This window comes from Protopterus annectens, chromosome 6.part0 (genome assembly GCF_019279795.1).
Source record: "Protopterus annectens isolate FY-2018-M chromosome 6.part0, PAN1.0, whole genome shotgun sequence".
NCBI classification, from domain to species: Eukaryota; Metazoa; Chordata; order Ceratodontiformes; family Protopteridae; genus Protopterus; species Protopterus annectens.
The window spans coordinates 1,416,016,208-1,416,088,296 of record NC_056737.1 but is presented as its reverse complement, the minus strand read 5'-3'; positions in this window follow the sequence as shown (position 1 = coordinate 1,416,088,296).

The window sequence follows — 72,089 nt, the reverse complement described above, 5'->3', positions numbered from 1 at the left end:
ATTATAGTATGTTACTATGCAATAAGGAGGCTCTACAAAACTAATGCAAACATAAAGCATAATGTAGTGAATCACACAGAAAGAACATTTAACAGATCAAAATAATATTGATGAGAACCTGTTGTCTCATTAACCAAGAAAGATGCATTAGATAAAACTTTCAGCAAAGTAGACATACAAAACAATTTTCCAGAAATCACATTAATACCAAATAATCACACAAACTGGAATTTTATTGTGGTGTTTCTATTACAAAAGACATTAATAACTGTGTAGTACATTTTATTATGTTCTATTCCCTATTTGAAGCATGCAAATCAAAACATCTATATCAGGTTAGAACATCTATAGATATGAGGTAAACTAATAAAGCAGCTCAAATGCATGGAAGGATGAATAAACTATAACAAATGCTAGTATATAACAACAGAAATGAATGGGGTGACAGTACTTTCAAAGTCAGATGTAAAGTCTGGCTCTCATCAACATGGAGTGTAACCTGAGAAAAGAAACATCACTGCATTCTGTGCACATAGCCACACTGATGCTATAGATGTATTAAGCCCTGAGTATGAGCCAGGTGACCAGACTTATATTAGTGTCTCAGCCATTTAATGGCATAGCAGAGACGATGAGTATCCTGTGGGGAAGAGAACATGCAGAACGTATCTCTACTGGATCTCTGATGAAAGCCAGGCTGAGAGAAAAGACACCAAGCTGGAGGTGAAATGATGAAGAAATGGGTGCCTGCCCCACGGACCTGGAGTGAAACAGATGCTCATGGCTTGAGAAAGTTGAAGCTTGGGAAAAATCCCTGAGATACTCAGCATGACCTGAGATGCACTAGTGATAGAGATGACTGATGGCTCCATGAACAGGGGCATAACTTCAGACTCTATTTGGTTCCAAGGCTTAAGCCAGACTACTTGATTGTAGAATGGCTCCATCTTCCCATTGCAGCAGGCATATCAATGAGGGAACAGCTGAGGGGGCAGAAAGAAAGCAAAAAAAAGAGAGAGAGAGAAAGAAAAAAACATTTTATATATATATATATATATATATATATATATATATATATATATATATATATATATATATATATATATATATATATATATATATATATATATATATGGTTCCCCTTCATATGATCAAATTTCTCTAAACTCGAAAGTCATAAACTCGAAACCAGAATCTCGAATTTAGAGAAACTCGAACATATGAATGGGACAAAAAAAAAATAACACCTTTCAAATGTTTTTGCAGGGGGGCTTTGCCCCTCTGCACCCCCCCCCACACTTCTCCACTTAAATATATCTACTCTGAGATCGCACTATAGCGAAGGAAAGGGAAATATCCCATTCTGTGCTATACGCGTAAGCGCAAAATGGAAGCTTTTCCATTCCTCCACTATAGTGCGGTCACGGAACATTCACATTTAAACTGCTAGGGTACAGGGGGACCTGGCCCCCTGCAATAAGGTAAGTTAACTTTTTATTTTTTTAAACCTAAGGCTCCCATCCACAATTTCAAGTGTATGGAAGTTCAAGATTCTGGTCTCGAGATTATGAATTTCGAGCTTCCATCCATTCGATCTTGTGAAGGGGAACTATATATATATATATATATATATATATATATATATATATATATATATATATATATATATATATATATATATATATATATATATATATATATATATATATATATATATATATATATACATATATAGACCTCAGATGTTATTAAGTTAACTGGAGAGAGCTTCCCAAATTTAGGAGATATGAATACTACAAAGATGATGTCATCACTGCAACAACAGAAGAACACAGTTTTAACATTTTTAAAGACACAAGGCTTATAATCACTGTTTATTTACAAAGGATAGCCATAGGCATAATACACCAGTCTTATCTATAAGGAGTTTGTTTCCAACTAGTAATAGCATGATAGAAGTTATGCAGAATAGCCATTTATTATGCCAGACAAACCAAGTCAGAATCTTTGGTGTGCCATTTCAGATGTCAGAAATGCCTGATGTTGTCGGGTCAGATACCACTAAGTTTTATGGGCCCTTCACAGATACTGTCTTCTAGTTATGGCTGATGAATACTCTAGATAACCCGTAATAGCGCAAGTAACTTCAACTTCAGCCAAAACTTTCACATCAGTAATAGCAATGTGTGGCATTCCCAAGTCCATCAACTTTTATTAGAACCCTTTTTGCCCAGCTCTGCAACAACTTGTCAGTATCTTGGCAGTTCATCCCAGGAGGATAACTGCAGTATGGCCAAATGATCCTAGGAGGATAACTGCAGTATGGCCAAATGCTAATAGCACTGTAGAGTAGCCCATAGCCATACACAAAGCAATTAGAATAGCAAACAGTAAAGTAATTTCCAGGAAGCACATAAATACCATGTTGTGGTGACCGAGAAATGCAATTCATTCAACAGCTAGATTTTTCCAGCATTCTTTAGGTTTATTTACAGCTATAATACATTATATTCAGTGTCCTAGTTCAAACCCAAAATAGATGAACTGGTGAGACCAAAAAGTCATAACAAGACTGGCAAAATAATGATTTACTTCAATGCCAACAGACAGACCAGGATGTAAACCTAGGGCCAGAACAAGTGTCATTTGCAAACTTGTACAGACTTATAAAAGGGAAGGGTTCCATGATTACCACTGCAAATGACAAACAAATATTGACAGCATTGTTCAGTCCTAAAACCCTTTGCACTAACAGCAACACATGCTTAACACACTCTGCTGGGTATGACCTCATTTTAAACTAGACTGTGTACCTTGACACCTTGGATTCTGACAAGCATATTGTAACCAAATCCTCCAAGACAGTGGTAAGAAATCCATCAGATCTTAAATAATATGTGCGTTATGAGATTATATAACTTATTTTATTTTTCGTACAGATTTCCACATAATGAAAAACAATGATATCAGATCAATTTGTGGATTTTTATATTTAGTAACAGTCACATTTTTGTCTAATAATTTTATTCCTATACAACATTGGCAGTGCACAGTTTTCACAATCTTAACTATTTAGTCTTATCCTTTCTTTGCAGCCTAGGCAATGTACGAGTTTGAAACATTTTTGATGTTGTTTTTATTATAATGGACTGAGAAAATAACTCTGAATGAGAAAAAATAGTGCATGTACAGACCTGAGTTAGACTCTCTCAGAAAAAGGCATTTGTGATGAAATGCAATGGACAAACTGTTTTAAAAATGATAGGATAATGACCTTTTTCCTTGAAGAGTATGAATGTGGTGTTATCATGAAAAAAGGGACTAGTAACTGATGTGACTACTTTTAAGCTGTATGTCTTAATGAAACATTTAAGCAAACTAGAATACAGGCAATGACAACAGTCAAATGAAAATCTGACTGCGTGTCTCCTAGGTACACTAGCTACATATTCAGCAATCCAATGGTGAACAGACTCAGTGGCTAATGTACTATCTATAAAGGCCATTCTCATTCACTTACATTAACTTGCTTTGCAATTTCCTGACTGACTCTTTTCTGCAGATCTTGGATTAGGCAGGATTACTGCAGTGGTGATAGCCAGGATAGCAATCCTTAATCCATTCGCAAAAGAAAAGCATATCAGATTACAAGATTACAGCACACAGTCAGTGAAAGTATAACCTCAGTGCTATGTGATCAGATGGCTCATGCACTGAAAATTGATCATCCATGCTTGTTAATGACTGGAACTCTCTGTGAGAGAGGAAGTGTTAGGATAAAAAGTATAGACTGACAGCTGCTGTAGTACTTTTCTGTATGTGTAGTAAATTGTCTTATTTAATGATCTGAAGACTGTTCTTTTTGAGTACAGCTGTGCTAATTAGAAAGATAAGATACCTGTGGTGTTTTTATCAACAAAGTATGCTACCAAATCCCAGAATGTATGACACCTCTTTCAAGTAATCCTGGGAGAAAATAGATTTCAAGACTTGAAAACTGGGAAGAAAAGAAATATATTATTAGAATCTGAAGATGAGTGAGAAAATTAAATCTAGTTCAGCTGCTATACTTTTGCTTCATTTAAAAGAGATTTGAGTAGTTTAAGGAAGTAAGAACTAAATGAAATTTTACAGCAAGTATACCTAAAACAAATGTCACTGATATTGCAGAGTAAAGATTAGATGTAGGAAAATACACTTTATAACAACCTTGCTACGGTGCATTACAGTGAGAACAAGAAAACCTATCAAGTGTCCAGTGCCATAGTGTAGAGAGATAAAGTACTAACTACAGCCCAGGTTACTCAGGTTTGATTAGTGCCACAGGTGTCTGAGGTGCTGGCAGGAAAGGATGGGTATGTCCATTGGGTCGGGGGGGGGGGGCATTGACCAAAGATGCTCCACCAAACAAACTTGGTCTGCAGAAGGGAGTAACCCTCAGACATTATTGATGAGCACATAGGTAAACGGCAGGGGAAATAAGGGTAGGTCATAATAACCCATTGCCACCATCAGGCTGCCCTTAAGATCTATGACAGCCCCAACTCACTCAGAGAAGTCTGCAGGAGGATGGAGTAGCAGGTAGATCCAGTAATGAATGTGGACACTCGGACAACTGGTATGAATGTAGTCGGGGGGGGGGGCTTATCAATGAAGAAGGGCACGGCTGATATAATGACACTGGGATGGCTGGTATGAATGAAATAAAGGTGGAAAAAAGGAAGGCTTACTTTTAGTAAAAAGGACACAACTAATTTAATGGTGCCTGTAGAAGAAATTTCAATATGTAGATTTGCTGATATGTAGTATTCTAAAGTATATTTTATAACTTCAAATCTAAGAGGAAAGATATGTTTGAGGCATGCCACTGAGTTTAACTGATAAGACAGTTGGAATCACCATTAACCACAATTTCAGGTGTCAATAGGAATACTTAAAATAAGATTTGCTTTTAAATATTTCTAAATGAAGATGGCAATTTACCCCAGGACAATGGGACAGTATGTGAGGAAGCTATTGCACCAGAGAGTAGATGAACACAGGCCAAGGCAGGACAGCATCACCACTTGTTTAAAATACTACAGCATAAAAATAGTCACAAGACTTTATAGCACAGGCAAGTGGTGCAATGTACTCCAATGAGCTAAATCACTCAAGAAACAGGAGCCATAGACAGATATGGAAGAAACTAGTCACATGGCAGAGACTGCAGAACTACTTGTGTGCACTGCGTATTGTACTAAAAGAAAGACTGCATTGAAACTTTTTAAGTTGTCTTCTTTCTGTTAAAAGTAAAGGTGACCTCTTAAGAAATTATGAATTGCATTCAAAGTTTTTGAAGTTTGCATAAAAAAGTCATTTTATACAGAAAAATAAGCTCAGAAATGAAAGTACACTTCCACTACCAATAACTGGCACATAGCAGCATTTTAACTTGAGGAATGCTCAGATGTGAATAAATTCCCATCATGTTCTACAGGACCGTATGAATTATAGTGACATAAGAATTTAATGTGCTTCGAAATTATTTTTGACACGCATAATGTGACAACACATTTCTCATAGTTATGGTTATTGATGAAATGATCAATTCACAAACTCACAGAGATCCGTGGAATTTTATTTGTCTTTATAGGGAATATGTGCATACTTCAGGCAAACACACACAGACCTGACTAGGAGTGAATCAAGATTTATTCATGATCGAACATTTCACCACAAGAGCAAAGCATGACTGGGTAAATTTCATCAGAAATGAGTAAATCCTGCTTCACCTACAGCAGAACTGTGATTAGTGTTATACACCGGACTCATTTAAAAAAGCTATTTGTTATCTTTATTAAATAATTCCACTGTAAAATGACCCTCTCTTCATTCAGCAAATGACTGTGCACAGACCAGTAAATGGAGATGTCCTTTAGACAGTGTTTTACATTTCTTTGAAGTCACTCATAGTGAAGGAATCTGTCTGTAGTTCAGACTACTGATGTTGTTGCATTATATGAATGCAGTGACATTTTTTTCTAGTAGTGCACGCAATGTTTCTTTATGCTAATGCAAATAATAATAATAATAATAATAATAATAATAATAATAATAATAATAATAATAATAATAATAATAATAATAATAATACCACCCATCTGTTAGGTGGGAGGTTGGCATAATGGTTAAGGTGTTTACCTTACAAACACAAGGTACAGGGTTTGATTCTAACATGGGGTAAATGGCTAGGCTTAAAATGTCCCAGAGGGGCAGCTAGCCTAGTACCAGCCTATGAACCATGTAGGCTTACTGGATATGCAGTATCTTTTCAGTGGTGACCAGGAACAATGCTTGGCTAAATAACTTGCTCATGGTCATACAACAGGCAAACAATGTACCACAGGAACTACAGCCCATAGCTGTAACACTCTCTAGCCTGTTTTCATCTAAAGCTCATAGTATATATATATATATATATATATATATATATATATATATATTTGTATTTGCTTTAATAACTTTTGTGAACTTGCTGGCAACATGTTAATGGCAGTGCATTTGAACATATTCAACATCTTTCTGCACTGATGATTTCAGTTTGCCATTGTTACAAAGATGGTATTAAATCAGTTAAATAGCTTTTCCAAAGGCTGTTTTTACAAGTGGTACATAGTATGTTATCATTACTATTATGATGATGATTATTAATATTATTATTATTATTAGTTTTACTAAGGTAGCCCATGCTCTTCTGAACCAGAAGGATATGGTCTCTAATCTCATGGTGGATGAGGTTATGCTTGAGGCACTGATAGCTATGTGGAGTATTAAAAACTGCTATACTATTGGAGTGCTAACCCTTAAGAAGAAATGTTAAAACCAAGATCTAAAAAGTCCTCCTGAAAGCAAAGAGTGTCAAGACAGTTGCAAATGCAAGAAGAAGAAGAATATGGACTGTGTAAATTGTTTTTTCTAGGAGAGATGCCCCCTACAAACCCACACTTGAAGCACACTCCATGAATACCCTCCATAATACAGTCAACTGTGGTGTCACTTCACCTCACAGGAAACAGTAAAAATGATCTGGGGATTCTGTATTGGCTTTCTTGGTTTTGCTGCAAACCCCATTCTCTCTTAATGCTTTTGATCAGGTGTTAAACCGAGTCCCTTTCAGATGACCCCACAGTATAGACGTTTGATCCAGACTACTCCCCAGATAACCCAAGTTTGACTAGCAGCCCAATTGCTGCATGAGCCACCTGTGAAGGTTGATAACCATGATCTGTGGCCTTGACATCCCTGTCCTGTGACATAAGATGTTGCAGATTAGGAAGAATGCATAGTCTGGTTTGGAGTAGAGGCTTGGCTGGCTGCAGGAGGATAGGGTACAGAAAATTAATTTTAAGAAATTCCCTTCTGTAAATTTTGATGCTGGTGTTTTCCTCTTTGTTGTCGCACCAGGGAAAAAGAAGAAAATTTCAGTGCTGTTATGGGTAATACTCCCCTGAGCAGAACCCAGTGACTGGAATTTTATGCTTGTTTGAGACTGATGGAGTGCATACTAATTTATGTCACACATTCACTTATCAGTGTTAATATGTGTATCTAATTCACTTTGATTTAAAATGATCTGCAAATGCAAACTTTTAACTAGTGTTCAATCTTATCAGTTTTTGTTTACATAGACAGTGTTCCTGTTAGACTACTAAAATATGGTACTAGAATTTCTTATATGTCTTGATCCATACTGAGATATTTAATATTAAAAGTTTTTTTTGTTTATTCCCCTGCCAGAAATTTATGTAATATGCTTTGCGCATTATGTATCTTATTTTTTTATTTTAACTAAAAAAACAAAGTTCACACGTCCAAACGGCTGAAGTAAAAATGTTTTTAATATGTAAGTGCTTTCGTTCTGTACAAAATCCACTAAGAACCTCATCAGACTTAACTTGTTATTCTTTAAAAAAAATTTCAGATTCACATTGTGAATTGGCTGAGAGAAGATCGTGTGCCAGATCTTAACGTCAATGTGAATTTGAAATGTTTTTTTAAAGAAGAACAAGTTAAAGAATGTCAGAATGTCAATTTGTTGAGTTTATAATGTTGTGTATATAGTTATGTTAAATCCTTTTAGGATGTGATTTTTTTATAGTTGACCAATCAAAGGGGGGGAGTTGTTTTAAACTAGCCTTTGATTGGATCAAAGTGAGGGCGTTGTTTTTAACAAGTGTTGGATTGAATAATTGATGGTTAGGTGACTGATTCCTAAAGTGCTATTTAAAAATAGTGTTGACTGTATTGTTTCATTTAAAGTCACATGGAGTTCTGGGTGGATTTTGTGCAGAACAAAAGTATTTACATAGGTTCATAGGGTCATAGGTAGGTACTAGGCTATCGACCCTGGGGCCCATACAAGCCTAGCCAAAAAATGTACCCTGGCTTTCGCCACCCAAGAAAATTATTTTCATGTGCCCCTGTCGAGCAGAGCCACAGAAGTGATCCCCGGGGTGAATTTCCCATATCCCATCCAATCATCAAGATTTTTCTTGAAGAGTGCTAATGAGGAGCTCTGTTTGACATAGATAGGTAGTCTGTTCCAGAGTATGGGAAGTCTCTCGGACAGGAATTTATCCCTCCAGCATGTTCTGTTTATTGTGGTGACAAGGTTTAGGTCCCTAGAGCGTGTAGCTTGGAGGGATTGGGATTTCTTTAAGTGGAGCATGTCCAACAGCTCTGGGTTTGACATAGCTTTGTATGTTAGGCAGAGATCGCCCTTGAGTAGGCAATATGCGATGGAGTAAAGCTGTAGTTTTTTGAGACAGTCTGCATAGGGCATCTGTTTGAGGCCAGTAATCCTCTTTGTGAGGTATTTCTGTGGTCTTTCCAGTTGTTGTAGATGTCTTGTGAGGTACATACCAAAAGGGGCATTGTACTCTATAATGGGTCTAATGTGTGATGAGTGGAGGGGAACAATGACCACTTTTTTCTGGATGAGAATCCTTTTGTAATGAGATGAGCCACATAGAAGGAGTTCCTGACCACTGTGGTGATGTGATTATCAAAACAGAGACTACTACCCACCTGTTTCCCAAGGTCTCTTATCACATTTTCGGCATTAAGTAGACTACCAGCTATGTGGTAGTTCATGGGTACAAAGTTTTTACCAAAGGGGATGACAATATACTTTTTGGCATTGAGCTTCAGGCCATGGCTTTGACACCAGGTATCTGTCTCAGTGAGGCCCTTTTGTAGTTTGTCCACATCATTAGGAGTTTTGATTATGGCTCCTAGTTTGCAGTCATCTGCAGACTTTGTTAGCCAAAGACCTTCTGTGTTGGCCTGCACTTCAGAGAAGTAGATACCAAACAGGAGAGGAGCCATGACTGAACCTTGTGGTACTCCACTTGTCACTGGTCTGATGTCAGATTTGGAATCCACTACTTTTACAGTGTGGGTTTTGTCCGTGAGCCAGTTGGCAACCCATCTTGTGACATAGGGATTTATACCTAGTTTAGTGAGCTTATCTATAATTCCAGAGTGGGGGATGGTGTTGAAAGCCTTGGCGAGATCTAGATAAGCTGTGTGAACCATTTTACCCTCATCTATGGCTTTGGTGACTGCTTCAAAGAAGTCAATCAGGTTTAGGAGACATGATCTGCCTTTTACAAATCCAAACTGGGTAGGGTCCAGAGTTTGGAGATTACCAATGTCTTTGTTTATGAGTTCCATGATGATACGTTCCATGGCCTTGCAGACCAGGCTCATCAGGCTAATGGGGCAGTAGTTCCCGGGGTCCATCGTGGCTCCCCCTTTGTGGAGTGGGATAACTGTTGCAGTGCGCCATTCAGTGGATACAAAGCCTGAGGTGAGGCTATGATTGAACATGGTACTTAGGTAGGGTGCCAGTTCATTCTGTAGTTCGTGTAGAACGCAGCCTGGGATATTGTCAGGTCCCATGGATGCTGTGTTCTTGGCTTTGGAGAGTGTATTTTTTACCTGTGCAGCCGTGATTATAGGAACTTTGCATTCTTCCGGTATAGAGATGGGCCCTCTAGGGGGGGTGAGAGGGGGGTAAATTTAGCACTGAACCTATCTGCTAGGATGTTGGCAATATCAGTTGGTTCTGTATATTTAGTGCCATTGTGCTGTAACTCAGAGCAGATCTGAGTGTTCCCATTTAGATTCTTGACATAGCTATAGAATGCTTTGTGGTTGTCTTTAGAGTCAGTGGCAATTTTGTTTTCGTAACTAGCTTTGGAGGATTTTATGAGGGATCTCAACTTCTTTCTGAGGTTGACCAGGGAGTTCCTCCAGTCAGTGGATTTTACTCTTTTTTGCAACAGTTTCTTTCTTCTGTTGTAGAGTTTGTTTATGGCAGAGGGCCACCAGATTGGCTTCCTTTTTTTGGAGGATAACATCTTGGTTCTATTAGGGATAGCATGATCCATGCACTCGTGTAAGTGCTTATAAAGTGCATTTGTGTAGGATTCGGCAGTCATACCTCTATTGTCCATCTGTATGGGTGTCATGAAGTTTGCCACTTCTGTCTTAAGAAGTGTGAAGTTGGCTTTGGAGAAGTTTTTTACGATGGTTTCCCTAATTGGGGGTGGGGGTGGGATGTGGATGTCTAGGTTGATTAGCTTGTGGTCAGAGCTGACCAACGAGGAATTGACCTCTGGTGTGGAACACCGGTTTCCCATGTTGGTAATGACTAGGTCTAGGATATTGCTGCCCCTGGTGGGGATATAAATAAGTTGATCCAAGGCGTTGGAATTTATGAATTCTAGAAAACGTTGAGCAAAAGAGTTGGTACATGAGTAGTTTTCCCAGTTAATGGTGGGGTAGTTGAAATCACCCATTATTAGGGTGTTGGGTTGTACCGTAATACTTTCCAGTGTATCAAGAAATGAGGAGTGTGAATCCTGGGGCATGGTGGGGGGTCTGTAGCAAGCTACAATTTGGATTGTGGTCTTGCCCAGAGTTAGTTGCACTTGGATAATCTCGGATACATTATGCTGTGCAACTAGCCTGGAGGTGTGGATATCTTTAATGAATATGGACACGCCTCCACCTTTAGTGCTTCGTTCTGGGTAGGTGGCCGAAAGGTGTGGTATGAATTGTAGCCTGGTAATGCAGGGGTGCTCTCTGGAGCTTTGAACCAGGTCTCTGTCACTGCACAGATGTCGATGTTCTCCTTTTTAAGGAGTGCCTCGAGTGAGTGCATTTTGAGGTTTAGACTTCTAGCATTACCCTCAGATTTTGCTTGCTTGTACCTGTTACGGTGGTGAATTTGTCATTTGAACCTTGCCTTAAAAAGGCACTGTATTAAAATGTTTTAACTTCAGCCGTTTGGACATGTGAACTTTTGTTTTTTAGTTTTTTAGTTTGTTTGGTTTCAGTTCACTTCACTAGTTTGTTTTTTATTTTTTATTTTATTATTATTTTTACAGACTATGGATAATTGCACTCAAATGAAATTAAAGTTAGGTAAAGAGACAATGAGAAGGAAAGAGAGAAAGTATAGCAAAGATATGGCAATTAACTGCAAGGTTACATATTACCACTTAGATTTATTTCTGTGTGATAGTTTCATGCATCTATGTACTAAAAACAGTATAAAACAGTATAAACAGGTTCATATGAGCTGATGGAAAAGGTCAGTCAAATGTTTTTTTGACTGCAGTACCCTAACTCAAAGACCATGTATGGTATAATGTTATTTTTCCAAATTAAAATCTTTGCACTTTTCTGTCTAGAATGTGGGTGACATTCCCAATTAGTAAGTTGTCTAAAAAATGGAAAAAACAACTTTTATGGATGCATAAAACATTATGGTTCACAAGAAAAGTGAATTACATTTGTCTTAAACCGAAAGTCTCCTTTTTTATGTAGTTCAGACAAGTAACCTGAAACATTGCATTCCTTCTTGGCAGTGACAGCTTTTCAAAATTATTTGTTTCCATGGTATTTGACATTAAAGGAAGTAACACCTGTTTGTTTGAGAGTCAGAATCAAAGGGTTCATCATTACAGAGTGAATGTTATTTGAATGAAAATTTTCCTTTAGTACTCATTCTGAAAATACTGGCAGTGCTGTTTGTATTCACTCATATCTGAACAGTAAATCTGCTACAGTAATAAGTGCCTTTGTTTTCACTATAGACCGCAATGGACTGTCAGGTTTACTTCAAAACAATATCATAAACAGCTAAAGAAAAACACAGTTATACAGGTATTGCATTGTAAAAAAAAAAGATGATTCTACTGTGCTTCACATTTGAAATTTATGGGGCTTGTTAAAATGGTCCGTAATTGCTAATCAATAAAAAATTATCATAGCAACTATAAATAACAAAATATGTAAAAGAAACACAGAAAATAATTATATAAAATGCAATTGCAGTCTTACAACGTGGTGCCACTATAAACTACTGGCTTCATCAAGGATCTCCCCTCCCCAAACCCTCGTGTGAAATCCTGTCTGATCATTTCTCTTCCTCAGCAGTTTAAATTGAGCAGAAGCAGAAAGTAAATCTAATATTCTTATGAAGGGTGGCACAGTGGTATAACAGTCTGCATTGCTGTCTCACAGTATTTTTGCTCCTAATTTGATTCTTAGCTGTACTGCTTTCTGTATAGACTTTGCATAATTTGCCCATGTTTGTCTGTTTTTTTAATTTCTTCTTACATTCCAAATGGGTTCTCTAAATTTGGTTAAGACATACAATGAGTCATACTTCCGCTGATTTTGGGAAATCAAAAAGCATAACTTAAAAACATATAAATATAGCAAAAATATATTTTTACAGGGATCAAGCTCCCCTGCACCCCCAATTGGGGAGATCAACTTCCACACCTCTTTAGCTTATATATACAAACTACACAGTTGTACTACAGTGGAGAAAAGTGAAAAAAATTAAGTGCACTGCCAGTTTGCACAGTCCAAACAACAGAGAACTAAAAATCTTCAATAAAAAAATTGCACAAATTTTGTTAGCACAAATATGATGTAATAAAGTGAGGGTATACACATTCCAAAGTCATGACATATTGACATGTTGGCATTTTAAATGGCAACATCAGTGGTACAACAAGTAGCAAAGTCATCTTTGGTGCAGAAGGCTGTGGGCTCTGTTCTGACACCAGGTAGGTAAATTGTTGATATTATAGTACAACAATCGATAATCTGTCTTCCTAAAATCGGCATTTATTGAAAATACTAAGTTTTTTTATTTAAATGCAAAAAGGAACTCTTATTTACAACATATTTACAAATAAAAATATTTAAAATATACAAATATATAGATATATAATATATTTACACATATTCATAGTTTTCCTTTTGATCATACTAAATTTTCAACCCTATTAGACCTCCATTCCTTTTCTGATAACCACCATTTAATTTTACTTAATATTGTCGATAAAATCCATTTACCATCCATCCATTTATCATCTAACACAATTTCATTTATTCTTTAATTCCATATAACCAATATGACATAAGGTAACTTTTTATCTATTCCAAACATATTCTAACATAATCTTTACTTCTATTCTTATAAGATCCATATTTAATCATATCCATGTTTATTTTATCCACTTATTTTAATAGCTTTGAAAAAATCTTCTTTATATAGTTTTCCCTAATTTTGTTTTTACTTTTACATTTCAAAAACACATGTTCAGTAGTTTCTTTTTCTACATAGTAAGGTTTCACCATATATTCTTACACCATACTTTTCTTTTTTTTTCTATATTGTCAATTTGTTTTTTCCACAAAAATATTTTTTCTTGCTAACATTTTATTTCTTCATTTATTCACTTTTTTCTCTTTACCATACCCCCAAATGTATCATACTTATATTTGTACAATGTTATGACTAATCTTATATTTGTACAATTGTATGACTAATCTGTCATCTCTTTCATTTATAGGTTCATATGTGTGTAATAGGCTGATGGACCTGGGGCCTTTACAAGCCTTGCCATAGGATTACCCTGGCATCATGCCACCTGACCTTGGTTCCCAGTGCCTCTGTCGAATAGAGCCACTGGAGTTATCTCCTGGGTGAGTTTTCTATTTCCCATCCACTCATCAAGATTTTTTTTGAAGAGGGTCAGTGAGGTACTCTGCTTGACATGTATGGAAAGTCTATTCCATAGCATGGGCAGTCTCTGGGTTATGAACCTGTCCCTCCAGTACGTTCTGTTGATTGTGGTAATGAGGTTGAGGCCTCTGGAGTGTGTGGTGTGGAGGGATTTCTTTAGATGTAGCATTTCTAGCAGAGCTGGGTCAGATGTGGCTTTGTAAATCAAGCAGAGATTGCCTCAAAGTAGGTGATATGAGACAGAGAATAATTGAAGTTTTTTGAGGCTGTCCATATAGGACAAGTGTTTAAGGCCTAGGATCCTCTTTGTGATGTACTTTTGCGGCCTCTCCAGTTGTTGCAGGTGTCTAGTGAGGTACATGCCAAATGGGGCATTGTACTCGATGACTGGCCTAATGAGAGAAGAGTAGGGGGAGACAATGACCTATTTCTTCCTGGATGCAAAACCCTTAGTAATGAGATGTGCCACATAGAAGGACTTTCTGACCACAGTGGCAATGTGGTGATCAAAAGAGAGGTTGCTGTCAACCTATGTTCCCAGATCTCTTATAACACCTTCTGTGTTTAGTGGACTACTTCAATGAAGTAATTCATTGAAACTGTTTTTTTCTGAAAAGGGGATGATGACACATTTTTTGGGATTGAGCTTAAGGCCATGGTTCTGACACCAGTCGTTGGTCTCAGTGAGGCCATTCAGTAGGATGTCAACATCACTTGGGGAGTTAATAATAGCTCCCAACTTGCAACTTTGTCAGCCAGAGTACCTTCTTGTTGGTCTGGACTTCAGACAAGTAGATACCAAACAGGAGAGGACCCAGGACCGAACCTTGTGGGACTCCACTTGTGACTAGTCAGCAGTCTGACTTGGAGTCAGCTACTTTCACACTGTGGGTGCTATCTGTGAGCCAGTTTGCAACCCACCTAGTGATATAGGGGTTGATCCTTAGCTTAGTGAGTTTCTCTATGATTCCTGAGTGAGGAATGGTATCAAAGGCCTTGGCCAGATCAAAGTAGGCTGTATGAACCACCTTGCCTTCATCCACAGCTCTGGTGACTGACTCAAAGAAGTCAACTAAGTTGAGCAGGCATGATCTACCCTTCACAAAACCAAACTGTGTGGGATCCAGAGTTTGGAGATTCCCCTATATCCTTGTTTATTAGGTCTATGATGATGCATTCCATAGCTTTGCATATCAGACTCATCAGGCTAATGTCGTGATAGTTCCCAGGGTCTGTAGGAGATCCTCCTTTATGGAGAGGGGTGACTGTAGCAGTGTGCCATTTGGTAGGGACAAAGCCTGAGGTGAGGCTGTGACTGAACAGGGCACACAGGTGAGGTGCCAGTTCACTCTGTAGTTCATGTAGAACACAGCCAGAAATATTTTCAGGTCCCATAGAAGTTGTATTCATGGCCTTGGACAGTGCTGTTTTAACATGAGCAGCAGGAATACTGGGTGCCTGGCAATCTACTGGTATTGTGATTGGTCCTTTGTGTGTGGGGGGGGGTAAAGTTGGCACTGAAACTGTTGGCCACTATATTGGCAATATCTGTTGGCTCAGTATAGGAGGTACCATTGTGCAGTAGCTCAGAGCAAATCTGGGTATTGCCATGGAGATTCTTTACATAACTATAGAAGGCCTTGTGGTTGTCCTTACTATCTGCTGCAATTCTGTTTTCATACTAGTTTTAGAGGATTTGATGAGGGATCTCAACTTTTTGTTGAGGCTGATAAGGGAGTTTTTCCAGTCTTGGAACTTCACCTTATTCCACATCAGTTTCCTCCTTCTTTTGTAGAGTTTGTTTATGACAGGGGACCAGCAGATTGGCTTCCTTTTCTGGAGGAGAGTATCTTGGTTCTATTGGGTATGGCGAGATCCATGCATTTGTGTACGCGTTCATACAGCGAATTGGTGTATGATTCGGTGGTCATGCAACTATTCTCCATTTGCATGGTTGCCGTGAAGTTAGCCACCTCTGTTTTTAGGAGCCCAAAGTTTGCTTTGGAGAAGTTTTTCATGGTGGTTACCTTAGTGGGGGGGGGGGGGGGGTGGAGGGATGTGGATTTCCAAGATGATTAGTTTGTGGTCAGATTTAACCAGGGAGGAGCTGACTATTGGCATAGAGCAACAGGGACTCATGTTAGTAATGACCAGTTAAAGGATGTTGCTACCTCTAGTGGGGATAAGAATGAGCTGGTCAAGGGCATTGGAATTAATGAACTCCAGGGAACATTGGGCAAGTGTACTGGTGCATGAGTACTTTTCCCATTTAATGGCGGGGTAGTTGAAGTCGCCTAGTATGAGAGTGTTAGGTTGGACTCTAATATTCTATAGGTTGATTAGGAACATGGAGTGTGAGTCTTGGGACATGGTTGGGGACCTATAGCAGGCTACAACCTGGATCGCTGTCTTACCCAATGTTAGCTGCATGTGAACTATCTCTGATGCGTTATGTTGGGATACCAGTCTGGAGGTGTGTGCATCCTTTATGAATATGGAAACACCACCGCGTATGGAGCTTCGGTCCAAATTCTGGGGCTGAAAGGTGTGGAAAGAGTTATAGCCTGGTAGTTTAGGGGTGCTTTCTGCTGCCTTGAACCAGGTCTCTGTTACAGCACAAATGCCGATGTTCTCCATTTTAAGGAGTGCTTCGAGTGAGTGCATTTTGAGATTTAGACTTCTAGCATTGAGCAGTATGACCCTCAGATTGCATTTGTTTGTAACTATTACGGTGGTAATTTGGTCTTTTGGACACCGCCTAAAAAAGGCACTATAGGGGTGGCAAGAGCCTTGGCCAGTATCCGGAAGCCCAGGGGTGACAGATGCAGGCCATCTCTGGCAGAGCATTGAGGTCTGTCAATCATGTCATCCAGGCAGGCAGATACTGGATCCTCTTAGAATGACACCAGAAACATAGCCAGTTGTTGAAGTCAATCATTTTATGCTTGTACTGTGGTATCATTCTGGATGATGGTAGGATGCTGCTCAGGGCTAGGGTCATACTCGCCTGGGCTACATAATCTGAGAGCTCCTCCATGTCTCTTTTCATGTAGTCTAGGGAGGTACATCTCAGGTCATTCACACCCACATGTACAATGACTGAGTCATATCTGTACCTGTTGTTGAGGGTCCTAAGTGCATGCGTTATGTGGCAGATGCTGGCACCTAACAGGCAGCTGACTGTTACTTTCTCCTTATTCAGACTAGTGAGTGGGACATCAGTGTGCCTCACTATGGAGTCACCTATGACTAGTATTTTGGGCATGCTGTTTTGTCTTAGGGGTTTGGTTGAGTGGCACATGGTTTGGAGAATTATGTGTCTCGTGATTAGTGTTGTGTTGTGGTGGTGGAGTGTGTTTCTGCCTTGGAGGTCTCTGCTGTTTGGGTAGATTTTTATTGAGAGCCTCAGCAAAAGTGGGTATGTGGTTTGTGTTTTTATGTGAAGGCAGTGCTGATGTGTGTTCTGGAGGTCTGTGTGTTCCATATGGTGTGGTGCAAGCACTGACCTTCTCCTCTTGACTAGCTATTCCAGTTTATGCTGGAGAGTGCGTGGCTTCTAATTTGGATATATAAGTGTTGGGACATAAGAGGAGAGGGTTGTCAGTGTACATGAAGCAGTTGTTACATTGCCTCAGGGTGCCCAGGTTCACCAGGTTAATAGGAGAAAGCACAGGGAACTGACCTTTATACATGTCTGGAGGGGTGCACATTAATAATAAGTACTGGATCTGTTTCCTTGTAGAATGTTTAGTGCTGGTAACACTTTTGTGTGCTACAATGATTGCTACTAGAAGTCTGGTAAAGTGCTAAACTAATAAGCTAGTAAAAGCGCAGGAGATGAGAGAACTAGATCTAAGGGAAAAATTGAAGAGCAAACTTTGGCACTGTTCAGATACTTACAAACAGTCCTGGATATAGCAAGTCTATATCTGGACTAGACTAGTTACAGGAAAGGTGGGAAACAAGCACAAACATGGGCTTTTAAACTAGAAAGTTGAGAGAGGTGGAAAAACTGCCCAAACAGCCAATAAACTACAATTTCTGGGCTAGAAACCACTCCTCTTGTAGTAGATAGGCTACCTAGTGCTTACCACTCCCACTGACAAGCTAGAAGGCTTCCCTCCAACACAGAAAGGCTTGGGGCTCAGAAGCTTACAAACAGTCCTGGATACAGCAAATCTGTGTCTGGACTAGACTAGTTACAGGAAAGGTGGGAAACAAGTGCAAATGTGGGCTTCTAAATCAGAAAGTTGAAAAAGATGAAAAGTACTGCCCAAATGGCCAATAAACCATACTTTCTGGGCCAGAGACTACTCCTCTTGTGATAGATAGGCTACATAGTGCTTACCACTCCCACTGATAAGCTAGAAGGCTTCTCTCCAACACAGAAAGGCTTGGGGAGGCTCAGAAGCTTACAAACAGTCTTGGATACAGCAAATCTGTATCTGGACTAGATTAGATACAGGAGAAGCAGGAAACAAGCTCAAATGCAGGCTTTTAAACCAGAAAAGTTGAAAGAGATGGAAAAACTGCCCAAACAGCCAATAACTGCAATTTCTGGGCCAGAAACCACTCCTTTTGTGCTTACCACTCATCTTTATCCACTTTAACACTTGGAACAAATTTAGTGAAGCTGCATATACCACTGGGATAATTAACACTAAACCTCCTTCCTCTTTATTTACATGCAGAGCTTATCTTTTTAATAGGTTTTATCGGGAACCCCACATAAATGAAAAAATATCTGCAATAATTCAATTTTAAATACTGCTAACATAAATACACATGCTAAGCATAGTATTTTCCCCGGTTTACTATCATATTTCCGAATTGAACTCTGTCGACTGCACTTTTGTCGAACACGGAAATTCAAAAACGGTAATTTTAAACACCAAAAGCCAACCTAGGAATGGTTTTAACATGAGTCGAGATAAGTGTTCACTGTTATTCCAAGCTACAAATCTCTCCCCTATCTCGACCAATGTTAAAACCTGTTCCTACGTTGGCCTTTGGTGTTCGACATTACCGTTTTCGAATTTCCATTTTTGACAAAAGTGCAGTCAGTGGAGTTCGATTTGGAAATATGATAGTAAACTATTTTCCCCATCAGTATTGAATTTATCAAACAAGCTTTTTTTGAATGATAACTTGTATATTCTCCAAAAAAGACAGGTTTGCTTTATTCCTTCTGTTGTTTTTTTTCCCATTGAATTCTACTTAAATCTTTATTCCCAAATTTTATACCAAACACAGAAATGTCATTCATTATAAAATATATACCCTCTATCTTTACTACATCACCTAAACCTTTCTTTTATCTTTATTTAAAACCATCCTTAAAACCTCTAGGCACTCATTTGTGCAAATTATTACTTATTTCATCCAAATTTTGTTTTTTTTTTGGAATTATTATAATGTCATCTGTGTATGTTAACAGAAGTGGAATTCTTAATCCTTCAGGTGTTATATACCTCACCTCCTTCATTTGGTAATTTATTTCACATTCTATCACAATTATAAGTAATGTAAAGAGTATACAACTCATCAGACATCCCTGTTATACATCACTTTTCATACGCACCTCTTGGTTTAACAAACAGTTTACAAGCATGCTTAGTTTTTAGTTAGTTATTATTATACATTAACATATATAACTTCCTAACTTTCTCGCTTATATTATACTTTTCATTATTATCTGTAAGATGTTGTGTCCACTTATATCAAATAAGCTATTAATGTTTCCTATCACAATTTTCACTTCTTCTTTTCTATCCATAATATAATCTACAATTTTTTAACTATCATTATTTATTTATTGTTTATTTGACATTTGTTTACTGGGAATGTCTGACTGGCTCAGAAAGAACCCATTTTCAATGGAGTCCTGAGGAGAAAATCCAGTTGCCTACAGATTAGTACAGTCATTATACAGATAACATAAAGTTACAAAAGTTACAAATACATACAGAGAAGTGAAAAGTAATACTTAATACAGATAGAAACAAATTACCTGTGTTACAGGTAAACAGGTGCATTGATATGAGGCAGATGGTAACTATTCAAGTAATTGTTATAGTTATGCAAGTAGAAGATACTGAGTACAGATGGAGAAAGAGTGGACGAGAGTTGCAGTATGGTAAGTATTATTATCATTAATAAATTTTGACAACAATTTCCCTTTATAATATATATGATATCTTCCATAATGCTTTCCATTTTAGTTTCAAATCTATTTTGTATTATTTTCATAAAGATCTTGTAATCATTATTATTCAATACTATCTGCCTCCAGTATTTTAGTTATCTTCTATATTCTTTCCTCTATATAAATTTAAGTATTCTACTTCATAGTTCTTTATAAATAAAACCTATATTTAACCATTCAATCAAAATTAAAAAAAATATGTTTTTGCCAATCCCTTAAACTTTTATACATTTTATACTCTATTCCACCTGGTCCTACAGCCAAATTAATACTTAATTGTCCTGATACTTTATCTAGCTTATATAAAGAAATCTTTTCCAACTTTTTTCTGTTTTATTGTTAACTTTTTTTACTTTCCATTTTTTTTCATTACTTTTCTTCTTTAAACATTTCTTGTACATATTGTTCTGTGCTATTCATAATTTTTTTCCTGTGTTCTTTCTATTTCCCCTTTTACATTTTTATAAATATTATTACACTACAATCTTCATTTACTAATCTGCTTAACTAATTTATACTTTTTCTTTTTCCTTGTAAAAATATATATTTGCTTATATAACTATTCTTGTATTTTTTTCTTGATTTCTTTCATATAATTATTTTTCTTTGTCAAAGTACTTTCTATTATTTTATTCTAAATCTTCTAATGCATCATTATATATTCTTTTATGTTTTTCCTTCTCTACTTTTCTCACATCATATTGAAATGGTAAAAAAACAGTTTTTTAATTTTCTTTAAATTTCATCCACCATTCAGACCATTTTTTAATAAAATGTTCTAATATTGATATGATCTTTCCATAACTGTATTACTAATCTCTTTCCTTCTTCATTCTATTGTTTCATTTATCCTTTTTATTCATTTGCCTATTTTTATATATTCATTGTTTCCCTTTATCTCTATATCGCAAGATGATCAGAAAATCCTGTTTCAGCTATCTCCCCTTCTCCTATAGTTAAGCCTTCTGATACTATGAAATAATCTTTTTCAGTTCTGTACATATCCCTTTTGTAAGTCCATGAATTTTTGTTCCAGATATTTAAATTAGTACATCTTATAACTTCTAACATTTTTCTTATATCATTTCATTTCTTTTTACACTTGCCTCTTAAATCACAGACGTCTGATGAAGCAGCTGCTGCAGTGAAAGCGCTTACTGTTTGTTCTACTGTTTGTTCTGGGATTAAATTCTTGAATTTTACTGCTGTGTTCCGCTGCCTCCTTTGACTCTGATATTGTATATCAGCCTTTATACATTTAGAAGTAAGTGTGGAAAATATATGTATTGTTTAATTTTAAACCAGCCTATTCCAGGCAAACAATATAAACAGGGCCATAAAAGTGCATTTAAGAACAGTAAGTACCCATCCCCACACACTACTACTGATTAGCTCAAACTAAATCCTAGTTAAGGAAAACACTACCTATCTTATTTGCAACCCACATTCCATAATCAGGTACTGAGAAAAGAATAACACACACATAAAAAGACAAACATTTAACTAAAATTTTTTCAGCTAACTAATGCAATAAAGCCTTCATCAAGTCTGTGATAAGAACTAAAATCATACACATAGGTAGTTAAATAAAAAGATCTAACTAGATAGCTACAAGAAAAAAACGTGCATAGCTATCTAACCATAAGCATTATCTACTTGGAACACTATAAATATAAATATATATATCTGTGCAATAATATCTAAAAAGCATGCATCCATATGTAACAAAAACTTCTTATAGGATCATAGGAGGTTACTAGACTAATGGCCCTGGGTCCCTTAAAGACTAGCTAAGAGTTTATCACCAAAAAAGAAACCTCAGTCAGCACCTTTTATCCCTGTCAATGAGGGACAAAGGTGGAACTTCTGGGACAAATTTGTGTTTTCCCATCCACTAATCAAGGCTGCACTTGAAGAGGGTCAGTGAGGTACTCTGTTTGACATGTATGTGAAGTCTATTCCACAAACAGGGCAGCCTCTGAGAGACAAACCTGTCTCTCCAGCAGGTTTTGTTGATGTCACATAATAGATTTAGGCCTATCAAGCAGGTAATGTGTGAAGAGTTAGAATTATGGATATGGAGCATCTCTAGTAGGGCAGGGTCTGATATTGCCTTGTAGGCAAGACACAGATCATCTCTGAGCAATCTGTATGATACCAAGTAGAGTAATAGTGATTTCAGTCTGTCCACCTAGGACAGGTGTTGGAGGCCATGGATTCTCTTTGTGAGGTATTTCTGTGGCCTTTCCAGTTGGTGCAGGTGTTTGGAGAGGCACATACCAAATGGGGCGTTATACTCAATTATAAGTCTAATGAGGGAGGAGTAGATAGAGGTAATAACCTCCTTTTTTTCTAGTTGCAATCCATTTACTTATGAGATGAACCAAGTAAAAGGCTTTTCTGACTACTGCCGCCACATGATGGTTGAATGTAAGATTATTGTTAACCTGAGTACCCAGGTCTCTCACCACAGGTTGTATGCTTAGGGGGGTTGCCATTGATGTGGTAATCAGTAGGGGACGTGTTTTTGCCAAATGGTATGATAATACATTTTTTGTGTTTAACTTAAGGCCATTACTTTATCACCAGTTATTTGCAGCTTTAAGACCCTCTTGCAGTATGTTAACATCATTTGGGGAGTCAATGACAGCTCCCAGCTTACAGTCATCTGTAAACTTGGTCAGCCACAGGCCCTTTGTCTTTGCCTGGACCTCTGAGAAGTAAATGCCAAACAGTAGGGGTCCCAGGACAGATCCCTGGGTAACACTAGTGACAAGTCTGCTGTCAGAGGTGATGGTACCTATTTTGACCTTCTGGGTCCTATCTGTGAACCATCTGGCTATCCATATGATGAGATAGGGATTAACACCAAGTTGTTTTAGCTTTTTGATGATGCCTAAGTGGGGGATTGTGTCAAAGGCCATGGCCAGGTCAAGGTAAGCTGTATGTACTGACTTTCTATCATCCAGGGCCTTGGTGACAGTCTCAAAGAAGTCAACTAGGTTCAATAGGCAAGATCTGCCCCTGACAAATCCAAATTGGGTGGGTCAAGTGCTTGGAGATTGCCTATGTCCTTGTTAATGAGATCCATAATAATACACTCCATGGCTTTACAGATCAGAATTGTCAAGCTAATGGGGCAATAGTTTCCCAGTTCAGTAGTGGCACCACCTTTGTGCAAGGGGATGACAATGGCAGTTCTCCACTCTGCTGGAATGAAGCCTGTAATTAGGCTGTGGTTGTATGGGGTGCTCAATTGCAAAGCTAGTTCTTGTCAGAAATGGTGCAGATTACAGCCTAGGAAAATATCAGGTCTCATGGAAGTTGTGTTCTTTGCCTTGGACAGGGCTTTTAACACTTGATCTATGGAGATTTGAGGTGTGGGACAAGTATCGGGATGTCAACTGGGCCTCTGGGGCGGTGGTAGGAGGGAGAAGTTTGTGCTAAACCGATCAGCTAGCAGGTTGGCTAAGTCAACAGGATCAGTGTAAGTGGTACCATTAAGTACTAATTCAGAATGAACTTGGGTTTTGCCATGGAGGTTCTTAATGTAACTGAAGAAGGACTTGCCGTTTCCCTTTGTTTCAGAGACTAGTTTAAACTCATAATTGACTTTGGAGGTTTTCACTAGTGATCTAATTTTCTTGTTGAGGCGGAGAAGGGAGGTTTTCCAATTTGAAATTTGTTTCTTTTTACCCCTTGACAATAGTTTCTTCCTGTTGTTGTAAAGCCTGTTGATAGAGGACATCCACCAGACAGATTTGTGTTTCCTTGAGGGCAGGTTTTAGTTCTGTTGGGTATGGCTGAGTCCATGCAGTTGTACAGGTGCTTGTATACTACTAGTGTACTGTTCAACATAGTTGTCTGCATCCTCTGAGGGGGTGGTGGTGTGAACCTGCTGATACCCTCCCTTAGGAGGTTGTAGTCAGCTTTTGAAAAGTTTTTTAGCCTGGTTATGGCTGGGGAGGGGTTGGGTGGAACTGAAACTTTGAATGAGACAGACCAATGATCTGATCTCACCAGGGAAGAACATACTATGGAAGTGGTGCAGAGGTCACCCATGTTGGTGACAACCAAGTCGAGTATGTTATCGCCACATGTGGGGGATGAGACCAGCTGGTCTAGTGCGTTAGAACTCATGAAGTCAAGAATTGTTGGGTGAGTGCATTAGTGCAGGAATAGTTCACCCATTCTATGGTGGGGTAGTTGAAGTCACCAAGGATCAGGGTGTTAGGAGGTACCTTGATGGAGTCAAGTAGGTCAAGGTAGGAGGAGTGGATGTCCTGAGTCATGGAGGGGGTCTATAGCTGGCTATAACTTGGATGGATGTCTTGCCAACTGTCAGTTGCACCTGGAGTAATTCCAGTGTGTCTTGCTGGTAAACCAGTCTGGAGGTGTGCCTGTCCTTAATGAAGATAGAGACTCCACCACACTAGGTCTTTCTGACCTCATTATGGGGTCAGAAAGTGTGGAACGAGGTATAGCCTGGTATTGCAGGGGTGCTTTCCACAGCCCTGAACCAAATTTCCCTGACTGCACAGACATCAGCATCTTCCAGTGTGAGGAGAGCCTCCAGTGAGTGCATTTTCAGGTTAAGGCTCCTAGCACTGAGCAGCATGACCTTTAATTTGCTTTTTGACATATCATTCATGTTGGAAGATTTGTCTTTGGGACATAGCCTAAAAAAAGGCACAATGGGAGAGGCAAGAGCCTTGGCCAAGGTCCAGGGAAAAATAAATAAAGCAGAACCTGTGTTGAGCACTTTCATAATTTATTCATACGAAAAACAAAAAGAAAAAAAAAGACATTTTTGGCATGAATAAAGAAGGCAAGCACACAGCACAGTTTCTGCTTTATTATTTTGCCTGGTATAAGAAGTTTTTATGGCATTTAGTTTTGCTTCTTCTTTTTTCGGATTTGTTCTCTAATCCATCCATATGTATTAGTGTGCATGAAAACTAACAGCTCAGAAAAAATGTCAGTGCTTTGCAGCTGAGAGGAAAAAAAATGTCAGTGCTTTGCAGCTGAGAGAAAAACAAACACCTGTCATAACAGTTTTCATGTTTACAGCCCAAAAATACATGTTTATACAATGAAAATAGTAGAAAAATCTCACAAAAACACAGAAAAGTGGATGACGTAAACTACTAATGTATAAATCTGTGCAGGTGTGTGCATGAGCATGCACCAGTATGCTAAATTGGGGAATTATACCAATACTTAATGGTAATAGTGGCATGAAAAAATGTGTGTTTTTAATCTACAATTTAAATCACTGGTGTGACGCAAAAGTGTATTAAATCTAATCAAATCAGGATTGAGGTTAAAGTAACTAAACATATATATATATATATATATATATATATATATATATATATATATATATATATATATATATATATATAAAACTAAAAAACTTCAAAACTAAACTAGGAGAGTATGCAAATAAATTCACAGGCAAAGCACTTTCCTTTACACATCATTTTTTAGTATTTTTTAGTATGTTTGGTACCTTTAGTACATAAAAATATTTCCTCATAAATCCTCTAAAAAAATTACAGATTTTGTGGCAGCTAACATAAATTCAACACATTCTTAATAGAGCAATAGTAGTTACATCCTGGTTTTCTGAATGCATTTAATTTCAGCTGTCAGCATAATTCTTTTTTCTCCAAAACACCAGTGATATATATCCCTTTCAATCTCATCTATCTCCACACTGTCCAAAATGAAAAAATTAAAACCAGAATGTCTGCAGTGTTCTAATAAGTGTTTGGATAAGGACTTCCTCTGGCATGTACATCTGATGTCAGAAAGATGACCTGAAATCCTCCTTTTCAGTTTACCCACATAAAATGCAGGGCAGTCATTACACTTGTCCCTATATACAACTTTCAGTTTTACAGTTACCACCTGCTGAAGATTTCACCATCTTTTTAAGATAGGGGCATTCAAATGACTTGCAGTCCATCAAGTACTCATAGAAGATGCAGTTAGGTGGCCCACAGATTTTAGTGCTCATGTCATCATGGTGTTCCTTAATTTTCCTTTTCCACATAGCTATGTATGGTTCTGCTCTTTTTATAAACAAAAGTTGGGTGTTCTCCTAAAACCCCTTGTAAAAAGGGATGTCACTGTTCCAGGTAGTGGATTGAATCTAGAGCCCCATCCTTGACTTACTTCATTACATATTCTAACAAGTTTTCAGGGTATCCCCTTTCCAAGAACATGTTAAGCATTTTGTCTGCCTCAATACAAAATGTATCAAATTCTGAACAAATCTTGGCCACCCTCACCAATTGCCCCTTAAAAATGCTATTTTTGTAACTTTGAGGGTGACAACTCATGAAATGCATTTTTATATTTTACATGTTATGACTTTAATAGATTTTTTGAACTCTTAATTTAACAATAGTTAACTTATCATATGACCTAATTAATTATTTAAGAGTTGGTAGATTCATTGTTTTCATGGTTCTGAAGAAGTCCCAAGAAATGTAGGGCCAAAAGTACTTAACCATTGATATTTTTATTTGTATAAATACATTTTGGTAACAGACCATGGCTTTATTCTTTGGATGGTCACCGGACACTATGCAGGCTTGCTTTATTTTGTCATAGTTACTTATCAAATGTCCTTCTTTCCCACAAAAATGTGTTATAGGTTGTTCCTCGTATTTTACACCACTATTCCACTCCACATGTATCATTCGTGGCACATGTATACTTTTTTCTTTTTCTATTTTTAACACAATATTACAATCACATTCACCAGTCCATAAACCTCTTTTATCATAAATTTTGCAATGTCCAGTACTTCTTTACATAAAGTTTTCAAATGTCCTTCCAAAGTCTGTATTTCCAACTCTGTTCAAAATTGTACATACATGTTTTTTTGCTTCCATGTTAAATGCTTTTATCACATAAAGATTCCATGTGCTATATTTTTCTTTTTTCATAGTCTCCAAGAAAATTTTCAATTGAAATAAAAACAGCCTCATATACAATATCACAAAATGTCTTTTTGTTACTAGGAATAAGCACTCTTACCGCATGTGCTCTTACACCCAAAGGAGCTATTAAAATGTCCCACACCACCTACTTGTCCATTTCTTTGTCTTCTTTACTTTGAATCATCACCACATGCTTACATTTATCATTTTCTACTGCCTTTCTATTTTCTGCTATTCCTCTTTTGTCTTCTTTTACTTTCTCTGTATATGTTTTTTTTTCCATCTCACCACTATTCTTCAGGATTGTCTCTGCATCCTCCTTTTGTATTTTCTCCATAATGTCCCCCCCCAGGAAATATCTCTTTCATTTTCTGGCTCACTCTGAATCACCATTTCTTTAAGTAAATCATCCTGCAACCACCCCAACTGGAGGTCTGTAATTATACATCCACCATTTGCTGACTCATCTCCATCAAACAGATTTTTTTTAAACATCCCCTTAGAATCCTAAGCACATTCTCTGGTCTTGATATTGGCTTTCTCCTCCATTTCTCTCACAACTCTATTATCTCACTATCCCTGTTTTTCCAGGCTACCTCAGTGCTGGGAATAGAAACAGGAAGCATTCATACAAAGTGGGTCCCATTCACAACAATGAGTAGTTTTTTAATTATTAAACTTTACTTATTTACACAATAATAAGTATATACATATTTACAATATTAACAGTTATTTACACTTTATACAGATACTACTTAAATTCATTTTGATGATCACCCCCCCCCCCACTTTTTCCATAACCAAAAACGTATTTTCTTTAGAATGTCTGCCAGTATCCATTTTCCATTAAACTTAATTTCATTTAGACTTTCAGTGCTCTGTAGTTTCAAATTCTCCACAATTATTACACATTCTATCCTGTTTTCTCTTATCAGGCGTCTTTGCCTTGACAGGTAACTTACTTATAGACAGTCTCCATAAAAACCTTTACACTCATGAATATTATTTATTTATTTATTTATTTATTTATTTATTTATTTATTTATTTATTTGCAGTTGATTTACCAGGATGGTCCAGTGGGATAAAATAGCCCATTTTCAATGGAGTCCTGGGGAGAAAAGCTCCAAACATACAAATATACAAACTATTTGATAATAAACAAGCAGAAGAATGCACAGGATATAATAAAACTTTTTGTACAGTATTATAAGTACTACTACAAGCATGGATTTAGGTACAATTTAAAGGAAGAATAAGCATCATAAGTATAACGGAAACGAAAGACAGTTATTAGTTACTTTAGAAGTAAGTGAGCTGGTACTGAGAGGGAGACCAGGTTTCAGATTTAGTTTATGTAGGAGTAGTACAGTGGCATTCCCAATGGGAAGTTAGGTGTGAGTGAAACAAGGTTTTAAAGGAGGAGCGGCTGCTAGTGGAACAGATCAGGGTTGGCAGTGAGTTCCAGAGGGGTGCGAGAGAAAAGGATAGCATGTGTTTACCTGTTGGGTGGGCAGGTTTGTGTAATTCAATAAGGTTTTGAGTGTTTGATCTCAGGAGTCTGCCAGGTATGTGTATTTTGAAGGTGGAAGCTAGAGAGGGGCAGAGTGAGGGACTGAAAATAAGTTTATGGGTTTGGATTAGTTGGATATAAGAGAGATAGTGGGGCAGCTGTAGCCAATTAAGTTTATGAAGAGCAATGCAGTGGTGAGTGGAAGATCAGTGACCTGTGGCAAATTTTGAAATTTTATTGCAACAGGAGGTTAGTTTGGTGTTAAGGAATGATTATAGGATAGTAATGAGTGGGGCACCATATAGGAGAGATGGGATGAGGTATGTGGTGGAGAGAATTATTTTGGTAGAAGAGAAGAGGTAGGGATTGTGGCGGTATAGCATTCCAAGTTTCTGATGTGTTTTCTTAATGTTTGTATGCAGGTGAATATCAAACTTAAGCTGATCATCAATGAGGACACCTAGTAATTTTGCATTAGATACAATTTCAAGAGGAGTATTATTGTGCCTAGGGATCATGAATGTGTCTTTATCAATGATGGTGGTCTTAGAAGGAGTAAATATCATGAGTTTGGTTTTTGTTGCATTAAGTGCCAGATGATTATCTAGCATCCATTTTTCAGTAGAGGAGAAGGCATCTTGGGTTAATTTTCTGAGAGTAGGAATAGAAGTGGCAGAGCAAATGATTGTTGAATTGTCTGCGTATTGAATACGTTTACTGTTGGGGATGGCATGGTGGAAGTCGTTATGAAAATGTTAAACAGTAGTGGACCTAAAATGGAATCCAGTTGGAGTGCTTAGGAATGGGGAGGTAATATTCTTCCATTTAACTGATTGTTGCCTATCAGAGAGGTAACTGGTGAACCAGTTAATTGAGGTGAGGGATAGATTTAGCTTGGAAAGTTTAGTTAATAGAATATTGTGAGAGATAATATTAAAGGCCTTTGATAGGGCTAGGAGGAGAAAGGAAACTGCACAGCCAGTGTTGCGGGCTTTGTTAATGGTTTCTAAGAAGGAGAGGAGGGAAGTGGTGGTGCTGTGACTGGGCCTGAATCCATTTTGTGTGGGAGTTAGTAGTTGGGTATTTATAAGGTAGGGTAAGAGCTGTAAATGGATAAATTTTTCTAGCAGTTTAGAGATGGGGGATAGGATAGCGATGGGTCTAAAATTGGAGATGCTGTTATTGTTGCCTCCTTTCTGGAGAGGGATAATGAAGGCTTTTTTCCAAGGTTGTGGTACATAGCTTTTGTTGATTGATTGGTTGATTAGAATGCAGATGGGGAAGGCTATGGCTTCTGCACCGATCTTTAGAAAGTAGGAGGGGATATTGTCTGGGGCATTTGAGCATGGTTTCAGGTTTAGTAGGAGTTTTCTTATAGTAGATGTAGGGATTGAATTCATACAGAAAGGTGCGGGTTGGGAGCAGGAAGCAATGGGGGGATGAGCTAGATGATGATAAGGGTGGGCATATAGGACTGTTAGAGAAGGATTTTGTCAGTTTGGCAATGAAATCAATGAAGAAAGAGTTGAATTGGATGGCTAAATCAAGGTCAGAGGTAGTTGGATCTGGGAAGGGATCTTTTTTCTACCAGGGTTGAAGAGAGAGGTAATTCCGTTCCAGAATTTTTTGGGGGTTTGTCTTATGGTTGTTTTGGAGTGTGGAATAATAGGATTTACAGTCTGAGATGATGGGTTTCTTTGCTTTTTTACGAAGTGTTTTGTATTCATTATGGGTAATGGGAGTTTTGTTTTTCTGGTAATGTTTCCAGGCTTTATCTCAGAGATGCATGACTGCTAGGGTAGCTTTGATTAACCAAGGGACAGACTTGTTTTTTATTGTTTTGTTTTTCTGTGGGGCAAAGGTATCTAGAAGGTTTAAGAAGGTTGTATTAAAGTAGAAAATTGCATTGTTTAAAGGTAGATATTTTAGAGGGTTCCATTATGTGTGTTTCAGTGCATTTGAGAAGGCATTGGGGTTGAAGCTTTTTAGAGGATGAGTGGTGATGAAAGTGTGAGGTAGTTGCGTGGGTATGGCAAGGCGATGAGCAAAGGTAGGAATGTTGTCACTGATTGAATCAGAGAGGGTACCACTATCAGAGATGTATTGAGGGTGAGAGACTAGTATCCAGTCAAGGGTACTTCCAGAGGAACTGTCTTTGGAAGGTCTAGTTGTAGAGCCGATAAGCTGTGTGAAGTTATAATGATTTATGTTTAGGGAGTTTGAGGGAGATTGGATGGTGGTCTAATTAATATTTGCATCACCCAGGATTATAGTCTCATTAGTAATATTAGAAGCGAGCCAGGAAAGAATATCTTTGAGAACTGGGACATTGTCACCAGGAGGGATATAGAGGCTGATCATTCATATAAGTTTATGTTTATTTATCTGAAGTAGGGCAGGAATTATTTCAGCATTACCGAATTGTGGAATGGGTTTTGTGAAGGGAATAACTGAGAGGGAGGATGAGTAGAGGAGAGCCACTCCACTACCCTTTTTGTGTAGTCTTTCTTTTCTGATGATACAGTAATTGGGAGGAGTTATTTCTGTGTCAAGTATATGGGGTTTCAACCAGGTTTTGGAGATGGAAAGGATATCTGGGTAATTGTGGATAAGACAAGCATGGTAGTTGGAGATTTTGTTGCATATACTTTGAGCATTTAGTGCTGAGAATATGAGGGATTTTCTTGTAGAGCAGAGGGAATGGGGGGGGCTTGGATTTAGAGGGGCAACAGGGCCAAGGTTAGGGTGAATATCACCTGTAAGGAGGATGGTAATAAGATTGTGTATAGTGGCAAAGAGGTATTTAGACTGTTTAGTATGTAGTCTGAGGGTTGTTTGCTTTGTGGAAATATAGGTTGGTTGGGCTAGAGTAGAGTGTTTGTAGGTGGATATGAGTTTGAAGGGAAAGAGGAGGCTGTTATTTAGGATATATAGATAAGGGGATATAATTAATAAAGTGTGTGAGTGTTCTGATATGAATGTATTTGCTATATGAAAATGGGGAGAACGATGGGCATTGAGAGGGCTAGTAAGATAGGTAAGACAGGTTAATGGCAGAAGAAATAATAATAGGGTCAGAGCTGAGCAAGATTTTATAGTCATGGTAAATAGGGGTGAGGTGGTGTGGTGTGTAACAGTGTAAGGGAGGGTTAATAGTGTGCTGAAGTGTAGGAAGTGAAATACCACAAGAGGGGGTGGGAGATATATAATTATTCTTGCACCATTTATAACTTATTAATATTGATTTCTTTTTTCTTATTTCTAAATGTTTCCAGGGATCAATAAATTAATATTGTCTCATAATATTTAAATACCATTCCTTTCTGTTTCTTTGTACATATTCACTTTTAATTTCCATGATAAAATGTTATTCTGATATTCTTGTATCGCTTCATTCATAACTCCCTTGAGTCTTTTTCCTATTTCCATTTTTCCCCAAAACATTGATATTTATATTACAGTATACATTCTGTCAGATTCTTACATTCTTTTGTATACCCTATTAAAGCTCTGGATAGATTTAAAGAGGATGCATGCACAATATGTTTTATTAGGCCTAATCCTCCTTGTTCTTCTTTCATATACAAAATTCCCCCTTTGACTGAATTCAGTCTTCACCCCCATATGAATGCAAATATAACAGACATTATTTATCTCTCATATTGTATTGGCATCATATAGGTATTGGCTATATATGCTATTTTACCTATTAAGATGGGATTTATAATACACTTTTCTTTCTATATGCCAATCTAGATTGTTTCCAAAAATTACATATGTTTTTTATTTCTTGTATTAATTTTTTCCCATTGTTTTTTCTTAAAAATACTTAATCCAAAAACAATTCCTAGTATATCATTATTTATACATAAGCCAATCTACTTTAGCAATTTATTTAATCTTTTATTTATTTCTGTCATCACTTTTTTTGTTTCTGGTTATAAACACAATATCATTTGCACATGTGTGCATTATAGGTAGTTGTATTTCATTTATTATTTTATATCCTGCAGTATATGTCATTTTATTAATCATAGTCACTATTGTATTCATTACTAAAGAAAAAATAATGCTATTAGCTGGGCATCCCTGTCTTATTCCACATTCAATCGTTTATTTCTTCACTTATCCATCTATTTACATTTAGTTTAACATTATTCCTTTCATACATTGACTTAATTATTTGTATTGCTTTCCTACCTATATTAGATGCCTCTGGAATATCCCATAAAGATTCATATTCTATTTGTCAAATGCATTACTCTAGTCTCCTACTATAATTTTTGCCTCTAGTTTTCATTTATAACATCATCTTTTACCTCCTTTATCAACCATAATAAGTCTTGACTTCCTTTTCCCTTCCTACCAAATACTGTTTGAGCAAATAGCTTATTTATTTTATTTCTTAATCTCTTAGTTATTATTCTCAAAAATATTTTGTAATCTGTATTATTTAATTCTATTGGTTTCCAGTTATTTATTTCATCTTATTCTCCTTTTTTCCAAATAAATATTATAATACCTGTACATATTTCTTTGGCTGTCATTCCCAATTCTAACCATTCATTTAATATTTCTACAAATATAACTTTCTGCCAATTTCCATATTTGTATACATATGGTATTCAGTACCATCTAACCCTGTAGTTGTATTCATATTGATCTTTTTTAATGTTTCATTATCTCTTTCATACTTATATTTTGTACCAAACATTCATTATCCTTTTGATTTAATTTAACTTCATAATTTTGAGTCTTTTTTATTTCTTTCTTAACATAAGACTGTGTTATGTATTATTTAATTACCTCACATATTCCCTCTTGCATTGTAACTTTGTTTCCTTCTTTATTTTTCAATTCCCTAATTATTTTTTTATTTCACTAATTTATTTAAATAAGGTGCTACATCTTTTTCTCCATGTAAACAATATCATTGTTTATATAACAAATTATTATTTTTTATTTCACATAATTCCTTTTCTTTTTCATACAAAGTCTGCTTTTCCTGCAATATTTCTGTAAATATATATTGACTTAATGTATTGTATTTTATTTTTTTTTTTTTCCTCTTAATCTCTAAGCATTCCAAACAGCATTTTTGTACTTTTCTTTAAAACTTATTCACCAACTTGTCAAGTTTTCATGAAATCTTCTCATACCTATGTGAACTTTTTGGTTTAAATTTCAGTTCTCAATTGAATCATTATTCTCTTTTTCTTTTTCTATAAAAAGATTGTATCATATACTCTGACCATGGGTTACTGTTCTTTTTTTGTTTGTCTCTCTCTAAGAAGTTTTTCATAGCCTGCCCAGTTTCAATAAATGTGTAGCAAAATGTCTCTTTATTAATAAGAATAGATGCTCTTACCTCTGTGGGTGAAACACCCAATGGTGCAATCATTGACTTTCAAACGTCATACTTTTCCAGTCCTTTTTCTTTTTTACTGCTTATTCTTAAAATATATTTCTTCTTTATCTCCTGCACCTCCTCGACCTTCTTTTTTTCTATCCTTTACTTTATGTGTATAGGATTTTCTTTTTGTTCTTTCTTCTACCATTTCTTCTTCTTGGATTTTTTTCCATTAATTCTCCCAAGGATGCTGCTATGTCACTTTCCAGTTAATTTTGATTAAACATTTCTTTAAGATAAAAACCCTGCAACCCTCCAGATTGCAAGGATGTAATAATGCATTCAAACTGACTTTTCTCTTCCTCAAGCAACCTTTTTTGAAAAATAATCTTCAAATCTGTAGCTACTCTGACCACATTGCTTATTTTTTTCATTCTCATCTGGTATTAATGACTTCCCCACTTCTGATTTTTATTTGGTTGCCTTTCATGTAAAGGCTCAGCCATCAACATACACTTATTTTTTAACTTCATTTAATTTTTGCTTGCTCGCACTAGTCATGTTTCCCCTGTTTCTCTGACCCACCTATGTGCCTGGAACAGAAACAGGAAGAAAGACATGCCACACTCAAACACATCCCCATAGACCAAAGAGTAGGGGAGTTCCCTGATGCCCTGGTTAAATTTCCCCTAGTAATATAAATACCCCATTGGGTCTTCCCTGTAAAGACTCTCATAGCCCAGTGGGGCTAACCTGGTCAAGAAAAATGAAAAATAAAATGCTTTAGTTTAGTGTGTGTGTGTGTGTGTGTGTGTGTGTGTGTGTGTGTGTGTGTGTGTGTGTGTGTGTGTGTCTGTGTGTGAATGAGTACCACCCTATTCATGGTTACTTCCTATCTTGCATTCGTTGCTTTTGTGGAATTTTTATGGCTGCCATGACCTTGAATTTGATAAAAATAGGCAAATAAAACAGATAATTTGGTTAGTCCGCAAAACTCAAAATTTAGAGTAGCAAAATATTTTGCCAATAAATAAACATTAAGAATTGCCAAATTCCCTTGCTTAGGAACATATGGAAGCTGGACTTGCTTTTTTTATTGACACAAGGTGTTATGTACAATTTAGTGAAATAGCCTATGAACCCTAACCCCCACCCCCAATTCTATGTACATCATCCTCCATCCAATCACTGAATATATATACTGAATGTATATCTATATCTATATATATGTATATATATATATATATATATATATATATATATATATATATATATATATATATATATATATATATATATATATATATATATATATATATATATAGCCTGTGACAGCCTGATAGCTATGAAAAAAATACCATCATGTTAACAGAAGATGGAAGCAAACTATATTATTTTGTGCATCTTTCTGGGGAGCTCACAGCATACGTCTTCAATTTAGGTTTACTGTAAACCCAGCCTTATTGGGAGATATGACCCAAAATATCAACAACAGCCAATCAATCACAGAATGGGAATGTAACTTTATAATAACAGACATGTGTAATGATGAATAGTGGTATGAACTGGGTAACTCCCACATCTTTTTGCCTACCGTTAGCATATTGTGTGGAACAAGATGAGAAAACCTGCCCTATCTTGTATAACAGCCAGATGACAACTCCACTGTGCAAACCATGATAACTTAGCAAGATAACTTACCATTTGAAATATAGTCCCTCTCAGACATAAGAAATTTGTCCAATGTCCCAAAAGCAGGACACATTTGGCATGCCAAACTGGATCAAGGTTGTAAATCGGTTCCCTATTGTGCCAACATGCCAAAAAAAGACCAAAGACATAGGAGAGGAGTGAATCCCAAAGATCACGCTTCTATTTTTAAAACTTCTATTTTCAGAGGGGCAAGGTCCCTCCTGCACCTGTCATGTGGGGAGGGCAAGCCCCCCCACAGACCCTGTACTTATATATATCACCTCCGAGATTGTCATACTTTAGAGAAAAGGGAATATTCTGAGAAATGGAATCCTGGATTTGGGATTTACAAGTCCATTTTTTTGACTGTTCAGTCTCTGTGTTTTGGGACTCAATCGAGTGGGTCCTGGCATTTCAAATGGTTACCTTGTAAACATCTAATAAGAAGCAAATGATATGGCTGAAAGTTCATTTAGCTGATAGCATAGAAGCATAGAATGTAGAACAATTTTTTAGTTAGTTATTGATTTTATTTGTCAACTAAGCAACTCCCATTGACTCTGTGACACTGCCAGCTCAGCTATCCAGAATTTTGTAAATAATCATGTCATTTGTGAATATTTGTGATTCATATACTTGTCTTACAAATGTAAGATAACTATATGTTATGTGTATATTAAACTGCTGGTGCAGAAATGTGTGTTAAACTGTATGTCACGTACTAAGCTTCAAGAATGTAACCACAGTGTACCTTACTGGGAAAGAGAAGAAATGTATATAAACTATATACCTATGCAAATGTATGTTTTAATAGAAGTTGGAACATACAGAGTTCAATTGCAAAACATCAAGAAAATAAGCTGAAAAGTAAAGTGTTTTAAAGTTTGCTATAGGAGATTATTTAAAACAAGTAAGGAGACAGGATGTCTAGAGCTAGAGGATTTTCCTATTGTCTTGAAACAGAAATAATTACTAGGTTTCAAATGTAAAGTTTTTTTATTGCTGTGACTTCCTAGCAGCTGCACATCTGAGAGAGAAGTATTTTTGACACAGAGATGTTGGTTTCTGTTAGCCTGGGAACTGAAGGCAGGTGACAAAGAGTGATGTCATCCAGCTGATCCAGCAGTAATGTTTTGATACTAATTTGGGAACTCTCTCAGAGACTGTGCATTTTGTATGTGTCTTTGGACCTGGAAACATCTTTGCATCAGCACTTACATTGCTAATAGTAAGCAACCAGGATACAGTAATCTCTCTTAGATATAGATAGGAATATACTAAAGATTAGTTTAGATGTTTTCTGTATTTATTTGAGACTGTCCTGGATTGTTGTTTTAAAATATTTCCTGTGATTCTGAACTCTGTAGTCACTGTGTTGAGTTATTCAGCATTGTCTTGTTCTTTTATTATTTATTACTAAATATAGTTAAACCTTTTAATTGTGGCTGATTTGTTTGGAGATATTTAAGGTCTTAGAGTACTTGCATATGTATTTGGTGACACTGTATGGGCCACTCCAATAGCCTTGGTCTTTTTCACACTTACCATTTGGATAATAGTAACATTACACTGTAGGATTGGTCACCCTTTGTAAGGGCCTTATAGTAGCTGATAACAAGCTGGTTGGTGGCAGTGATGACTACATTTTAGTCTGGGCAGAAGGGGGCATATCTAGTAAACCTGTGCCAGCATTTCTCATGTGTGTGTGTGCATTTGTATATAAATCAAATCTCAAAGTGTGTGTGTCAGATACTTGGGCAATGACATGAAGCACTGTTTGGACAGAGAGGGTGCTGGAGGTTTTGGCTTGACTGCTCGGCTGAGATATTAACCCTATATCTGTGCCAGTGGGGAGCCTTATTGGGGATCTGGAGAGAGAGGGAGAAACCAGCCCCAGACTGACTGTGAACTCTGTGTGCTCTTAAAGGAAATTGCACTTTACTGTGTGCATATTGTCATCCTCCCAATGTGTACATCCCTCACTGGTGCTAGTGGTGAGGATTGAGGCTCCTTAATTACTGGGCCAGTGCAGGGGTGTCACAGACTCGTAACAATCCTTTTCAGTGTGGCTTTTAGGTAAATGCTCTCTATTATTAAGTATTATAGAAAGAATAAAAGAATAGATTCAGTTCTATACTGCTACAAATTAAAAAAGAGTATAGCTATGGTGCTAAAAGCTGTCTACATACTACTATACTTCAAATGAGATTAAAAATATTAATAAAATATTATACCATAAATAATATATCTGAAAAACATCTTGTGAAAAATATAATTATAATCTCTATTCCATGCTTTATTTTAAGATTAGAAATGAAGCAAGCAGCTAAATGAAGCATTTTACCCTGATGATATGATAATGCTACGCTTATAATTACAGGTAATGCACTATGTTTTATGCTATAACATTAGTGAATCCTTACTTGCTTTTTATACAGTTTATTGCATCTGTAGAGGAACTGAGGCTGAGCCGTATGATTAAGGAACAATTGTTCAAAGGGCTTGTCATAAAGTATAATACAGGACCTGTGCACTGTCATTTGAAAATTAATAGAAGATTTGCATGTCCGTGCAAGCAATAGGACTTAGGTAAATCCATCAAGATATCAGTATAGATTATCATAAAGACATTTATATACAAAACCTTTGTTACAGTCTAGACTTGTTGTATTTTCTGAATGCTAGAAGTGGTGTGTTTTCATGGACCTATTCAGAACAAATTTTGAAGTTCTAGGGTGTTGCATTTTAAGAACCCCCCAAAAAAACAGATTGGGCAGTCCCTTTTAATATAACAGCACAATTTATTCTCTGCTGTAGGAGAATATATGTGGTCCATAACTCTCAACCTCTGAGCACAGGAAACCTGGACAAAGCCATAAATAATGAGGGGCAAAGGCCCAAAAATAGGGACAAATTTTAAATATTGATCTTATAAACTTATAAAGTAGTTATTATGAATACTTTGTGTTACCATGTATTTTCTGAAGGATATGAAGACTGAAACTGAAATGTATGTCCTTATTTAGTGAAGTCAGTCCTCACTGATTTGCCAGAAAACCACAAATTTTATGAGGAACAGACAAAAAATATGAGGCAAAAATCTGGACATTCTGCAAAAATCTGGACAGTTGAAAGGTATGCTCTGGTCACTCATATTCCAACATCCAAGATTACGAAGAGTTTAACACAGTACAAGGTTTCAGGTTTAAAATGGTGCATTGATCTGAATGCTTTACCTGCAGCTTTCAAAAATCCCTGCACTTTTTTCAGTGTTTGCAACAAATGCTCTGTAAAGGTTATTGTTTATAAGGATGGCTCTACCTGTTTTGCAGGCCTTGCACGTAAGTCTATGTCTCCACACTGTCATTTGTGATTTTCTTTCTTAAATTTGAACTTAAACAGCTTTTACCATTTCAAATGCATTGTAGCACTGCACTGTTGATCCATATTTCTCCTGCGTGATTCTTTTATTTATAAATTATTTTCAGTTTAAGCCTTTGCAGCAATTAAAGGGGATATGGCATTTAAAGTACTTAGGAAAAGAAAAGAGGTGGATGTAAATTAGTGGATATGCAAAAGGGGATAAAGAAAATAAGCTCATAAGCAAACATTTCTAAGTGGTATTCACAAAAGAAAAAGAAACCAAAGGGCACAGAATCTAATTATCATTATCATGTACATGCTTTTTACATGAAAAATCACAAGGAGAAATACAAAGAAATCCCAATCCCTCCATGCCACATGCTCCAGGGACCTAAAACTCATCACCGCAATAAACAGAACATGCTGGAGGGACAGGTTCCTAACCCAGAGACTTCCCATACTCTGGAACAAACTTCCCATTCATGACAAGCAGAGCACTTCACTGGCCCTCTTTAAGAGAAATCTTGACAAGTGGATAGGCAATAGAAGTTCACCCCAGGGAGCACTTCAGTGGCCTTGCTTGACAGAGGCACTGGAAACTAACTTTGGGTGGCATGATGCCAGGGAATCTTCTTGGGCTAGGCTTATATAGGCTCCAGGGCCATTAGCCTAGTACACACCTATGAACCTATGAAATAAGTCATTATAATTAATTGAGTTAAAGCAGAAGTATTCCTGTAGCATAAGGAAGCACTTACTTTCCTTCTGGTGACCCATTTGGAAGCCCACTGAGAACATAAATGGCTGTGGATAAGTAAATAAGGCTGTTGCAGTTGCACTTCACAAATTAAGTGACATGGACAAGCAGACACAGCACAATGGACCAATAAGCCTGACTTAGGAAATGGGACAATAAAGTAAATTATTGAGGCTGGAAAGGCTTTTATGATAAGTGTAGTTTAGCGCACACTCAAACCACTAAGAAGCCCTCTTGTCAAAGGAAAGACTATGTTAAATTAACATATTAAATGTTTTTTGGATTCTGCTATGAATCACTGAATTACATCAAAAACCCTGAAAAATGTTCAAAATACAGAAGGGTGAAAAAATGAACCTTAAGCATTTTTGTGGGGGGAACCCAGGGTGGGAATACTCACCTTCTCAAACATATATATCTGTTCCACAGTTTCACCAACTAGAAGATGGGAGAAATCTTCCTAAAGAAGGAAACCAATGTCAGTATGATTTCTAAGTGTGCAGCAACAATGATTTTCTGTGGAAAAGCATGATCAACATAATGTTCCTCGACATCTTTTGCTTCAGGCAACTGATTCTCAAGGAATTTCACTTTGACCACCTGTAGAGGAGCCATGATTAAATTAGAAAACACTGAATAAGGAAAGAAAAATAATCTTAGCTCTGTGGCTTGTTTCACGTAGACATTGGAACAGCTGAGAAGTTTGGACCATTTTCAGAACATCAACTTTCTACTATTGGATTGGTTCTGATAGCTTTTGAAGATTGCACGACATCTGGGAACGTTACATCAGCATCCCCTCCCCTGCCCACCTCTCTACACACCCCATCCTTAACTAGTTCTACTTTTTTGTGCACAGGTTTTGATTGACAACAGGATTTTCCTATCTACTACAAAGTACATCACAACAAAAAGTATGTTAGAAACAGTAACTCCTTGTTATGTTAAATAGTGCATGTAACTCCACATAAGTTATTGGATCAGATTCCTAGAACACACTTATTGGGGTTAACAATGAATTGATATATTGCAGAAGATTTTATTTAAAGAAAAGAGAAAAAATGACTAAAACTTTCAGAAGAGTCCTTATTCTTTATAACATTTAAAGTCCCATGTTGTTACAGTGGTGGCAGATGACAGAATAGATTTGATAAAAACAAAGGAAGAATAAAAGAAAGAAAACATTATTACATTTTGACAGCATCCAGTCATGTGGAAGATAAAATCAGACTGCGGGTATTAACAAAAGGCAGGTATATGCAGGTTGCTCAAGTAATGGTGCCATACTGTCTCACAGTTCCTTAAACTGTCAAGTTTTATGAAATATTGAAAAGGTAATAATATGTCAGTTGGCATTAACAAGAGACAAGTTTCTGCATCCTAGTTTCCAGGCAATTGAAATTAAACTGAATGATTTAATAACTTGTATCACAAACTGTAACTTACATAACATTGCTGGCATGTGATTTACATGTGAATGCTTTAAAACCAGTAAGACATGACATTCAACAACATACATGAAATATCAGTAATAAAATGGGACATGCCCTTGGGCCACCTTTTACACCTTGTCATGGGTCTAATCAAAACAACTCTGTATTTATTTAGCTTGAACGTGAGAAAGAAAACCTGTTAGAGACAGGTATAAAGAAAGGGTACTTTATTTTTTTTTAACTGAAAAGTATTAAAACCAGAAGGACTTGTAACTTTTTAATTTGATTTGTCCGTCTGTGTGCTTGCATATGCACAAATGCATTTTTAACTGTTAAAAGATGTCAAACAGGATAGAGTTTTGATAGATGAAATTAGAATTACACGTGTCATCAGATCCATAGAAAACTAAGTGCAGTTTGCATTATATACCTAGTAGCACATTGTTCTTTCTTTAAAAAGACTGCATTTAGTAAATCATGATATTTTTACATTAAAATATTTGTAATAGAATGTTTATACTGAGGTACCACGGTGAATATTGTTTACCGAACTAAGATTTCCACATTGATGTGTTGCAACTGAGTTCACTGATTCAAACAAATAAAATACAGAATTTATTTTGATTGTAGTGGCTCTGTCTGCTCGTCCCCAAATGTACCTAAAGAAGTTATGTTGCTACTAAGAATTTTAAGTTGCTACTGAGACTATGATAACAAAAGTTTCTTTTCACAGGCATTCCTTTTCTATTTTAATAAATATGCTGCAGTTCTAATCTGCCAGAAAAGTTCTTCATTTTCTAACAGTATTTGCCAAGGTCCTACTCTAATGTCATCATTTATATGCTTCAAAATCATAAATTTAAAGTTATGATCAGAGTGTTCACCAATATGTCGTGCTATTTATTTCCTGGTCTTAATGAATACACATCTGTTCATTGTGTGTTAAAATATATTGCACTAAGAAGATAGTAACATGAAAAATTATTTATATTAGTTTAAAATGTATATATCTAAGTAGGGCTGTTATGGTTGTGCTTATAAATGTAAATATAATATCTTTATTTTTATTTTCATTTTTATATTTATATAATGGCTGTTGCATTTCTTTTTAAAGTTCATTTTTGTAGGAAAAGACTTTTATAGATGATATGTTGCTTTAAATATTTAATTGCAATTAAGTTGATTATTATGCTATTATATTAAAGTATATATAGGGTTGATTTTTAAATGAAGTTTGTCTGAAGAAGGAAAGCTATTTGGTTTTCCGAAAGCACTTACAATAAATATGGTCAAATAGTTAAAGCAGTTTGGTGTTTGCTCCTTCGCTTTTTGTGTTTTCAATTTCACCATATCAACTTGTCCATTCTGGGGCCACAAGAGCCAGGCATTCCCATGCTGAGTTTGAGTCATATGGCCTATTCATTTCCATCTGGGAGTCCTGATCAACAGTATTTCTCACCATAAGAGCCATATGGCAGGGAGCAGGCCAGCATGCTGGCCCTGGAAAGCAGTCTACCCTCTTCTCCCCGTTGTCAGTACTCTTCTCCTACATGGTGGCTCTTGCAAATCCACTATTGCAGCACCCTGAGGGTAAGAATAACTTTGCATGCCGGATTCCAGTCAGCTTACTGGTCTTAAACACCGTGACTGCACAGGTTTGCCTGGCTCTGAGTCCAGTGGCTAACATCTAGTGATCCTGGTAGGTGTCACTCTACTTAGTGAGCCAAGCTGCCTCCCTTCCACCAGGATGAGTAAGTTATCAATGGCTGCTCATGCCTATCTTTCCCATCAGCTACTACAGGCACCTGAGCTACTAAATGAACTCAACATGCCTGCACCATAGTCAGGACTTTATCCATCTGTGTCACGGAGTTGGTATGGACAAGCCTTTTTCATAATACATTACTTAAATTTGAATGAGCAGCTGTGGCAAAGTAATACTGAAGACAGTTTGCTCGGTGCTGTCATGGATATGAATCATGTGGCTGTTAATAACAGCAGGGAAAGAGCTATACTTGAGGCAAATTCTTGTCTTATGACCTAAAGCTGTTTTGAATAATTAAAATTGGCTAATTAATTTAAAGTTGCTTTTATGAACAACATTGATTTTGTGCATGATGTAGCTGTCTTACAAACTATAAAGATACCCTGCCTTGAATCAGGAGGGCAGGGAGTGATTTCTATCCCCCCCTGGGTTTGAATTAAAAGAAGTGGTGACAAAATGTGTTTTAAAACAAAATTTGACACACAATTACACTTTAAAAGGTATTCACAGTGCCTCCAATGCTTCCCTCTAATCACGTAGACATTGCTACTATAATAGATTAGAAAAATTAATCTTTAAATGACTGGAGATATTGTTTGCCAGGACAAAATATAATCTTCAGTGAGGTATAACTGACTATTCCATGAGAATATTGTGCAATGGAATAGAAATCACTACAAACTCAGTTATGTGGTTTGAGCAGGTAACTGAAACAAGTGAACCAATCTTGTTGACCAAATGCTACTATGGAATGACTGGAAATTTACATGCTATATGACCTTTGTTATTCAGTTTACAAATCTATCACCAATTCACAAAATGTTGACATATTTGCCAAAACAAATGCTGAAATGCCACATGATATTGAACTCACTACTGGTGTCAGAGCTATGTAGATAAAGTACTGTCTAAAATGGTTGAACTACCGGTAGCCTTGTTTTCAGCAATTTACGTAGACACTGTGATGTTGCTTTAGATGAAGTGGGAATATTCACCCTCTTCTGAATCAGAAAGTCAAGTCATTTTATTGTTAAATATGATACATTTAAATATTATCACTATGATTGCTTCATATGTAAAATGTCTGGTTGTACTTTTGTACATGTGGTTTTGGTTAACAAATACTATTTTGCTATATTTTATTACATGTAATGCAAAATATCTCAATACTAATTTAATTCTGGATATTTTAATACAGACAGACGATTTTTTAGAATTTCTGTGATTTAAAAAGATTATTTCAGCTACATATTGTACTTATTTTATTGCCTGCACTTTAATAAAGTTATTTTTGTGTTTAAATTACCTGTTTAACTGTTGTAGGCTACATACTCAAGTGTGATAGCCATTTATGCGCATCTAAAATGTTCTTTTGATTGTATCTGCTTTATTTTCTGGAAAAAAAAACAAAAAAACAAAAAATATACTTGTTTTCCCACCTTTCTAAGCTAGTATAGTCCAGTTTTTCAGGTTAGTGCTGAATTCAGGGCTGTGGTACAAGTTTCTGTGTTTGCCCATACCTTATTTGGATAGAAGGAAGTTTCTCTGTTGACCTGTGAGAGAGGGGAGCTATGAGCAGCCTATCTGTACCTGGATGAGTGGTTTCTGCCCAGAAATTAGTAGTTTATTGGCCATTTTGGGCTAATTTCTATCTCTATTTCCCTGCTATAAAACCTGCATTTGCATGGTTTTGCATGCCGGGCAGCACTGGTTAGCTAGGGTATAACTACTCCTGGCTCCACAAAGTCTACTCTTCAATTTTTCCCTTGTAACTAGACAAACTTTCAACTTAAGCACTCAAACCATTCACTTCTCAGCCTGGCACTTGCTCAAAACACATAGCAAGCACTAATAAACCTTAGCACTAGAGCCGCCGATACTGTAGAGAAGGACAAAGCGCTCCATTTGACCTTACTAGCCAATCAGTAAAACAGTTTACTGTACCTATCCAGGCATGTCCAAAGGGCAGTTTCAGGTGTACTCTCCAGTGCAACTAGTGAATCTGGGCATTTTGAGGCAATGTTACAACTGCCTCATGTACACAGACAACCCTCTCTCCTACCACCCAACACTAACACATGCGAGAGATGCAATTATAGAGCCAAACTGGAGGCTAAGCTCTCTCAACCCAAGACTGGACCAGACAGTCAAGAGGAGAAGGGAACTACTTGCATCACACCACCAGTTGCACACAGACCAATGAAACCAGCACCGGCAAAAAACACACATAAATACACGAAAACATACTCGGAGGCTCTAAATAAAAATCTACAAAAGCAACAGAGACCTCCAAAGCAGACACCCAAGCAACCTCTACCCCCCAACACAAACCATGAAACACATACTTCAGAAAACCAGTGTGCCACGCAATCACAGCCCTTAAGGAAAAATAACATACCCAACACAAGTAATGGGTAACTCTATAGTCAGGCACACTGACGTCCCACTCACTAGGCTGAACAAGGAGAAGGTTACTGTTATCTGCCTGTCGGGTGCCAAGATCCACCACATAACACAAGCACTTGGGTCACTCCAGAACAAGTACAAATACGATTCTGTCATTGTCCATGTTGGTGTGAATGACCTGAGCCATACCTCCCTGGACTACATGAAAAAAAACATGGAAGAGCTCTCTGATCACATAGCCCAGGCCGGTATGACCCTGATCTTGAGTAGCATCCTGCCCTCACCAAGAATGATACCACAGTATAAAGAAAAAATTATCAATTTCAACAATTGGCTAAGTTTCTGGTGTCATTCAAAGGGGATCCAGTGTCTGTCAGCCTGGGATGACATGCTCGACACGCCATGTTGCTTTGCTAGAGATGGCTAGCACCTGTCACCCTTAGGCTTTAGAATACTGGCCAAGGCTCTTGCTACCCCCGTAGTGCCTTTTTTAGGTAAGGCTAAAAAGGCAAACCTACCACCATAAATAGCACAAGTAACAAAAAACTGAGGGTAATGCTGCTCAATACCAGAAGTCTAAACCTCAAAATGCACACACTCGAGGCACTCCTCAGTATGGAGAAAATAGATATATGTGCAGTAACAGAAACCTGGTTTAAGGCTCCAGAGAGCACCCCAGCACTACCAGGCTACAACTCATACCATACATTTTGGCCACAAAACCCGGACCAAAATACAAAAGGCGGGGGCATATCCATATTCATCAAGGATACCCACACCTCCAGGTTAGTGGCACAGCACGATGCTTCAGAGATCATCCACGTGCAACTAACAATGGGCAAAACTGCAATTCAAATTGTAGCTTGCTACAGATCACCCACCATGTCCCAGGACCCCCATTCCGCATTTCTGGAAACACTGGGAAACATAAAGGTCCTACCAAACACCCTGATATTGGGTGATTTCAATTACCCAAACATTAACTGGGAGAACTACTCAAGTACTAACTCCCTTGCCCAATATTTCCTGGAATTTATAAACTCAAATGCCCTGGATCAACTGGTCAATACCCCCACCAGAGGTGACAACATATTGGACCTGGTCATCACCAACATGGGTAACCGGTGTTCCACACCGGAGGTCAACCCCTCGCTGGTTAAATCCAACCATAAACTAATCACTCTGGATATCCACATTCTGCCCCCACCCCCGGTCAAAGAAACCACTGTGAAAAACTTTTCAAAAGCAAACCACGTTACTTAAGACCGAGGTGGAAAGTTTCAAAGCCCCCATGCTAAAGGATAATGCTGCCCAAGCTGCAAAATCCTTTACTAATGCACTCTACGGGCACCTACAAGAATGCATGGATTATGCTATCCAAGGAAAACCAAGACTCACTCCTCCAAGAAAAGGAAACCAGTCTGGTGGACCCCTGCCATAAACAAGCTATACAATAGAAGGACGAAACTAATACAGAAAAGAGTAAAATCCCAAGAAGGGAAGGCATCCCTGATCAGTATCAGCAAGAAACTATGATCCCTCATAAAATCATCCAAGGCTAGCTTCGAAAGAAAAATTGTCATGGACTCCAAAGATAACCACAAGGCATTCTTTAGCTATGTCAAGAATCTAAGTGGCAATTCTCAGATCTGCTCGGAGTTAGTGCAGAATGGCTTAAAATACACTCAACTGACCGGTATCACCAACATCCGGGCAGACAGGTTCAGTGCAAACTTCACCCCCCCACACACACCCAAAAGGGCCTATAACCATACCAGAAGAATGTAATGCCCCTGAAATCACATACACTTAGGTTAAAACAGCCATCTCCAAAGCTAAAAACACAGCATCAATGGGACCAGACGGTGTCCCAGGCTGCATCCTACACGAGCTCTAAGATGAACTAACACCTCACCTAAACACACTGTTCAGACTCAGCCTTTCCACAGGCTATGTGCCCATAGAGTAGTGCACAGCAACGGTTATTCTGGTCCACAAAGGTGGAGCCACAACAGACCCCGGGAACTATCGCCATATAAACCTGACTAGCTTGGTCTGCAAGCCTATGGAGCACATCATCATGGATCTCATTAACATAGACATTGGGAACCTCCAAACACTGAACCCTACCCAGTTCGACTTTGTTAAGGACAGATCATGCCTCCTAAACCTGGTGGACTTCTTTGAGACAGTTACCAAGGCTATAGATGAAGGAAAGGTGGTCCACACAGCCTACCAAGACTTCGCATAGGCCTTCGACACCATTCCCCATTCTGGTATTATAGACAAGCCCACCAGCCTGAACATAAACCCCTATGTCACAAGATGGGTTGTCAACTGGCTCATGGACAGAACCCACATGGTAAGAGTTGTGGGAGCTAGAACTGATTCTAAATGGGTTACAAGTGGCATTCCCCAGGGCTCAGTCCTAGGACCCCTCCTGTTCGGCATATACTTCTCTGAGGTACAGGCAAGCACTGGAGGTCTATGGCTGTCCAAGTTCACAGACGACTGCAAACTAGGGCTATAATTAACCCTCCAACTGACACAGACACTCTCCAAAAGAGTCTCACCAAGACAGATACCTTATGTCAAAACCATGGTCTCAAGCTAAATGCCAAAAAGTGCACAGTCATCCCCTTTGGAAAAAACAAAGTACCCACAAACTACCACATAGGTGGTACCCCCTAAATATGGAAGATATAATAAGGGATCTGGGGACCCAAGTAGATAGTAATCTCTCCTTTGATAATCACATTGCCAAAGTGGTTAGAAAATCCTTCCGTATGGCCCACCTAATCACAAAAGGGTTTGCATCCAGATCAAAAGACGTCATTGTGTCCCTCTACACATCACTCATCTGACCCATCATAGAGTACAACACCCCATTTGGGATGTACCTTACAAGACACCTGCAACAGCTGGAAAGACCACAGAAGTACCTCACCAAGAGAATCACTGGCCTCAAACAGATGCCCTATGCAGCTCGACCAAAGAAACTTCAGCTGTACTCGGTTGCATATCACTACTTAGAGGTGATCTATGCCTGACATACAAGGCCATGTCCAACCCAGATATGATGGACATGCTCCACCTAAAGAAAACCATATCCCCTTGAGCCACACTCTCTAGGGATCTAAACCTCACCACAACAATAAATAGGACATGCTGGAGAGATAGATTCCTGTCCCAGAGACTTCCCATGCTCTGGAACAAGATTCCAATCTACATTAGGCAATGCTCCTCGCATGTTTACCCTGGGGATCACTTCAATGGCTCTGCTGAACAGAGGCACAGGGAACTAATCTAAGGGGGTGGTGAAAGCCAACACAATTCCAGCTAGGCTTATAAATGCCTTCGGACAGATAGCCTAGTACATACTTATGAACCTATGAACCTATGAATTATAGATAGCTTTAAACAAGGTGGGGGCATTTTGCCATTACTGGTAACAATCAATATAACAATGCTTTTTAATGAAAATGAAACACATATTAGATACTGATAACACTCATACATTTTTTTTATGTTTCAGGGTATTTATTGTTTAACAAGTTTAAATATGGGTGACCATTTTAATAATGCTATTATGTTGACAAAGTAAGTGGCAAATTAACTTTAATGCACACACACACACACACACACACACACACACACACACACACATATATATATATATATATATATATATATATATATATATATATATATACAACTTTCAATGAGTGTTGTATTTTTTCACTGATGGATAGGCCTATGCACTTTTTCAATAAACAAATTTTGATGGTGCCTTTGCATCATATGTCTTTGTTAATGTTATTTTATTTTGATAATGCACATTATGTTTTTTGCACTGTGATAAGTACTGAATAAGCATCAATACATTTCATTTGACTGTTTTTCAGAGTGTGGTTATTTAGAAGGGCCAGAGTTTTTGTATGGAGGGTATACTATAATGCAAGACTTTTTAGCTATAAAGAGATTTATGTTATTGTGACAAAGTCAAGGTTATAACACATAGACAGCTGGAAGTATTTCTAGCTCAGGCATGCTTCTGAGGCATGGTGAAGATTGCTATACATATTCTAAAGGGATCTAGGACTATTCTCTGAAAGCACATTTCACTGAAAGTCAAATGACTGTGCACAAATCACTGAAAGCACAATTCACTGAAAACACAATTCACTGAAACACATTTCACTGAAAGTTATATATGGCCTTTTCCCCACTGTAGTGCAACCCTGGAGTTAGAATATATAGTTGGGTGTGGGGGGTGTGGGGGGCAATAATTTGGATATATATTAAGTTTAGAAAAGAGTAATTTATTGAAATTGCAAGTATCCATGTGTATAGTTCAAAATATTTAAAATAGGTGGGGGTGTATGCCCCCCCACTATATATTCTAACTCCAGGGGTGCACTACAGTGGGGGAAAGGCCATATATAACTTTCAGTGAAAAGTGTTTCAGTGAATTGTGCTTTCAGTGATTTGCGCACAGTCATTTGACTTTCAGTGAAATGTGCTTTCAGTGAATAGTCCTAGACCCTTTAGAATATGCATTGCAATCTTCACCATGCCTCAGAAACATGCCTGAGCGGGAAATACTTCCAGCTGTCTGTGTGTTATAACCTTGACTTTGTCACCATAACATAAACCTCTCTATAGCTAAAAAGTCTTGCATTATAGTATACCCTCCATGCAAAAACTCTAGCCCTTCTAAATGACCACAGTAAAATGTGTTTCAAGTGAATTGTGTTTTTAGTGAATTGAGCTTTCAGTGAATTGTGCACAGTGAAATGTGTTTCAGTGAAATGTGCTTTCAGTGAATAGTCCTCGACCCATTCTAAAGATGCTAAGCTGCAGATGGGGAAATGATAGGCAAGACTATCTACTGTAGGAGTACTTCATGCACATAAAATAGGGTTTGTCTATTTCAAGTTTGTATAAAAAGCTCTCAGGCAACATTTGTGTTAACTGGTTTCAAGGGGTACCCAACAGTAGATGAAAAAGAGCAGCACTGTACACCATTTCAGCAATCTCTGCTAAATTTCTGGAGAATTTCAGACACATTTTCCCATGTGAGCATTATTCTTTTATAATAAAACCGGTCATTAAGCGGTTTACAAATTTAGTCCAGGTAAAACTGGCATCATTAACAGGTGGGGTCTGATATATTTTAGGAAAGCCCTACATGAGACTTGAAAGTATCATGGAGAAATAGTTCCCCTGATGGGGAAATTTAACTCTTCTTTGGAAAGCTGGAAAGGTGTTTTCTAAACCAAGGCTATTTAAGCTGTCAGTAATGCTGAAAGCTGAAGTAACCATGGTCTCCATCCTCTTCTTCATATACCAGAGTCAAAGGGTAGTCCCACCTATATGTCAACCTTAGAAAATGGAATGGACATTCCTGTGATGCAGTCCACCCATAATGCAATCAAAGACCATAATCTCAAGCTTGGGAGACAGTTCTAAAATTTATAGTCCACTGTGGGGTTATGAAGGCCCACTCCCTGAACAACTTATATCCTTGGGTTGTGAAGGACAACACCCTGAGCAGCTTACTTCCTTGGATTGTGAAGGCCCACGCCCTGAGCAGCTTACCACTTTGGATTGTGAAGGCCCACACCCTGAGCAGCTTACCTCCTTGGGTTGTGAAGGCCCACATCCTGAGCAGCTTACTTCCTTGGATTGTGAAGGCCCACGCCCTGAGCAGCTTACTTCCTTGGATTATGAAGGCCCACACCCTGAGCAGCTTACCTCCTTGGGCTATGAAGGCCCACACCCTGAGCAGCTTACTTCCTTGGGTTGTGAAGACCCACATCCTGAGCAGCTTACCTCCTTGAGTTATGAAGACCCACACCCTGAGCAGCTTACTTCCTTGAATTATGAAGGCCCACACCCTGAGCAGCTTATTTCCTTTGTTAGCCCCTTGGTAACACTAGTAGCTAGGTCCGAGTAGTGTCTCTGCATAAAGAGCATTGTCTTTTCAAACACATATGGGCGCAATCTAAGGAAGAACATGAGGGTACTTCTTGCTGTTAGATTGCTTCTAACATGCTCTGCACTGGAAAGTGCTACACAGCTAGAAGGTCCACAATATGAGCCACTCAAACTCAGGACTACACGATGGCTTTATAAGGGAAATAACTGCATAGATAATGAGAAATAAGGGAATCAAATAATCTGAAAGTTAAACAGAAGCAATGTGCATTTATTTGCAAAAGGAGTTCAAAGTAAAAAATTAGCAATGATGGTGATATTTCAGTGCAGTGGCTCATGTCTACAGTGCAGCAATTATAAAGATATGTGCCAGGAAAGCTGGCATTACTTCGTATGCCAAAACATCTGTTGTAGGGGGTAAGGCATCGCTGCTGCCTAGGCAAAGTAAGATCACATTTGTTTAAATTTACTCTCCTGCCAGGGACCAGATAAGCATCTCTGTTACCTCAGAGATTATAAAAAAAAAAGTTGAGGTGGTCATGAGTGGTCTCTCTTCTAAATAACTATGATGCTGGAACAGAGGCTCAGCCTTTCATTGAGTCCTACCCATAATTCATATACATTCCTAGTAAGGACTGGTACCTATAGGGAGACGTGAAATGTGCAGATAGACATCAAGGTAACCCACAGGAGAAGGGAGCAACTTACACAAAGCTCTGTGGATAAAAGGGCAATTCTTGGAGAATGAGGGGCTTAAGGAGACAAACAATCTATCTGGTGATATTGCCAAATGAGAGCGAGAGTACACATTCAACACTGCCAAATGAGAGAGGGCGTGCACATTCAACACTGCCAAATGAGAGCAAGAGTACACATTCAACACTGCCGAATCAGAGAGGGCGTGCACATTCAACACTGCCAAATGAGAGAGGGCGTGCACATTCAACACTGCCAAATGAGAGAGGGCATGCACATTCAGCTCTGTCGAATGAAAGAGGGAGTGCAAGTTCAGCACTGTCAAATGAGAGGCAGTGCACCTTCAGCACTGCCAAATGAGAGAGGGAGTTCATGTTCAGCACTGCTGAATGAGAGAGGGAGTATACATTCAGCACTGCTGAATGAGAGAGGGAGTGCATGTTCAGCACTGCTGAATGAGAGAGGGAGTGCACATTCAGCACTGCTGAATGAGAGAGGGAGTGCACGTTCAGCACTGCCGAATGAGAGAGGGAGTCCACTTTCAGCACTGTGCTGTCAGTTGCACAGGTAGAAAGGTGGATGTCTTTGTTCAGTTAGAAACAAACAACCTCGCTGGGGGAAGTCGTCATAGTTGTACAAAATAAGTATGATGACCAAGCTGGGTATGATGAGGATGTGGCTGGGAAAAACTCAGACTAGTATCAGGCAAAGTAATATTCTCATATGTATTACATTTTCTAAACATGGAAAATTCAGAGCTGTCCCAGATGTAGTGCAGGGATCTGTGTTAGAATGTTGGCTTACCTTAATGCCAACATATACAACATCGAACCCACATTACTAAAACACCACAATGTCGATTTCCATGAAAGGTGAAAGTCAGAACACCAAACTGTGCAAGCTGGTGATTGTGTGAGATCAAAGTACAATTGGGATTGGGTTTTTACCCATTCACAGCTGTAGTGCAATCTCAGAATTAGTATATATAATTAGCAGGGAGTGTGGGGAAACAGTACATTGTTTGTAATGTTCTGAGGTTCGTCTTTCTGGGATTTTGAAATTGTGTTTTTTCAGTAATGTGGGTTTCATGTTATGAACATTGACATTTTGGCAAGTCAGTGTTCTAACATAGGCCAGTAGTGTAGCAGTCAGCATTCCAGAATTATTGGGGATTGGAGAATACATCTGAATAGACTAAAGCCAATACCAGTATTTTTATCTCTGTCTGTGTCTGTCTATGACAGAAACAGGGATCCTAAATAGTAAGTCTAAATGTTTCATTAGAAAACATTTAAGCTAGCCAATGGAGGATGTACACAAGATAATTAGGGAAATCTTGGCTCTTCCTTAACATCAGAATAGTTAATTATGTCAAAATGGTATGGGAAGTTAGGAATTCAGCTCATGCCATCAGATTTCCATGCTGGCTTGTTTGGGAATTAATAAGAGAACTAGTTAGAGTCTGCCTACAAGAAACAGAAGTAAACAAGCTGTACCATTTAGGAGTAGATCTTAATGCAGTACTTGGTTAAGGAAACTGATATGTGCAAATGAAGGATAGTAGTGAATAAAAAAGCTCTGTATAAGGAAAATAAGATTATATCTGGTTCAATGGAGGGATGGTAATGTTTTAATATTAATATTATTGTATTTCATACACCACTGTGATTACCTTCCAAAATCAGCAAAAAGGTATGCTTGATCTGCATTTTTCTGATACCAGAGAAATGCAAAGCAGGTTTTGCTATACACCTTTCAGATCTGTTATGCTGTAATCTAACACTACAGCAGATATGGTAACCTCCAAAACAGCATCAGAACGCTCTAACATCTTTAAAAGCTATAATACATTTTGTGCTGTAACAAAAAAGTGCAGCAGAGTGTGACCGCTAATAGCTTTTAAGGTTGTTGGTCTATTAGAGGGATACTTTATTTCTTCCCTCTGCCTGTAAGACAGTGGTAAATGTATTACTGCTGTTAAAGCTGTAAGAAGCTTCACATTTTTACACTTTCTTCTTGTGTAAATCATAGTACATTCAAACAGTTATAGTTCCATAACTAGGTCATCTGACACCACGAGCATCTCCCAGACTGGTACCCCCACAAACTAAAGCTGAAGACTGCAAAGAATGAACTATACTCACACCCCTACAGCACCTGCTGATCATGCCCCCAACAGCTTTTGTGAGGGGCAGCTACCCCCTTTTCACCATCCTAATTAAAGCTCTGCAAAAAATTATAATTGATTTCTCTGGTCATAATCCACTGCTTATGTATTTTCAAAATCAATGTCTAGATTCACCCCAAAAATGACTTTGAGGGATAGTATGATATTTTTTAAAGGGAGGAGTACTCTTGATTGTTTGCAAGTTGTAATCTAATGTACAGTTAGGTAGACAGCCTGAGTAAGGCAAGCAAGAAAACAAGATGACAAGAGACAGAATTCAGGTGCAGTCAAGACTTTACTGGCAACCTGCTTCTTCTACCACACAGTGGTTCGTTCGGTGAGATATGGCCTTAAATAAATTGGATGCTAGTATCTTAATGCAACTCATGGCCAGTAAGCAAAATCACAACAACCCCAAGCTATCACAACATCACAACATCACTCCAGCATATGCTAAGGTAATAAAATAGTCCTTTCCTAAACCTCCTAGGCATCCTCCACATTTCCCCCAGCCAGTAAGGTACACACACACATACATACACACACACACACACACACACACACACACACACACACACACACACACACACACACACACACACACACACACACTCCACCGGGTGTTATCTGTGTTGCAATAGTGCAACCTTAAGATCCTATTAGTCTGAAGCCCTTCCCAGAAATGTCTTAGTCACTGCTGACCTCTTTATAAGCACACAAATGTAGCACTCAACAGGCTGGCAAATACATGCTAAGGGTTAGCTGCCTCTCTGACGCTATAGCTTGGGTTGTTACTAGGACCATTTGGTTTATACTCTGCTCCAGATATAATTACTGCCTTTGCATTGCCCTTCTGGGGTGAGCAATCTTTGGTATTCCACCATGGTGAAGATGCAGAGAGAAAGAGAGAGAGAGAAGAGACTGTTTATTCCTCTATTTTTGTCTTCAAAGAAGGCAAGCCCTGACATTGAGCAAAATACTATGTTTATCCTAAATTCACACATAAATAATTCTCATCAATAATAAAATTTATGTCATTCTAGGGGGTTCCAGAGTGTTTTTGCATGAAACAAAGTGGGCAGCACTACCCACTGCTAATATCAGTGTAAACCGCTGAATAACAAAAACCTAAATAACAAAATGACTGAATTTGAGCATTATATCATGTTAATGAAAGATGAAAATAGCGAATGCTATTTCATCGAACCTAAAATATCTAAACCACATAATATTGAACATTCAGAACAGCAAATTTTTTCCTTGGGGAAAAAGTTTGCTATTCCGAAACACATAGACACAACACAAGCACACCTAAAAAACATAAATACACACACATACACTTATAATCCTACAACTAACCCTACACTAAACTATACATACACTACTATCTATCCACTTACCTTAACTAAAACCCTAACCCTAAGGTCTGTCACTATTGCACACTCACCTAACCCATGCCCTAACCCTAAGTCACCTAACCAGCGCCCTAATCCTAACAACCACACAATCGCACACTTACCTGAACCTGACCCGTAAATTTCCACCACAGCACTGAAAATAGCAAAGCCATAGAACCGGCCAACCGAATTCTTTCCCTAGGAAAGAATTCGGTGTTCTACAGCTTCACTATTTTTAGCGTTCGATTAAAACGTGTCGATATTAGAACATTCAAAGTTTTAAAACTTCGATGTTCTGATATCGACCCAAATTTGCGGCCTTTTTCCCCCTAGATTAGATCAACATTTGTGTAATTACCAAACCTAGTTTGAGTGTAGAGGTAGCTTTCCCTCTGTTCTTGGGTAAAATGCCCATTATACATTCAGGTCCACTGGCAACTATCAAGCAGTATTTGTAATTATTCATAACCCCATTGTCTCTCACCAGACATAAACTGGCAGTTGTATACCACCAAAAATATTTAACAATACTCTTGGCCAAATTATCCTCCCTTCTAGAAACTTTCTCTAAAGGTGCCACCTTCTTTGACACCAAAATTATTACTATTTGCGGACAAATTCTCTTCCAGCTTCACAGCACCTAGTCTACCCTCTGCCCCTTCCCATTTTCTCTTACACATTCCATGCCTAAATCACACTGGACCATGTCCTTTTGGCATTTTCCAAAATTAAAACTACCAATCCCATGGATCCTGATGATATCCCTGAATGTCTGCTGAGAAATGATAAGTGCTACCTATTAACTTCTCCATCAGGTCTTTAACATAAGTGTCTCCGCTGGATGCATCCCGAGGTGTGGAAAGTGACTCTTGTGGTATACTTGCATTAAGGTGGTTCTTCTACTAAACTGGAGAATTGCATGCCTATTAGTTCCACTAGTGGTATTTATTAGGTTTGGAACATCTTCAATCTGCCTGAAGTAGAACTTCCAGTGTAGTCAAGTACACAGGGACTGCGGTTGGATGAAAAGGCAGCAATACCAGGCATTTCCAACTGTAGTACTGAAATCACCAGTTGTACCATGTTAACTGAGTGAAATGCTAAGCAAAATGACAGTGAACCAATATCTCTTATTACAAGTACTTGGGACCCATACTATGTAGGTGTAGGTTATGTAACTACCTATACCTTGCCCTTAGTGTTAGGAGAAGTCCTAGGAGCTCATGCCACACATATGTGGTATGGTCATACTGAGACAAATACATCACCAGCTTGGCTGCACAGTTCTGCACTCGGTGAGAGTAGGTGAAGGAGAATACTAGCAGGTCAGAGGTCAATGACACTAATCCAGATGTGAGTAGTAATTACAGCACATGTCCCTAAATGAAAGCTGATGATTGAGGATTATGCTGAGGTTAGGAGAATAAGGACAAATAACCACAAATCAAAAGGCCAGGAACAGTAGAGGACATTAAGACAACAAGTATCATCAGTGTCTTAGTTCTGTGAGTTTTAGCTTTAAACTACTATTCTTTTTCAGTTCAGTGTTGTATTTGTACTGCCTTCAACTTACTTAAAATCCCCATATGCTCCTGAGGAATGGGGAGGTAAAGATTAAATTTATTTGCATAACAGTGACACCTTGTGTTTCAATTAAATGTATTTCCTGTATGATACTTACTTTTGACTCCAGTCTCTATCATAGCCTTGGCATCCTTCCTAACTCCCTTAGTGACCATTCCCCTACCTTTATTCATAGGTATTCTAAACATTCTCCCAAAGAACACCATTACAGAGAATGTCACATTCTAACTCAATTTGACCCCAATAAGTTCAGCTCTATACTGTCCAACATCAGTTGGACCTTCCTTCATAACCTCCCCCTTAATGATGCAGTAGCTACTTTTGACAAGATATTCCTTAATGTTCAACTCTATGGCTCCAACAAGAAAAATCAGATTACACTCAAACCATGCTCCCGGCTCACTAAGCAAACACAATCTGCCATGCATCAAAGGGATATTGCCTAGAAAACCTGGATCAAAAATAGAACTCCTCTCCTTCTCCGACATTACAAGGAACTTAGAAACCTGTGTAAAAAACTAGTCATTAAAGACAAAAACAGCATTCTTTAACTCCAACCAAGGTAGGCCACACAATAGCCCAAAAAAGTTTTGGACTACAGTTAATAAAATCCTCTACCCCAGCAAACCTCCAACCCCCAACCCCTTCTCTCTCAATACAGCCACAGAGACTGCTGCACTTTTAAACAAACACTTCATTTTATCAATTCAAAAACTAACACAACAAAGTCCCACTGCCTGTTCTCTACCACCACCTCCCTCTCCCTCTTCCCCCATTACTTTCTCCTTTCAACCTGTTCCCACTTCATTCATCAATACACAACTGACTAAACTCAAACCTTGTTCTCTCTCTGTCGATAAATTACCCACACACTTTCTTAAAATCACTGCCAAATCGATTGCTTGCCCTGTGTCTAGCCTTATAAATCACTCCATTACCAAAAATCTTGTCCCAGATATTTGGCAATCCTTTTTCACAATCCCTCTCCACAAAGGAGGTAACTCCACTGACCCCCTCCAACTATCGTCCCATTGCAATTCTCTCCCCACTTTCCAAAATTCTTGAAAAATGTGTCCACACCCAACTACTTAAACACTTGATGGGCAACAACCTTCTAACTCCCACCAAGTATGGTTTCAGACCCCACCACAGCACTTCTACTGCACTACTCTCAGTCACCCAAACTCTAGCAGAAGCCCACGATAATAGCCACCTGTTTTCCTGTTTATTCCTTGATCTTTCCAAGGCCTTCAACACAGTCCCTCACTGCAAAATGCTATCTAAACTTTCTGATCTCTACCTCTCTACCCCCCTCTATAAATTGGTTCTCTAGTTACTTATCTAACAGACAGCAATCTATACACTGGCAATCTGTCACCTCCCCATTTCTACCTATCAGTACCAGCATTCCCCAAGGCTCCATCTTGGGACCCATCATGTTCAATATCTTCACTTATAAACTATACTCTGCCACTAACCTCTCTACACTATCACAATATGCCGATGATTCAACCCTTATCACCACCATCCACAGCATCACAAAACTACTTGCTCATATCCAAGACACCTTCACCTCCACTGAAACCTGGCTCACTGATAATCAACTAATATTAAAACCAAAAAAAAAAACAAAGCTTCTACTTTACCTTCCTAAAACACTGACACATCTTAAACCCTCCTTCTCTATTACCTCACTTAACATTACTATCATCACACCTGAACCTAACACTAAATTACTTGATGTAACTATCGATGACAAACTAAAATTTGACATGCATATTAATCAGTGTATAAAAAAAAACAACCAAAAACTTGGACTTCTGTACCTTAATGATAAACTACTCACCCTCTACCAAACCCTCCCTTTCTATGTCTCTCCTCTTACCCTGTCTTCTGTATGCACCTCCAGTCCTTATTAACCTTCAGTCATCTCTACACTCTAAATTCAAGCAAACTTACCAAAAAATAGCTAGACTTGCCTCCAATCTACCATATGAATCCCACCATTGCTTTGCTCTTAAGTCTTTATTTTGGCCTGAATTTCAAAAACAGCTTCTTCTTCCACAACTACATATTTCACATGCTATACTCTATAACCCCACTTCCTGTCCCTCCCTCTCAAAGACTGTATCACTCTATAACCCCTGCCACCAGCTTTGCACATCTAACAAACATCTTCTAGACATTTACAAACCCATTAAATATATAGGGAAATCCCTTTACAAATTCTCTGTTGCTCATACCCGGAATACCCTTTCCTTTAATATAAGAAGTCTTCCTCATAAAGCCCAATTCAAACTCGAGCTTAAAAACTACCTACTAAAGACCTGGTCCTGTCCTTGTCAAACTCCTACCTGAAATCCTACTTTCTCTTCATAATCTTACCTCCTTACTCTAAGCATATGTCTTCATTTTCTATTTGTCTCTCTAATACATCTATTACTATTTAACTGCTCCTTCTTTTTTATAAATACTGATGCATTTGGAGTCTACTGCTGTCATCCATATATATTTTTGCATTTTTATTGCTGTTCTGTATTAACACTTTGCAAGTTGTACACAACTGTAAAATAGTGGTTCTTATTTCCATTGCATAAATACTTGATACTATACTTTGTACATATATCTTGTTTGTAATATTGTTACCTCCACTGAAAATGGGCCTCTGGCTCAGTTGGACTAACCCGGTTAACACTTCTGTGCACAGCCCAAGAGGAAGGAGGCAAAGCATTCCAGCACTGTGAGGAAAAACGATAGTGATAACACAGAAGCTGTAACAGGATACCATGTTCCTTAGATTAAAGTGCTGTCAAGGGACCAATAACCAAACATGAACAGAAATGCTGATCTGCACCAGGACATTATCAATGATCTTTGTGAGACCTATCTTAGTGGTATTACATGTCCTGAAATAAGACCTGAATCAGTGATCAAAGGGATCACAATCTCTTAATAGTCACTTGAATTATATATCAACAAACAGTGACCTTTCCAACAAACAGAAGATTGTAGGTAGGGAAGATAAAGCAGGAATTGTTCATGCTCTGAGGGTACAAAGACAGTTGTATGATGATCTAAATACTGTAAACCTCCATTTAAACAGTCTGAGAGACCTCATTCCTCAGAAAGGTCCTAAAAGTATAGAAAATTGTTGGACTGAAAGCATCCTGATAAAATTGAAGCAATCTGCTTGGTCAATTTGTCCAGTAAACATTCTGATGAGCAGAGACATGAAATTTAGCTAGTAGTTACAGGATAGCCAAAATGAAGTAGCTCTGACCATGGCTGTATGAAAAGGATCATTTATAGGCTAGTGTTAATCTCAATAAACCCTCCTTAAAGCTGACGGTATTACTAGGCAAAAAATAGAAACACAGGGTTAAGTATAGTAAAGGCATGTAAAAAGAGGAAGTCAAGCAAAGCATTTAAAAACCATAAGAAGTGCTGTGTCTGTTAGCATCTTTCAAAGAGCCCACCAATAGTACAGCATCCACTTCTGGAAGCTATTCACTGGAAATTGCTAAACACAGCAGAAACTATACAACGGGTGCAAAGTCAGTATCAGCAGTCCTATATGCAAAAAGCAAATAATTGTATACATTCATAACCTAGATAAGAAGTATTTGGGTGAGGAATAACCAATATATCTAAATATCTCACATAAATAGTTAAGATATCAAATAAAATTATCATGTGAAATTTGTAAGCACAGCAATAATTGGGGAATAAATAGAAAATAGTTTCTAAAGAAATGTACAAAAACCCTTTCTCGCAGATGTGATGTGTAAGCAAAGACTGATGGGTTACAGAAAGTTCATCAGAAATAATAGGTATTTACTGGGAAAGGAAAGCAGTGAGAGATAAATCATCCCCAAATCAGCTAGACTTGGATGCAGCAATCTGTACCTACGGACTGCTTCTAGAGAACATATTACCAAAAACTTGAAAATGTACTTGCTATTGTGATGTGAGATAACATTCCAGATATAACACTACCATGTGAGATAACTTTCCAGATATAACACTACCATGTGAGATAACATTCCAGATATAACACTACCATGTGAGATAACATTCCAGATATAACACTACCATGTGAGAAAACATTCCAGATATAACACTACCATGTGAGATAACTTTCCAGATATAACACTACCATGTGAGATAACTTTCCAGATATAACACTACCATGTGAGATAACTTTCCAGATATAACACTACCATGTGAGATAACATTCCAGATATAACACTACCATGTGAGATAACATTCCAGATATAACACTACCATGTGAGATAACATTCCAGATATAACACTACCATGTGAGATAACTTTCCAGATATAACACTACCATGTGAGATAACATTCCAGATATAACACTACCATGTGAGATAACATTCCAGATATAACACTACCATGTGAGATAACTTTCCAGATATAACACTACCATGTGAGATAACATTCCAGATATAACACTACCATGTGAGATAACATTCCAGATATAACACTACCATGTGAGATAACTTTCCAGATATAACACTACCATGTGAGATAACTTTCCAGATATAACACTACCATGTGAGATAACTTTCCAGATATAACACTACCATGTGAGATAACATTCCAGATATAACACTACCATGTGAGATAACATTCCAGATATAACACTACCATGTGAGATAACTTTCCAGATATAACACTACCATGTGAGATAACATTCCAGATATAACACTACCATGTGAGATAACTTTCCAGATATAACACTACCATGTGAGATAACATTCCAGATATAACACTACCATGTGAGATAACTTTCCAGATATAACACTACCATGTGAGATAACTTTCCAGATATAACACTACCATGTGAGATAACATTCCAGATATAACACTACCATGTGAGATAACATTCCAGATATAACACTACCATGTGAGATAACTTTCCAGATATAACACTACCATGTGAGATAACATTCCAGATATAACACTACCATGTGAGATAACATTCCAGATATAACGCTACCATGTGAGATAACATTCCAGATATAACACTACCATGTGAGATAACTTTCCAGATATAACACTACCATGTGAGATAACATTCCAGATATAACACTACCATGTGAGATAACATTCCAGATATAACACTACCATGTGAGATAACCTTCCAGATATAACACTACCATGTGAGATAACATTCCAGATATAACACTACCATGTGAGATAACTTTCCAGATATAACACTACCATGTGAGATAACTTTCCAGATATAACACTACCATGTGAGATAACTTTCCAGATATAACACTACCATGTGAGATAACTTTCCAGATATAACACTACCATGTGAGATAACTTTCCAGATATAACACTACCATGTGAGATAACATTCCAGATATAACACTACCATGTGAGATAACATTCCAGATATAACACTACCATGTGAGATAACATTCCAGATATAACACTACCATGTGAGATAACATTCCAGATATAACACTACCATGTGAGATAACATTCCAGATATAACACTACCATGTGAGATAACTTTCCAGATATAACACTACCATGTGAGATAACATTCCAGATATAACACTACCATGTGAGATAACATTCCAGATATAACACTACCATGTGAGATAACATTCCAGATATAACACTACCATGTGAGATAACTTTCCAGATATAACACTACCATGTGAGATAACTTTCCAGATATAACACTACTTGGAATATCTAGTTGCCGCCATGTCCCCCACTAAACTAGACTATTATGTTTCTAGTACATTCCAAATGCCAAATATATGATCATTTTTATTATACTCCAAAGATGCTGTCATTAAAATGTCTAAATATTATGTACATAAACTCTTTGTCCTTTTGTAATAATTTCTCTGTTGCACATACCAGCAACCTCTTCAAATTACTGCATTTCCAAATGTATCTCTCATGCATTGATTTGCAAATGGCAAGAATTGTATTTGTAAATCATTTAATTACTTGTGTTTGTTGTGTTGTCCCCAGTTCCAGTTAAAATGGGTCTCATGTGCATGGCTAAAATAACATAAAAGATATTTAGGCAATGCAGGCAATATTTCTCATTAGATTTTTTTGTTTTATTTATTCATGCTGAGGGCATGTTTACGTTTAACTATTGGCTAGGAGTATGATATTGGACTTAAGGAAATAAATTAAACAGGGAACATTACAGGTACTCAAGTTCCAAGCACTTGAAAACCAATGCCTCAAAGCACCTAGTAGCTTGTGTAGACTACAATTTGCTCTCAATCTGGAATATGGCTTCAGGCAAGCAGCTGTGGGGAGGGACAAGCAGGAGGAGGATTTTAGGCTTAGGGAGTGGGAAGGGGGTTTTAGGGTTAGGGAACATGAGAGAAGTTTCATAGTTAGGGAGTGATTGGGGAATTGAGGTTTAGGGAGGGGTTTTGAGTTTTAGTTTTAGGTAATGACTGAGGACTTCAGAGTTATTGAGGTAGAGAGTAGAGGTTTAAGGTAAGAGAGCAAGAACTCTGGCTGGTTACTGGATGAGAGTTTTAGGGTTAGAGCTTTGGTTTGGGTAGGGCTATATACTTTTATAGGATGAGGTATTTGCAGGACTAAGTATAAATGGCAGATTGGGCTAGTGGGAGTTTGAACACTTGCATTTCCAAGCAAGTGGCAGCAGGCAGGTGTGTCGTGAGCTACTAGCCACAATTAAACATGAATAGGTTAATTACTGGGACCTGAATTTAATTCTCATGACCTATTGCTGCATGTTGTGCATTTGCCCATCAGGACTTACCAAATAATGATTACTACTAGAGACAACAGTGCAATGACACAGGAACACATAATGTAGTTTTCCACTTGCTTTTTTTTACTTTCTTCTTTGAAGCAGAAAAACAAACTAATGTCAAACCACAGGGTAAGAGAGGTAACAAAGATGCAATAGTGCAACTAATTCAAAAACAGTAAATGTTAAGCACCTCAACAGCATTGTAACAGTCTAATCTCTGTGTCCAGCCAAAATAAGTCATACCAGAACATGTCATATAGCCAGCAAAAATGGCAGCTTGCAACCTATGTAGTCTGTATCATATTGTAATCCAAGAATCATGTTTCTGTGGCAGCTATTAAAAGCTCTAGATTCTATACTGCCAGTCCAGCAACTACAAAATATTAAATCGAATAACCATTTGAAAACACTGTGCTACACACACTAAAAGCAGTCCCTCTGTACCCAATGTGGGGGGTGCTGCTCCCCCCTCACACATACACCCTTGTTATAAACATACAATAATTCTTAGAGAATGAGAAAGTATCATTAATGCAGCAAACTGAATACAGTTCTTGCTAACTACACTTACATTTTCACAGTTGTAAGGATCACAGTAGGGGAGCCTTAAACTTACAACATGAATCTTGTTTCCATGTTCCTGTGTGCATTAGCCACAAATAAAACGGGGATTTGTACAACTAAAACTATACCTTACATGACAGCTTGTTTTGTCCCTTCTTGAACCATAAAAAATAATTCAGCTGGAATATGCATCATATAAAGTAATAAGGAGAACTAGAAGGGTGCTAGTGTTCAGAACAGGCGCTGTTTATAATATCACATCCGGAATGAACTAGAAGGGTGCTAGTGTTCAGAACAGGTGCTGTTTATAATATCACATCTGGAATGAACTAGAAGGGTGCTAGTGTTCAGAACAGGCACTGTTTATAATATCACATCAAGAATGAACTAGAAGGGTGCTAGTGTTCAGAACAGGAGCTGTTTATAATATCACATCTGGAATGAACTAGAAGGGTGCTAGTGTTCAGAACAGGCGCTGTTTATAATATCTCACATCTGGAATGAACCAGAAGGGTGCTAGTGTTCAGAACAGGCACTGTTTATAATATCACATCTGGAATACTTCATACAAAGATGGCAACACCATCTCCATTAGGATATACGAGTAGAGGCAGTCCTGAGAAGAGCTGTTCAAACTTGTAATACTAATCTTCATCAAAAAACCACAAGGCTGATTACAGTAGGCCCATGTGCTTAAAGTAGTGCCAAGTTATATGTTATAATATTTAAGTTATTGCAAGTGAATTAATAAAGTAAACAATGTGAAAAAAGAACAACAAGACAGCAATTTGAAATCAAGGATTAAAATTAACAGAAATGCAGGGAATACTTTTTCATAGAAGGTTGAGGGATGAACCGAAAGCTTTATAAGCTGCATGTGCCATCAAAAACAATGATAAAATTCAGAAATCTGCAAGCATAACTAGAGATGTAAGTCATTTCTGCTCATGATGTGAAAATCGACTGGTAGCTAAAGAAAATCTATAGAATATTACTAAGAGGGAAACAGGCAGACTGGGAAAAGCGGTGTCTATCTGTTAGGTTTTGTGTTACTAAGCTGAGTTTATGTATACAATACTTACACGTTTGGTGTGTTTTCACCAGTCTTTTGGTTAACATGCCTTGAGGGTAAAGGTCTGGTCATTGACCTTAAAGGAACTGACCTTCAATTTAATGACCTTTCCTAAAGACTAGGCAGGAAAACATTCTGAAAAATGAGAACTTAGGTGGTGTCTGCATTCCCTCATCATGCTCAGCTTCATTAGATGCAATCTGTTTTAAGCCATTTTAGGATTCATTGGAGGAAATGATAAAAATATTTAACTCTGTTCGAAATCTGCCAGTTGTAGAAAGTGTAAATACCTGTTTTCAGTAACAGTGTAAATCATATACCTTGAATGGAGTACCATGTTAAAGAAATGACCTCTCCTATTCATATAATGATACAGTGATAAAAACCAAACATGACAGAATATGTCCCTGAACTCTTGGAATAAGCTGAGAAGTTTTATCATCAACAATAGAGTCTAATCCATAACTAGCATGACAAGATTGTGTAAACAAGTAGTCCACAATTTGAGAATAACAAGTAATGTAAGTCCCTAGTGCAAAAGAAATGGATTTGTCATCTTTGAGCAATGCAAAACCAGTTTACATAAATAAATATACTTCTTAGTTAATGTAATGTGTGTGTGTGTGTGTGTGTGTGTGTGTGTGTGTGTGTGTGTGTGTGTGTGTGTGTGTGTGTGTCTGTTTTTCTGTGAAAGGAACAGTCATCTAGACCGCAGGGATCCCAGATTTTTTATCTTAAGAATGAAGAAGCTAATTATGAGAGTACAAAGATTAAGTTTAAAAGTTGCTTGTTTACAAATGTGCTGTTAGAGACAGACACAATAACCACATTGTCATAGTCAGTGTGGAAGTGTCAGTTGAAATGACCCGATGTGTTTAATGTCTGTGTGTGAGTGCTAAAAGGCCATTTTTCCACTAAATATGCTGTAACAGAGAGGAACTGCAATGCTCTTACCACATTCCCAAGTGTCATTACTGAAGTACTTTGCAACTATGAGTGTGTTAGAGTCTTTTCCTAATCATTCACTTATACTGACTTTAGACTTCCTGGTGGCTCGAATGTAAGTACAGAATGTTTCCAGGTATTTATTTTTATTTCCAAGTAAGTTTTATTCAGATATTGCTTCACTATATGTATTTAAGCTGAAACTTATCACATGGTTGTTTCTAGTATAAATTATATTTTGTATATTTTCAGGAGTGCTCATTATAGGGAAATTAGTATGGGGTCTAAACAAAGTTGGAGAGGTTCTAATACACATATCACAGTTACCGAAATGTCATTATTTCATATACTATATATCCATGCATTTCTGGTTTGTATCATTCATGCCACAAGATTTGTTGCATATATATATATATATATATATATATATATATATATATATATATATATATATATATATATATATATATATATATATATATATAAATATATATATATATATATATATATATATATATATATATATATATATATATATAAATTTAACTATAAAAACACAGTGACTTCTATATTAAAAAAACATCCTTCATGATAACAAAACTAAATCTGAGTAAGGCTCACTCCCCACCCCCCACATAAGTCTTCTCTGATTGATTGGAAATATGAGGGTGTAGGGAATGTAAATACAACAGAAATTAATACATTTACATAATCACAGGAAGTCAATTTTCATGACATAATCTGTACAGTCAGGGAGCTAGAATAGTGCATTGATTTGCCTCTCCAACTAGATAACAATGTTACCTTTTTAACTATTTGTTTGAATGGTTTCAAAATAAACACAATGCATATGTACAGTAAAAGCAGTGAATATTTTGCTAGATTATTTATCAACTTAGAATCTGTATGACTGAGAAGAAGCTGTATTATTACAGAGCTATAAAAAAGAGAAATATGACTACTAAACACAACAGACATCTAAACATAGTATAACTTCATTCCACAGAGAAAAAAACAAGCTTTAAAAATGTTCTATAGATTTTATGACGATGTCAGACATGTTTTAATCCTCACTTTCAAAGGTATATTAAACATGCACTCAGTACAGAAAACAGGAAAGAACATGAATTGCTACAGGCTCATACTGGAGATATATATGCAGCTTCATTGAATGGTGTGGTGGGGAGAGGGGGGAGAGGTGAAGAGGGAAAATTAGACAGAGAGGAAGCAAGGTGACATTTGTTTAATAGGCAAAAAGCCAGTTTGTAAAAAAAAAAATATTTAAGAGCTTTCATTAATTAGATGTTTGGGATATGCCTGAAAGTAGGTGGAAATGCATTCCAAGATTGGCTGCAGGATACAGAATACTCATCAAATCAATTATGTCAGAAGGGGAGGGCTGGGTAAACACAGACGGAGTTATGTGAATGCTGCATGTAGGCACATGCGATATAAGAAGTGCACTGATGGGCACTTGTTTGAGTGATAAGAGTATTGAACCTTCAAATACCTAGTCAGTTAACATTCGTTGCGCTGTTAATCTCACTTCCATTCCATAGAAGGCCACAATAAAGATTCTGCGTGGTAATCTACTGGAATTCCATAAATGTTAATCTTCTACTCCTGGCAGAAAGCACAGCAGATGTCTTATACACAAGTTTCATTATGACTTGGTCACCCCTGATGTGTAAAAAGGACACAATGTGTAGCATGCATCTCAACTGTCTATGATTTTGCCTCATATTCTGTCCCGTCCTTCATAAATGTTTTATTTTATTTTTCTGGTAAACTATTGAGGATTAGTCTGTAATGTCAGACAGTAGAGTTTCATACTTCTTACAATACATAAAATGCATGTTGATGCAGACGCTGTTCTTTAAATTGTTATGTAAATTAGAAGAATTTTTAAAAATTTTCTCAGATTTTTGGGTCTTTGTCTCCATGTTGTTTTTGGCATTGTCAATAATTTTGGCAACACAAAGAAGGTGAGAGCTATGCTGCAAAGTCTTTGACAATGTACCTCGTACACAGTTGGCAGGATGCAGTGGGGTCCTAAGTGTTGATGTGGATTAAATACTGCCTAACTTACCAGAATCAAGGAATGTCTGTCTGCCTGTTAAACTGAAACTCTGAGAAGAAAAGTCAACAAGCAAAGAAGTATCATAGGACTAAATGCCAAGACAAGTCCTGTATAACATTTTTTGTGTCAGACAACATATGATATTTGGAAACCAAGAATACATGATTTTTGGTCTAGTCTCCAATGTGGCCATCTAGCCACTCCTCCAAGACTTCCTATTACACACTTAGTACCCAAAGGCATGAATCCTAAGAGCCATTATCTTCCCTTGTGGCAGAAGTCAAGAAGTGTGAGTTGAACCAGTGTATCTTTTAAAATGGGGGGGTGCTTATCCTTATGTTTCTTTGACTTTTCTATTACATTTGCATCTTGGAGTACATGCTTGGTACCACATATACAGTTCTTGGTATGTAGTGCAATGCTATGCTAGCACAAATATGGGACAGGGTCCCCACTGTTAACCAACTATGACCCCTCTTTCCAAGGTGGATGAACCGCCAACTGCTCCACTTCCATCTCCCTGTCCCAGCCTATCCTCTACTAGAGCCACCAGCTGAACTCATGCCATCTGAGATATTGTCAGGCCTTTATCCCTGTATGCCTTGGAGCTGACAGAGAGTGAGTTTATTTAGCTTTATGATAATAGAGACTGGTGTGATGTCACAAGCAGAGGTGAGTGGAAATGTGAAAAGACTGCCAATAGCAAGGACTGCATGTAATAAATATAAAATTATGCATGCTGGGAAGGAAACCCACGAAGCACATAGCTTTGATAGAATGATTTTATGCATGTTATAGGAAGCAGAGAATGATGAAATAATAACCATCATTAAGCCAAATCATACCATGCAGCCTAAACATTTGGGGGGCATCATCCCATAGGTCGCTGGGATATGTAACATAAGAAGTGAATTTCAGAGTTACTGAGGTAGTGGAATACTGGCATGCAGCCAGAAAATTCCACTCTGTACTGTTCACCTCACACAGCTGCAAGCCTACTACCTCACATTGAGAAAAATCCACCCATCTCTCTGATTGCCGCTGTCTACACCCTTAACAAATGCATCTATCTGTTGTCTGCTACAGCTGCAACTGCAAAACATCTATAATAAAATTTGCTTATAAATGATCAGGTCTATACCTCAACAAAGTTATGCGCAGTTCTATATGATTCTATAATATAAGCATTGGTTTAAATAGTCCCAATCAAATGATAGTCTCAGTGCTCCTATATCACCGTTGAAAAAAGCATTTGTGCATTGTAGGCTTATGTAAATAACAAAAAATACAATAAAAAAGACATTAGGGTAATCAGTGCAGAGTGAACTGAAGAATCATGCCTTTTGTCTTGTGACAGGAGTTTCAGATAATAATAAAAGAGAAAAATCAGACTGGACTTATACAAATATTAATGCCTCAAAAGGTCTGTGTTAGTGTTAGGCATGTTCCTTTTCATTTTATCAGACATTTTTCACAATGCAGAGAGGAATTCATAAATTGACAAAAACTTAACTGAGCTGTTAAGATAATGATTGAAGTATTTACCATTGCAGAACCACTCCAGTGGCCCTCATTTCAAAACTAACATATGCCTATGTTATATAATTTAAGATAGACTATGGAATCCTGTGTGTGAGCATTACCTGATAGGTAGATTGTGGAGAACCCTTCCCCCCAAAAAATGAAGGAGAATAAAAAATATGCAATCGTTCCACAAAGGGAAATAAAATTTTAAATTTAGCATCTAAAATATGAAAAAGACATGATTACAGAAGAATAAAGAAACTACAAAATGAACAACAATGTGGAAATAGTTATTTTTATTCCCTTTTAATGTAAACTGATCAAGTAACAACTTGGCATTTAACAGCTCTAAATGTGACAGCACTGTATTGGATTTGTGCTTAGATACAAAATGATCATAATGCTTTACATAGTATTTTTATTGTTTTTATTGACTTTTTTCTGTACTTACATATTACTGTAATACCTGAAAATCCTGCATTTCTATACCATATACACTGCAACCCCCGCCTCCCCATCTAAGTTATTGAGCTTCTCATTGGCTTCATGTTAGGCACTGACAAACTTCCCTTTAATGTTTCTCTACTATGAACTGTTCTACATATCACTGTGTAGTTGTTGGTCTTCACTTCTCAATTCCCTTCCTTTCAGAAACCCCATCATCCTCTCACAAATATGCTCCAGTCTTTTGACTTTGGTCACTTTTTCAGTCTTCATATTTCTTCCTTCCCAATACATGAGCCTGATACCTGACATCAGTACTAGTGGTCTGGAAAATCGGGTCTATATTACAAAAGCGAAAATCCCTAAGCATGAATACCTAAACATCGATCACTTTACCGCAAACCGCGAAAATCCCGAATGCACTAAATCGCAAAAAAAAAAAAACATTGACCTGTAATAGTTGGCCAACCCCACCACCCGCTACATACTACCTACCTAACTATGCACTATCCTTAACCCCTCCCTAACCCTAAGGTCAATAACTACCGCACACTTCCCCTACACACATACATCCAAACAAAATAAATAAAACACATACATACATTTAAAAAACACCTACTTCTGACACTACACTAACTCTTACATACATTACCTATCTATGCACTTACCTTAACCCAAATCTTAACACTAAATTCCTATCTATCACACATTTACCTTACGGAGCTATACCGCAGACGGGCCAACCAAAACAAATCGACATTTCGAACTTCGCAGTTTTGAACTTTCACGGTTTACATACTTCGTGCAATACGGGTCAACGTCTTTGTATTCGCCTAAGGGAATCTTCACTCTCGTAATAGGAACCCTGGAAAATCTCCCACCCCTCATTCTACTCTTCCCATGTATTCTTTAAGATGGTCCTCAAAATGGAGCACTCCTAAATCTTCTATCCAACATCTTGAGTATTTCCTCATTCTCACTCCTCTGTCCCTTCTCATGCTCTCTGACATTCTGTAGCATCCTTCATCACCCTCTGTATCTCCTCACAATTCTTACTGTCTAAATCTGCTATTATTCCCTATTTTATTCATTGTTATGAGTTCTCACTGTGTTCTCTTGCTGCCTTTCAATATTGATTAATAAACAAATCCCTCTTTTCCATATTTAAACAAATCCTCTCCATCACTGGTCATGCGATCACAATTTCCCTTTTGTTTCTTTTACTCTCATAACCAGTTCCCCAATGCACTCCCTATCCATAAGTATTTATTCCTCTAGACAAACTTTAACTAGTTCATCACCTACTCAGAAGACATAATATTCCCTGAATTCTCTACCAGTAGCTACATCATA